General features: G+C 44.4%; 1 protein-coding gene across 6 annotated transcripts; it reads left to right on the top strand.

Annotated features, from left to right (window-relative positions):
• Positions 1-33,013: 33,013 nt before the first annotated feature.
• Positions 33,014-60,638, top strand: LOC121273102 (Fc receptor-like protein 5). 6 transcript variants are annotated; one of them, XM_041180065.1, is made up of 10 exons: positions 33,014-33,289; positions 35,141-35,434; positions 37,285-37,578; positions 39,448-39,741; positions 47,641-47,934; positions 51,612-51,704; positions 54,418-54,445; positions 55,570-55,613; positions 57,311-57,351; positions 60,026-60,638. In XM_041180065.1, the coding sequence occupies exons 1-10, from the start codon at positions 33,139-33,141 to the stop codon at positions 60,089-60,091; spliced, it is 1,599 nt and encodes a 532-aa protein (XP_041035999.1). In that variant the 5' UTR covers positions 33,014-33,138; the 3' UTR covers positions 60,092-60,638. The 6 variants fall into 6 exon arrangements, with proteins under 6 accessions (XP_041035999.1, XP_041036004.1, XP_041036005.1 ...); XM_041180070.1 differs by lacking the exon at positions 35,141-35,434; XM_041180071.1 differs by lacking the exon at positions 37,285-37,578.
• Positions 60,639-64,128: the final 3,490 nt, after the last annotated feature.

Below are 64,128 nucleotides of genomic sequence, written 5' to 3'. Positions count from 1 at the left end.
TTGTTTATGTTCCCAGCATTCACATGTGGGGATGTGGCTCAGTGTTAGGGCACATGCTTCGCATGTATGGTGTCACGGGGACGATCACAGGCATATCTACTTAAACATTTGAATGTAGCGTTGCACAGCCTCACGCCTTTGCACACAGCCATGGTAAACTCGCTTCATATGTGCAAAAAAGCGAACATTCGCCATCAACCTAATTCAATGAATGTTCCACCATCTGGTGGAATGGCTTCCAAGTAGACCTGCTCACATAAGCAGAATAGCACCTGTCATTTTTCATTGAGACAACCGGGAAGACACACAGCCACACGTTTGTGCCTCAGTCTTTTGTCTGTTTGTTGCTTCAAGACACTCAGAATTCAAACACTCGTTCAGCAGAGTCCATGTCCTCTGCTACACAGTGCCTGGGAGTTTGTGAATCGCTCCAAGTTGATAAATAACTCACCCAGAGTATGCTGTCATGTTCTCGGCAGCACTCTTGAGGAAGGATGCGAAGGTTTCAGAATGGGTTGCAACAAGGTTATTACCAGTGTCGCTCCAGAGACAATGGGCTTCAATTCCGAGAAGTTGGTGCCAAGTCTGGGAATTTTCCCCTTCGAGGAGGGGATGTTGAGAGGAGTATTGACAGAGGCGTTCAAAATCACGAGGGACCTGGACAGAGTTGATGGGAAGAAAGAACGCCCAGTGTTTGAGATGTAGGGAGGGTTTGACATCCATGAATGTATTATGGGCGATTGTATCGAGGTTGGGCTGATTGTATCGAGATTGGGGTGATTTACCGAGGTTGGGCTGATTGTATCGATACTGGGGATATTGTATCGAGATTGGGGTGATTTTATCGAATTTGGCGTGATTGTATCGAATTTGGGGTGATTGAATCGAGGCCTTGGTCTTGATGGAAACCTGGACATGGGAGGGGGGCACATTCTCTGGGTAGATGGCACCTTCCCTATGAACGAAGCCTCCACCTTTCCCTTTCCCATCCATACAGCCCAGTCTGTCATGGCGCCCGACTGGCACTTATATCCATATCGCACCTTGGTCTGTCCTTTCACTTCTCTCGCACTTTCTCTTTTTTAGGCAATCTCACTGTGTTCCTCCCTCTCATCCAAATTTCCCCTTTGCCAGCCCTCACCAAATTATCATCAAAGGATTGGCACCTAGATATCTTCACTGCCGCTCTCCCTCAGCCAAGGCAATGTGCGACTTCTCACCTCCCGTGACTGCATTTCCAATTCCGTGTATTTTCTCTCCTCTGTGCTCGCTGCCCTCTTATGCTCTCTGTACACGTGTCTCGATGGAAAGTAACCAAACAGTATCACGGTCAGTCTCTTGGCCTTGTTATCTTCGATGTCTTGCTCTCTATTAAAACCATGACTTTCCTCACGCCGCCCATTCTCCTGGTACAGCTCCTATGTCCGCTTAACTGCAAGGGACACATACCTGAAAGGATATGGTGGGTGTTTGGTTGAGTTGTCCACTGCTGGGTTGTGCCTGGAGCATGTAGAACAATACAAGTGCCATCTCTCATCGAATAAAACCATTCACCCTTCTAGGACCATACTGGGATACACAGATAACGCCGGACTTCCTTTCCCTAATCCGTAACTTATTCTGAAGCACTCTCACCTGCCTCCACACTCATCTCCAAAAACAATTGTGAGGAGCTGATGGAACTCTTCGTCATTAAGTTTGGGACTCTCTAATCATTTGCCTTTTCCCGTGCAAGCATATTCTGCTATTTTGCTCTTAGACAGCGCCCGCTTTTATTCTGACATTATCACCTGCTCCGGGCGATTGCTTTGTTCCTTTAATACAATCATTAGCACTCGCTTTGCCTTGTGTTCAATTATGCCCTTTTCATTCAATCTATCCATCCTTTCACATATCCCTGACCTCCTTGGGCCCAGACGTACCCCCGCCCCCTCATTCAACAACATAGAGATCATCACATCCCTATCCCTCCCTTCTGTTCGGAAGAAGACTCATTTTCGACTCAAAACACTAACTGTTTCTCTCTCCACAGTCGCTGCCAGTCCTGCAGAGTTTTTCCAGCTCTTTTTTTTTATATTTCAGTTTCCAAGGGCAGATTATTTCCTCCCTCTTTCTCCCCAACCACATTTCTAAATGTCTATTAGTTCAAAAGAGGCTCGTTGTTCCCTGTGGTTTAATGGTAGAGCGCGTGCTTTGCAGATGTGATGGCCCCGGTTCAATCCTTAACATACCCATGTTGCTAATTTCAGAGCTACAGTTCGGGGATTATTTTCAACCCTTTATCCAGAATTAATCTCCCATCATCCTCTCCTCATGCCTAGGAGACCCACCTTATCTTCCCTCCACTCTGTCATCAGCAGATGGCTGAAAACTCACTTCTCCTTCCTGGCTCCCATGTTGTGTGACATTCTTCACCGTTTTCTATCCTCAGACATGGTTCTTCTCTCCTGCGAAAGTGCTTCCGGCAACCCACTTGACCATCTCCCCTTCCCCCACCAAATGAATAGATGTGATCTCTGCATTTTTTCAAATCAGTGACCCCACCTCCAATCTCCCCGTCTCCTCCATCGACCATGAAGGTGCAGACCCCCATAACTGACTCCCACGCCCTTAAAGCGGCTTCCAACATTACTGAATCGCGATGTTTCAATCTTTCCAACTGGGACTGTGCCCCTGTCACTGCATGGGAAGGGATCAGATCAGAGTGTAGATGAAATGACGTCTGACTCTGACAAAGATCAAAAATATGTCTACAAAATGGGACAGAGGCGGATAAATCGAGTTAGGTCCCTATAGATATAACTAAAAGTAGAACAGGCATGCAAAGCCGCCAGCATCTGGGAATGGAGCTCAGTGCTGAAGCCTGCGCATCGCGTGTATGCGGCCCGGAGATCCACCCCCGGCATCACCGATTCGCGAATTTTAAAGCAGAAGTGCGGAGATTCTGTTTAGAGCCCTCACTTTTAACAGCAAAGACATAGTCGCTTGTTTCACAGCTCGAGAAAACCCCATGAATTAAGTCCCGTCCACCATTCTCTCGACACTTTTCACCCAGCGCAGTCATCGTAAAAGCACCGTACTGCGGAACCTGGGAATCTAAAACAAAAACGGAAAATGCTGGGAAATCTCAGCAGGTACAACAGCCATCTGTGGAGAGTGAAACAGAGTTAACGTTTGGAATCCCTATGACTCTTCCAACAGAGGACGGCAGTGAGAAGTGACTGAGCAGCTTTCTGGGAGAAGGCGGCGCAATTTTCGCAACTCAGAAGGAGATCGAGGAGGACCCACTGTCAAAGAAAAGCCCCAAACATTACATTGCTGCACTGTTTCCATCCCTCGCTCCCCATTAAACCCAAAAAGTTTATCTTGGTTCTGAGTGAAATTTGTGACTGAATTTCTTTAATAAAACCCCTATAACTCAAGACCTAAACTGCCGGAGATCTGAGCTCTCTGTCAAAGGCTGGCATGGTTATGCAAGGCCCTGGAGGGAGGAACGAGCTGTACAGAAGTTTGGCGACACCTTCATTCAACTGCTCCGGAAAAAAAAAAACATGATCGGTTTACCTCCTGTATGTAACTCAATGCAGTTCACTGTGCGTTCCAGGTCAATATATCGAAATATATCCAAACATAATGTCACTATTAATTGAAACAAGCAGAGGAAGTGCACACTCCATTATGAGTCTGAAAGCAAAACTTTGACAATCTTGGAAACGAGACCTGAGTCAATTGTGATCCTCGAACCTTGAAACGTTCAACTAGTTACTCGCCAACAAACGATTCCCTCACGTTTCACATCTGCAAAACTACCAACAGAGTTCAACGTAAGAACTTTAGAGAGCGAGTTTTCACTTCCCACAAGGTACATGCTGCAGAGTTGTTCAGAATGTGAATGCAAATGCATTCATATTCCGGAAAAATGCAGTAAACTGAGAGGCAGACAGAGAGTAAGAGAGAGAAAGAGCTGGGGTGGGGGAGAGATAGAGAAAAGGACAGAGAGAGAGAGGTGATCCGTTCAATCAGTGTAGGCTGCAATCACCGCTAACTGACTATTTGTTGGTGCTGTGTACGTACAGCCCCTTGTCAATCCTATTACTGTGTCCCCATGAGTTCAAATAAGAGGGCGCTGGATGAAAGAATTGGAAAGGAGGAGGAAATAATTTAAATTGTTAACTGACTCTTTTAAGCTTAATCCGTTTATTTCCGTAAATTTAAGGTCGGAATTCAAAAATCGTTAAGAAGTGAAGAAAGTCCTTTAGGCGGGACGGTTTCAGCTCAATTCTGTCCCACTGAGGAGAGCAGGGAAGCCGCAAATTAACGTTATGAATACTCCCGTCGCCTTCCTTTCTGATGGTGGGTGAGAGAGTGCTGGAGCAAGATGGTGTGTGTGTGTGGGTGGGTAGAGAGGGGTGGGGAGGCGGGGGGACCTCAAAGTAATGGTTACCAGCTGCAATACAGCTCAATCTCTCCGTCACAATACACACCCTCGTGTATATTCGCTGCACAAAACAACAGGGGCTGCTCAATTGATGTTCCTGTTGAGGTTCAGTTTTTGATTGTTTGTTTTATTACATTTGGAAGTTGACACTGGAGTGTTTTAAATCGACACCGGGAGATGGAAATGAGGAACGATCCCTCCCAGATTGAGTGTTCCTGACCATGCTGAATGACTAACTCCCAAAGGCAAACATAATATGTCAGGTCGTTTTTCCTGCTTTATAGTCTTTTTGTAGCCGATTGAGCACGTGGTCATTGTTTTACTTTCGAAGGTTAACATTTTCTACCATGCAGCGATCACGTTCATATTTCACTCTATGCTGTACAAAATTTTGTAAAGTTGCTTTAACTGTCTTGACCAGCTCACTTCCGCCCAGCCTCTATTTCCTCTCTCATTGAAGGCTTCCTGGTTTGAACTTCTGAGCCTTGGAATAAAGCATTCAGCCGCCATTCCTTCCAGTTCTTACGTCTCGAAGCAGCTCGGACTGGAACATGGAGACAGGCGTCTGGTTACTGCTCTTTGGTGAGTCGTGAAGCATTTTTGTATTGGCACTATTGGCTTTCTGGCCTGTGTGGTGTATGATTGAGTGGCTAGCAAAGGTGGAGTGAGAATGAGACCTGAGGTGTCCACTCCCTGGTAGCTGACAGAATTAAAGCGACAACTGGTTTGGTGTGCATCATATCAGGTTGGATTATCAGTGTAGAAACTTGACTGTGTTGAATAATTGGTGAGGAATGGTGTGCGAGTGAATCTGCTTTTACTTTCCCGGAGTTGTGAGCGAGTTAGGTCAGAGAAGAGAATAGAGAGCGTGTCTGCTGCTGACAGTCACCTCCTAGCCCCATTTCAAAACGTGGATAAGTGGGTATCCTCTGAGGATACTGTCATCGCCCTGTTCTACACTTTCTGCAATCAGCCTGTTTCAATGGAAAACAGCGGCCGAGCTCAGACACCACACAGGTCCTTCCCACTGAAGGACAAGGTGGAGAGGCACTTGCTCTAGAACTGTGTTCAAGGGTAAGTCACCCCTTTCAGTTAAGAGAGAGGACGAGGTGGAGAAATCAAACACTAACGCTGCCGTTTGTGTCTGACTGTGTGTGTCACGAGTTCAGCTGGTTAACTTGGAGGATCCCTAGAGGCCTTGAGTTGAATTGAATAATGTCCAGTCCGTTACTGGAGAAACGGTGAATGTTTCGTTTACTGTTTTTCCTTATTTTTTGGACGGAACATGCTAAGGAGAAACATTACACAGATATGTTCAAAATCCTATTGATATTTCAAAGAGAGCACAGGGAGATCCTATTTCGTTTCGCAAATGTGCCCGTAAATATCAATGGAAACATTAAAATATCTGCCGAGTGGAAATTAGCACACACATTCTCACTTTGAGGGTTAGATTGACCTGGAATAGTCTTCCTGTAAGAAAGGTGGAAGCAGATTCGACCAGAACTTTGAGAAAGTATTTGAATGGAACGGATTAGTTACGGATATGAGGTTGGGATATGTGGAGAAAGTTGCAGAGCCAGAATAAGTAGGATGGTTAATGGCCTCCATCTGCCCTGCAATGTGTCAAAATCCTCTTCTGTACATTAAAGTAAGATTCACGGTCCAACATTTAGTTTTCGTTGTGTTTGAGATCTTCATCTAGGGGCATACTGACTCTACCAATGGGCCCGATTCCCCCGAGTCGCTGCCTGGAATCTCGGCTGATATTCACTCCTTTATACTTCCTCTCTGTTATTCTTCATGGACGCGCGCATGCGCAGTTGGAGGGTGAAGATCTGCCTCTGTCATCACTGCTCATCTCAGGTGACGCAACCCTTTCAGAGTCTGCACTCTTACATGAGCACCTAATGCTGTTGGAGGGCGGCCGTGGGGTTCACCTCCTGTCGGGATCGTGCATCTACAGGAGAAATAGTGAGAGAAATTGGAGAAGGCTTGTTGCCAAAAATCATTGAATATTTAATAAATGTCCTTTGGACACTTTGTGAACACAACCCCCTGCTTCCCGCCCCAACCACGCTCCAAACTGAGGTTACGTCCCGATTTCTTTGAACCAGCACTACTCCAAGTTAAAAATATTGACTTGTGCTATTCCGCCTTAGTTGATATTCCTGTTCCTTGAGTGCTGAACATTTTCCATGGTTTTCCATTCCTTTCCAACAGTGAAACTGAATTTGAGGCGCTTTGTGATATTTGTGATTCTGTGTAAAATATCTGGACACCTCAACATTGCTGGAGAGTAGACATCTTAAAATTAAACAGCAAAGGTCAAGTCTTTCAAAGACAGTGAATTAAGTATCTTCCACCCCAGGGCCATTCGCATAACTGTCAAAGGGAATAATCAGAGCCCTGTCACTTGAAAGCATCAAGATGTATCTTTAGAATATTTTCGATGTAGAGTTTTCACTGTCAGGACTACCAGTTCGGAAGGACATGCCTGCTTTTGCTAGTTCTATCTCTATGAATGTTGGTGGAATAGGGATTTTATTCTCTGATGTTAACGTAAGAAAAGCAGAAGCAGAGCAAGATACAGGCTGAGCAGAGTTCCAAGAAATTCTATTCACTCTAGTCCCTCATTCAGCCTTCTGGAGTTGAAGATAATGCTTAGATATAGATCTGCACTGTGAATGGACAGTAATGTTCTACAAACTGTGTTCCAAACGCTTTTGGGGCTCAGAGATTATCTCTGAATCTACCCATGGGCAAACGTCTATTTTTAAAAAGAAACTGAAGGGTGCTCTGTTTATAAACTCCATTCTCTATTCACTTTTCTTCCGAATTGTTCCTCCTTCTGTATAGGTGATGAATCCATGAGGGGAGGAATATTACATACTTCATCTCTTGGAACATGTCTAGAATCCACAATTTTCCTTAGAAAACGTCCATAATCTCTATGGCGTCTGCTATAAATGTTGTGGCTAATAATAATTAACTGTTCTGAGCTTCGATTGGAAGCATAGCAGGAGGATTCTTGAAGTACATTTTAATTCAATCGATTTGTGAACGTCCATGGTTATCATGCACTGTGCTTCATAGTTGCCCGATTTCCATTGGGAGGAGATGCTGGCAGCACCAATCAGCTCAGAGCTCCGAGGCACTGAAGGAAGCCAAATATGGTGATACCCACCTCAATGCCTGCCCACGCCGGGGAGCGAACATGCGGTGTAGGAGGTTAAGTTTCCCGAGCATCGCCACTGACCTCAGGTCAAGCAACCCATACAGTGTCTTCAGACACAATGAACACTTGACTGAAAGCGTAGTTTGAACAGGCGTGCGTTTGCATTGTGAATCAGTATCATTGAAAGATAAGACCAAACTTTAGCGTAGAATATTTTCACACAAATTGGAAATATTCTAATGCATTTATTTTGAGCGATTCATTTGTTCCTGAGTCACCATCCTAAATGGCAGTTGCTCAGTTCCTCTTTCTTTGCACTGAATCTTCTTCAAGTTGAATCCACTGCCTTCCGCTATGGCGCAAGTTCTATTACCTCCTTCATTAACACAGATAGTTTTCAGCATGTTTGCTGATTTTTCTATCTCTTTCCCATTTGTCATCGAATTCCAGGCGCTTTGTGATGTATTGCAGCATTTGTATGTTGTTGGTACATTTAAACGGATAATGCACTCAGCCCCCAGACCTAGGACCTTGCATTAACCCCACTTCCAACATTCACCCAGCAACGTATGAGAACGTAACTGAGGTATGCTTCTGCAGTGTGGGCGGAGACTAATGTCTATCAGTAAAGACAGGGCTTCATCTTTCTACTGTCCTCAGAATCTGTCTCTCAGTCTCCATCTTTAACAACCTAAATTGCCACCATCAACAACTCCTTTTATTGCAGAATGGAACTCCAGCACTTGCAGTGGGCCTTCTGTTTGTTGATCTCTAAAGAAGTTCCATTTTTGAACACAAATTCCACCCAGCTGCTTTCATGGGTCTATCGGTCAAGGATTCACTGAGTCACAAATGGATGGGTTTTTTAAAAAACATTTTTGTTTTAACTGCAGGGCTTGGGTACATAAAATCTAAGAGTGAATAATTGGATCGCTCTTTAAAAGACCCACTCCAGAGCTGGCTTATCTGAAATTAAAAGGAACATAGAAGCAAGCGGCGGCCATTCGGCTCCTGGAGCCTGCTTTGCATTTCAGTTAGGCCGATCCTCTAGCTCACCACCATTTTCCCACACTGTCCCCATAACCCTTGATATCTTCTGAATCAGGAAACTTGTCGATGATTGCCTTGAAGATGCTAAATGAATGAGCGTCCACAGCCCTCTGGGGTACAGAATCCCAAAAAGTTACCATCCTCTGAGTGGAGACTTCCCTGCAAACCTAAGTCCTACATAGCCTCCTGCCCACAACCCTGTAATTATGAGACTCTGTCCCCTTGTTTGTCATCACCCAGCCAGGGATCCTACGTCCCGGCATCTGCCCTGTCGAGCCCCGTAAGAATGTTGTGTGATTGAAAGAGATCACCTCTCAGCCTTCAGAACTTCCGAAAACAACAGCTTAGTCTCCTCAATGTCTCTCAGAGGCAAATCCCACTGTTGCAGGGATCACTCGTGTGAACCGGAGCAGATCTCGCTCTGTGGCGTGCATCATTCCTCAGGTAAGGAGGACAGAACTGTACCTAATCCTCCAGATTCGGCCTTACCATGACTCTGAACAAAAGCCGCATGCATTTTTTAACTCCTGTGCAGTACTTATTTTGCAATGAAGTCCAACATACCATTTGCCTTCCTAACTGATTGCTGAATCTGCATGTTAACTTTCAGTGACATATGGACAAGGACGCCCGATTCCCCAAACTTCTCAATCTCACTATTTATGATACACTCTGCTTTTCTGCTTTCCCTACCAAAGTGGATACCATAACATTTTTCCACTTTAGCTTCCATCCGCCATATTCATGCCCACCCGCTTTGCCTGTCTAGATCCTCTTGAAGCCTCCTTGCACCCTGCTCACAACTCATACTCCCATCTAAATGTGTGTCAACATAAACATTTTAAATGTTACCGTTTTCCCCCACATCCGATTGTTTGATGTAGATTGTGAACAGCTGGGGCCCAGAAACTGAATGTTGTGGCACCTCATTTTAGTCACTGCCTGGGGAAGTGGGAATTGCACTGTTACCCTCAGCCTGACACATTTTAGATTGTTTGCTTTGCTCGGGTATTTTTGTGTATTAAATACATTTATTTCTCCCTTTCCGATTTCTCACCAACATTCCCAAATTTTCCCACCTCTCCCCTTAAAATAATTCTCATTCCTCACTGCCACGTTGGGAAATATGCGCTTAAACTCATCATATATAAGTAGAATCAGCTCAGTTTCCCCAGGTTCTCGACAGAACTGGAGCCTCTCAACCGGGTAATACTCCCCAAACGTCAACTTAAACTTCTGTGCTCCGTGGAGAACACACACAACTACTCCAGTTTCTCCATATAACTGAAACCACGATGATTAATTTCACACGTTGAGCTGCATCTGCTGCATTCCACTATTGCCCTGCTTCCCACTTTTAGCCTCCTTGCGGCTCTCTCCTCTCTGTAACATGATGTTCAGTCTTGGCATTACAACTCCCCTGTCCTCACACCCATGGCCATCGTGGGATTAGTTTTCCAGTGATACACAGCACCTCATTCCTTGCCCTCATTCTCAGTAAACAATTGGCAATCTGTTCTGTCTCTTAGAGGTTGAACGCGCTGAAATCATGACTTACCAGCCTGTTCTGGCATGAATATTCATTTAATGAATTGCTTTGTGCCTGACAGTACAATTCAATTTAACACATTTAACTTGTTTGATGCGCCCAATTACATCCAGTCATTGAGATGTTATAAAAAAAAACTGGTACAATATTAAATATGTTTCTGTAATTAGAAGGCTCGATTCAATTTTGAAGATAAATGATTGCCTGAGAACCAGAAACTGCTGCTGTTGCTCTGACGGTGTTCATCCTCTTAGGACGGCTTAATATTATTTAAGCCTGAAGTCGTATAAAAATGTTGATTGAGATGGTTGTGTTCAGTGTGTTCGAACAAACTGCTCACTCTGATGTACTGTTCATGCTGTGAGGGCTAAATTTCACTTGATCGAAAATGAAGGGTTCCAAGGCTGAACACAGAGATTTCCCGTTGCTGCATTTTCTGTCGCTTTACGTGAAATATCCATTGACATTATTTGCGTTTACAGCAGAGAAAGACACCGTTCGGCACAACAGCTTTATGATGGTATAGATATCCCACACCATCCTCCTCCCACCCTCGTTTGTCCAATGTTACCACCCCTTCCTCATAATGCTTTTCACCCACGTTTCCAAACAATTCCCCCCTGAAATATATCAATTCTGTCACCCTCAACTACTCCACGATGTACTATGTTCCACATTCTGCCTGTTTCCTGGATTAAGAGATATCTCCTGAATTCAGCATTGCATATGGTGAAGTATATTCTGATCTCTCGGTTTTATTGCTAGATGCTGACTCTCTGACATGACTTGGAGAATAATGAAATCACACTTCATGAAATAGGAGCCTGTTGGTCTGCCCACGGCATGCATATGGCCGATAGTCTGGCTGATTTTGGGTGTCCTATGTGACTTCCAGTCAGCTCATTTCTCCAAAGCAACATAAAGGAAGCATCTGTCAAGTGTTGTGACACAGCTGCTGATTATTCTCTGATATTTGTCCTTTGCTTCGAAGTGGGCATGCGCTGCAGGAGGTACCTTTTGGGAGAGAAATCTTCTGTCATTAACTGAATTGGCCTACATGTGAATCCAGGCACACAGCAATGTGGTTGATTCTTAACAATGTGTTCTAAATGAGGGGAATTGTGGATGGGCAATAAATGCTGGCCTAGAGAGCGATACCCACATCTGATGAATGAAAAGGAAAAAAAAGGTTTGAAGCAGCTCGAAAGGCCTGTTGCCCCATCTCACCACTGATGTCCGGAGAGCACGTGATAAAATCAATACCTGATTTCAATCTGGATCAGGTGTTGGGGTGGGCTATCCAGTGTGGATGTGGTTCATTCAACAATGAGCCTCGTTGTGTGATATGAAAAGTTCCGTAGGAGGAAAACACCAGAACACAATTAGAACCATTCTGATAAATTTATTTTGGGCTATTCTGTTAATTGTATTTCAATGTCGTTACTGACAGTGGCTAAGTTCCTGTTTCTTTGAACTGAACGCCCATTAATTTGAAACCGCTCCCTTCCGCTCTAACGCCAACGTGCTATTAATATCATCTTTAATACTGGCCACTTTCAGAATGTTTGCATATTTTTTAGTTACTTTCCCAACTTTCAGCTGCTTTAAATATACCTTTTGTTAGTCGGGAGCTAGTGTTTTTACCAGCTGTACAACTAACAGTTTGTTGTGAATAATTCAGGGAGCGTTTACATTTGAAACTTTAAAGAACTCCACTTCCTCATTCAGCCAGCTGGAGCTGAGCACATCACTGAGATATAGAACTGCAGAGTGGGCGGAGACTAATGACCAACAATGCAGCAGTGCATCTTTGTGTTGAGAATTCACCTCTCAATTAGCAGAATCCATTGTTTCAATTCACTCTCAATGTCTCCGCCTTTCCATGTTGGAACTCTGACACTTGCATTCACATTATGTTCCTTGGTCTGGACACATGTGGGGATATGCAAATATGTTCAGTGTTTGCACACACAATCCACCCAGCTGCTCTTCTTTGAGTTTTACTGAAGCTTTTATTCGGTCAGAAAATGGACCATTTGAGATTTTTTAAAACCCATTTCAGTTGAGTTCTGCCCCTAAGGCAAAGGGGATACATTGACGATTGCGATTAATTGTTAATAGTGTTTACAAATGGATACCCAGTACAACAAATATGACTGGAGGTATTGAAATCTTATACCCGAGGAGGTCATTCGGCCCACCCTTTCTGTGCTGGATTTTTTATGAGCTGCTAAATATTGTACAATGCCCCAATTTTAATTTTGCTAACGTACAAATTACACATGTTGAAAAGCATGTAAAGTGGTGTTTGTAAAGCGTATATGGAATCATTTGCACCATACTTTCAATGTTTCCCTTCCAAACTTAAACATTCCATTCATTTTTAACCCTTTTTGTGAGATCATATGAACATTAGTTCATTAGAAATTGCAGCAGTGGTAAGCCATTCAGACACTCGATCCTGCTCCGCCGTTCAATGAGATCAAGGCTAATCTAATTGCAACCTCCCTTGTCTGGTCCCAGGCACCTTGCGGTCATTGTAGAACACAGCGTTGAATGTATTAAATATACCTGCCTTCACTGCTCCCTGATGAAGATTGATCCCGTGAGAACAAATTCATCTTCGAATCCGTTCAACTCGGTGAATCCTTCTTTATAAACTGTGCCAACTAGTTCTCACTCCCCCCACGGGGTGAACATTCCCCTAGATTCTAGTGTGTAAAACACCTTCAATACCTTGTATGCTTCTATCAGTCCTGCTCCCAGGTTTAAAAGTGCGACTGAGTATTGGTCCTATTTTTTCAGCCTTTCCTTATCTCTTTGGCCAAGCTTTCAGCAAAACTAGTGTGAACTACCCATAATGACTGCATATTATTCCCTTACTTGAGGAGGCCAAAATGGCAGACCGTACTGTTGGTCTCACCAATGCTCTGTTCAAATGCAGTGAGATCCCTAAGTTTAAACTCAATCCCCTTTGCACCAAAATGACAATATTTAATTTTCCTTCATTGTTCCATGTTATATCTTCATTTTATTTCTCTGTAATTCATGAATAAGCGCTCCCAGACCCATCTCTACCAGAGTATTTTGCGGACCCTCTCATTGTAATTAAAATCCAGCTTTTCCATGTTATTCCACCATGTGGAATTAGGACATATTTTCCCAGATTATACTCTACCTGATAAATCTATGGCCAGCTACTCACCTGCTTGTATCTGTTGCAGAATCTCCATATGCTTTGCCAGTCTCCCCTCCGAAAGGACAAATTCTCAATTGACGATTTATCCTTCCTGTTTCATATAATGTTTTAAAACTTTTTGTCCCTGTCTGTTTGTACACTGTTGTATGGTGCGCACATCCTGAATCTGTTGGCATGATACAATGTCCATTTGTGTTATGTGATTTAAAGGTGTTTTATGGAATATTTAGTAACTGCTTCGCATTGGAAGTAGGTTACATTAATTTGCATGAATAAATGAGGGCAGGGAGATTCGGTATGTAAGTCCACGTACATTACTGGTCTCTTATACATGAATTAATTAATGCTGTTTTCATTATATTTAATAAATGTTGCCGCAATATATTGTCATCCAATTTGTTTAGACACGTGTTGTTCCATTGCTTTTCCAGACAAGGTTTAAATTGCTCTTTTTTTTCCTGAGATGATGTGTTTCTGACCTGAAGCAACAGTTTTCCGTTGCAAACACTTGTTGTTACTCTGAAATTCAGCCAGGCACTTTAGCAAATTATTGATCCATTGTTATTTATTTTTTTTCCACTTTGCATTAGGTCCATACGCGAAGTATGAAGTTGGTGTTCGTTCGCCAATCATGGTTGTTACTTTGAATTGAAACACTAATAGGGTTTCATTTTTAGGTTGCACTTTCTCTTTAGGCCTACTTGATTTAGGCACGTTCTTGAAATAGAGATCTGTATAGAGGGCCGAGAATAATATCCTTCAGTTAACACATTGCAGCAGCTGGATATTTTGGCCTACATATATCCTGTTACATGCTTTGGTTCCAATATAAGATTTTGCCATTAGCGCAGCAAACCATTCAATAATGGAGCACAAGGGCACAGACAGAAGGACCATCAGAGACACACCCAGTGACAGACACACAGACAGTGGCAGACACACAGACAGTGACAGACACAAGGAAAGGGATAAGCATAGAAACATATTAAAAAAAAAGAGAGACACAGAGACAGTGCCAGGCACACATACAGGGACAAAAGCACAGATGCTACAGGCGCAAGGATTGAAGAATAAATAAACACACAGGCAGACACAGAAAATGACAGAGACGCTGACAGAGGCAGACACTAGTACAGCAACAGAGGCACAGAGTGTGACAGGCAGGCAGACAGAGACACAGTAAGTAAGGAGACAAGGACAGTGACAGACACACCAAAAAGACAGAGACATGTCTGTCCTTGGCTTGCTGCATTGTTCCAGTGAAGCCCAACGCAAACTGGAGGAACAACACCTCATCTTCCGACTAGGGACTTTACAGCCTTCCGGACAGAATATTGAATTCAACAACTTTAGGTCGTGAGCTCCCTCCCCCATCCCCCATCCCCACCCACTTTCTGTTTCCCCCTTCCTTTGTTTTTTCAATAAATTATAAAGATTTTCTTTTTCCCACCTATTTCCATTATAAAAAAAACCCCACTAGAGCTATACCTTGAGTGCCCTACCATCCATTCTTAATTAGCACATTCATTTAGATAATATCACCAACTTTAACTTTAACACCTATGTGTTCTATTGTACTATTGTCGTTGACATCTTTTGATGATCTGCTTCTATCACTGCTTGTTTGTCCCTACAACCACAACCCCACCCCCCTCCACCTCTCTGTCTCTCTATCTCTCCGCCCCCCACACACACACCTTAAACCAGCTTATATTTCAGCTCTTTCCTGGACTCGAACTCAAGTTCTGTTGAAGGGTCATGAGGACTCGAAACGTCAACTCTTTTCTTCTCCACCGATGCTGCCAGACCTGCTGAATACAACAGTCTACCTTTGTGTTCAGTATTCACCTCTCAATTACCATATCCCATTGTTTCAGTTCCACTGTCAATGCCTCCAGCTGTTCCATATTGGAGGTCTGACACTTTCACATTGTATTTCTTGGTCTGGACACATGGCCGGATCTGCAAAAATGCTCAAAGTTTGCACACACAATACAGCCTGTTGGTCTCATTTGGCTTTCTCTGAAGCTTTCATTCGGTCAGTAAATGGAACTTTGTGAGATTTTAAACTTATTTCAGTTAACTTTTACGCTTAAGTCAAAGGGTAAACATTGGCGACTCCCATTAATTGTTGATAATATTTGTAAATGAAAACCCAGTACAACAAATAAAACTAGAGGTATTGAAATCTTAGACCAGAGGAGGCCATAAGAACCGTCCTTTCTGTGCTGGACTTTGTAATTGCTGCTAATTATGGTGCAATTTAAATTTTGCAAAGATAATTTTTTTCCAGTTGAATTGTATGTCTTTGTAAAATTCATATGGAATCATTTTGCACCACGCTATCAATACCCCTCTGACAAAGTTAAACATTCCATTCATTTTTAAACCCTTATGTGAGATCATATGATCATTAGGTCATTAGAAATGGGAGCAGGTGTAGGCCATTCAAACACTCAATCCTGCTCTGCCATTCAATGAGATCAAGACTGATCAAATTGTAGCCTTACTTGTCTGGCCCGCATGAACCTTGACGTCTTTCTACATCACAACTTTTAATATATTAATTGTCCCAGCCTCCACTGCCCTTTGAAAGAAGATAGCTCCTGTGGAAACAAATTCCTCTCCGACTCCGTTCCACTGGGTGAACCCTGCTTTCTAAACTATTTCTTAGTTCCCCCACGAGGTGAACATTCTCCTTGTATTTAGTCTGTAAAATACATTCAATATCTTACATACTTCTGCAAGTCCAGTTCTCAGGTTTCGAAGTGCAATTGAGGATAGAACCAATCTTCTAAGCCTTTCCTGATCTCTTCGGACAAGCTTTCAGTGAATTTGTGTGAACTGCTCCCAATGATAATATACCACTCCTTACGTAAGGAGGCCAAAGTGGCAGACAGTACTGTTGGTGTGGTCTCACCAATGCTCTGCAAAATTGCAGTGAGGCTCCCTACATTAAAGCTCAATAGCCAATGCCCAAAGTGACAAGATTCCATTTTCCTTCATCGTACTTTGTTGCACGTTATTTTTATCTCTCTGAAATTAATGAGGAAGGGCAGCCAAACCCCGCTACAGTAGAGAATTTTGCAGCCTCTCTAACTGTAATTAATATTCTGATTTCCCATTTCATCCCGCCATTTGGAAAAGTTCATATTTTCCCAGATTTACTCCATCTGACAAACTGATGGCCAGTCAATCACCTGATTGTATCCGATTCAGATGCACGATATGCTTCTCACAACCTTCTTTCCTGCTCATCTTTGTAGCCTTGCCAACTGGGTTACAGCGCACACGCCACATTTTCAGCCAAGCATTCACATGGTTAGTAAATGATTGATGCTCCAGCAAAGATCACTGTAGCACTCCAATCGTTACACCTTGCCAACCTGAACATGCTCAATTTTCCCCTCCTCTCGGTTTCAAGTTAGTTTTCCAGTCCTCTAACCTTGCTCAATATCACTCACAACAGCAAGAGCTCTTATTTTGTGCGCCAGTTTTTTAACGCATGGTGGGTTATCGAACTACGTTTGCAAATCGAAAAACACGACACCTGCTGATTCCCCTTTGCCTAGTCTGCTTGTTGGACCCTCAAACAGCACCGACATTTAACAAACGCCATTTCCCTTAAAGACAATCTTGTTGACACTGCCGGATTGTAGCATGATTTTATTACTGTCCTGCTGCTACACCCTTAATAAGGGAATCTGAATTGCTCATAAGGTTAGACGTTAGGTAATCGGCCTATATTTTCCTGCTGCTTCTTGCCTTAATTCTTTCTAGAATGTAGGTGTTACATTTCCAAATTCCAAGCAGCAGAGAGCTTCCCAGAGTCGAGAGAATTTTAGAGGATTACAAACAATGTATCCATTGTCACTGTTGTCGTCTCCTTTAGGACCCCAGGATGATGGCCATGACTCCAGGAAGCTTGTCAGTCTTTATTTCCATTAGCGCTCCCAGTACTTCATTCTCCAGTGATTGTGTTTGTTTTAGCTTCCTCCCTCTTGATTTTCTTCCATGCCTTGGATGATTCTTGCATCAAGTGCAAAGACTGATTTAAAAATGTTTGTTCAAAGGCTTTGCCATTTCCTTACTTCCCCCTTAGTACTTCGCCAGTCTCCCCGTCAACAGGACTAATTTTCAACTGGCAATTTACTTTTCCTGTTTCATACACTTCTTGAAGCTTTGTTTTCCTGTCTGTTTGTACATTGTTAACAGCACGAATATCTTGAATCAGCTGGCATGATGCAATGTGCATGTCTGTAAAGAGGATCAAAGATGTGTGGAATAATTTGTGACATAATCGCTTTGGAAACAGGTTACATTTATTTGCATGAATAAATGAGCGCAGGGAGGTTCAGAATATAAGTCAACAAACTTTGCTGGCCTTTTATACAAGAATTAGTCAATATTTTCATCCAATCTGTTTGAACACATGCCGATGCATTGCTTTTCCAGATAATGGTTTAAATTGCTCTTTTACTGAGATGATATGTTTCTGACCTGAAACTACACATTTCCGTCGTAAACATTTGCTGTCACTGTGAAGTTCAGCCAGACACTTAGCAAATGTTTTATCCATTGTTATTTAATTTTCTTGCACTCTGCATTTGGTCAATACGCGAATTGTGCCTTCGGTGACAGTGAGTAAAGTAAGTTTGTTACCGTAATTTGAAACACAAATAGTGTCTCCATTTTTAGGTTACTTTCTCGTTTGGCCTGCTTGAGTTGGGTACTTTCTTGAGAGAGAGATCTGTATAGAGCCCGGAGACTAATGTCCTTCAGTTAACACATTGCAGAAGATGCCTTTTATGGTCTACATTTATCTTGTTACCTTCATCGCTTCCAATATAAAAGCTTGCTGTTAGTGCAGCAAACCATTCCATAATGGTACACAAAGAAACAGATAGAAGCACAGACAGAGACAGACCCTCAGACAGTGAAAGACACACAGACAGCGAATGACACACGGAAAGGAACAGGTATAGAGACAGAGACAGATACAAAAGTCACAGAGAGACACTCACACAGTAACATACCCACAGACCTGGGCAGAAATACAGAATGAGACAGGCACACAGAGAGAGGCAGACATGAAGACACAGACAGAGACACAGATAGTAACAGATGCACAGACAGAGGCAGCGAACAAGTGCAGTAACAGAGGCACAGAGTTTGACAGGCAGGTACACAGAGGCATGGAAAGCGGCATGTAGACAATGGCAGTAACAGGCACACGACAGAGACAGAGACAGTAACAGGCTGAGGCAATCACACAGATAGCGACAGAAACATCAGCAGGGACAGACACGCAGACAGGGACTGTTACACAGAGCGTGGTAAGACACACAGATGGTGACAGACAGAAAGGCAGTGAAAGACACACAGACAGTGATGGAGACGCAGACAGTGACAAACACACAGACAGTGGAAGAAACGCAGACAGTGACAGGCACACAGACAGAGACAGAGACATAGATAGAGACAGGCATACAGGCAGTGTCAGGAACAGGCAGAGATGGGCGCACAGAGTGAAGAAGCACATAAAGGGAAAGAGGCAAAGGCAGGTACTGGCACACAAACAAGGACATGCGCACAGGCAGTGACAGGCACACAGACAGCGGCAGAAACAAAGAACCAGACAGGCACACAGATAGAGACTGCCCCACACATTGAGACATTTACACAACTCACTTTTCCACAGAGAAATATGTTTGACTGGAGCCTCCTTCACTGTTTCATTTCTGTTCACCTTTGCCCCTCTTTATACCGTGCGATATCCAGGGGAACGATGAGGCCTGAAGGTAAACGGCCATTCTGGGTCATAGAGTGATAGGGAGAGCTCTCCATGCTAAACATCCGTCACACAGTCCCTGCGGGCGGCCCACCTCCCAAAACCCTGGTTTGGGATTGTAAATCTGAAGGCCCTCTTCGCTGGTACAATTTTGGACAACCTTCTTTCAAACATTTCAAAGGCCTGGAAATTCTTTCTTAAGTGTGTTGCCCAGACATGGTCACATTAACTCAGCTGCGGCCTAACCGGTGATTCAGTTTTGTTTATGAGAAGTATCTCCTCAGTTTGTTCTCTATTATTTTTGTCCAGCATTTAGATAGCAATTTTTAAAAATTAAAATTTCACTTCTCCTGCCTCTTGTAGACTACGGGAATGTGAACTCTCTTCTCAGCGTCAGATGTTTGGTAACTGGTCTACAGTTCCCTTTTTACTATCTTCCTAATTTCTAGACAATAGATGTTAGGTTTTCAATTTTCCAAGACATTGGTAAATTGCATTAAGAATCTAGGGAATTTTCGAAGATTACAAGAGGTGCAAACTTCGCTGTCACTGGAACTGACTTCCTAACAGCAGTGCCGGTGTACCTACAACTCGGGGCCTGCAGCTGTTCAAGAAGCCGGTTCACATCAAGGGGCAATTTGGGAGGATAAACGCTGGAGGAGCCAATTAAGCCCACACTCAGTAAAAGAAGAAAAAATATTTTAAGACCCCAGGATGCAGGCTATCAATCACAGAAGCATTGCCAGCCTTTTGCTCCATTGGTTTTCACAATGTTTTTTGGCCACTTGTTAGTTTTAGTTTTAGCTTCCCCCTTTCTTGATTCTCAGCCATTACTTGAATGTATTTGTTCCATCCAATACCAGGTACTTGATTCCCATTATTAATTCGTCAGCATCCCCCTCCCAGGTAGCAATGCACATTTTGGCTTCTGGCTTCTTTTTCACATATTTGATGAAGCTTTATTTTTTTGTTCTCTCTGTAAATAGATGATGATGTGACGCTCGAATCTTCAACATGTTGGCAAAATGCAACGTGTCTGTTCATTAGTAACTTCTGAGCTGCTTTGTAGAATGTTTAATACCTGATTTGTATTTGAAGCAGCTTGCATTTAATTGTTTGAATAATTGAGTGCAGGATGATTCACTTTGTCTGCACCACTAGCAGACAAAGCAGAATTAATTATTTAAACTATTCAAAGTATTTAATACAACTTCTCACAATGTATTTTCAATCAATGTGTTTCAACACATGCCTGTCTTTGGGCCTTTGTTTCTACTGTCAAGTGTTCACTTTTTTTTTGTGCCAGAGATTATGTGTTTCTGCTGTGAAACCAAAGGTTTCCATTACGAACAATTACTCTCTCGAAGAAAATACAGACAGTTACATTTCCAAATGTTTCACCTATTAATATTTAATTTGCTTTCACTATCCATTTAGTTGATATGCGATGTGTGATGCATATGGTAGTTAATAAACTACTCTTGTTATGGCGAATTGAAACACTGCTCGGTTCTTATTATTGAGACACCACCTTCTCCTTTACTCGGCTGGAGTTGGTCACATCATTGAGATAGAGGACGGTACTGGGGCCAAGAGTAATGTCCTTAAATAAACATATTGCAGCAGCTGCTCTTACTGCTCAAAATTTTTCATTTACCTTCCTGAGGTGATTTTTTTTTCAACTTCAAAGGCTGCTGCTAATGTATGAATTTATTCCATAATGGTGCTGGCCGACAGAGACAGAGACTCAGACGGAGGCAGTAACGCAGACAGAGACAAACACATAGACAGAGTCAGACACATTGACAAAGATAGTAACACAGAGTCATAAACACCGACAGGCACACAGACACTGATACAGGGAAAGAGAAACATGCAGATGCAGACACACAGGTGGAGACTGTCTGAGAGAGAGAGAGAGAGAATGTTATAGAGAGAGAATTTCAAACACACAGGCATACAGGTAGATGCACTCTCAGGAAAAGGCAGACACACAGGCAGAGAGTGACAATGGGAGAGAATCATACGCGCACAAAGAGGCATACACACAGACACAGACAGCGACAGATACACAGACAGAGACAGAAACAGAGCATTTCATAAGCACGCAGAGAGACAGGCTACAGACAGGGGCAGGCACACAGAAAGACTCATACACACAGAGAGATAGAAACATAGACACAGACAGACACAGGGAGAAGGACTCATAAGCTCAGAGACAGACAGGTGCACAGTGAGACTCATACGCACACAGAGAGCGAGACACACTGGCACAGACAGCGATAGATACACAGAAAGAGACATTTATTCAAATAGTCCTTAACCACCGAGAAAATTTTAAGATTCTTCAGATCCTCAGGCACTGTTTCTACTTGAGCTCTGGGGTCTCACATGACGGCTCAATCCAAAGGGTAAATGTCAAATGATGAGAACCGAGTGAAAGAGTCAGGGGTGAGTGTGGTGACATACACCACCCTCATCCTGCTTCTGCCTCCCAAACCAAAATGAGCGGGAATGGAATATCACAGGAGTCTGCAGCTCGAAACACATCCCCTCCAGACTTCAATCCGCTTTACAACTTATCCAGACAGAGTCATGTTTTCACGGCTCCCCCGTGATTGCTTTTTGAATCCCCCAAAATCAGTCATCTGCTTCCCGACCCTTCCTCCAGTGAATGCAATTTCTCCTTATTCATACAAAAAATCCCTTACATGATTTGGGAGCATCCTGTTTGTTTCCTCATAGCCATCTCCCTTCTGTATCAGTCTGTGTGTCTGCCTCAGTCTGTGGGTCTGAGTCTGTGTGAAACATTATTGAATTTCTTGCAATTAGGAGAGCGATCCCAGCATTTCCTATCTCTCTACAGAACTGAAGTCCCCTCATCCCCGGTACCAATGTGCCCAATATCCTATACACCCTTTCCAAGTCTTTGACATCCTCCCTAAAGTTGATGCAAGAATTGAACATAATGTCCCTGTTGAGGTCTTGCTGATGACTTATGTATTTTGAGAACCGATTCCTCTCTTTTGTACTTGTTTGCCTTTATATTTAGCATTACAATTCTTGCAGTTTTGCTTTTCCACAGTTTCTTCAACATTTGCATATGAACATACGAACAAGGAGAAGGAGTAGGACATTCCGCCCCTTCAGCCTGCTCTGCTATTTAATAAAATCATGGCTGATCTGATGGTTAGGTCATCTGAATCCCTACTACCCCGATAACTTATCAAGACCTTGCATATGGATAATCTATCTACTTCTGCTTTCAAAATGTTCAATCACTGACAGTACCCTTCATTTTAACCCATTTAATTTGTGTGATGCGTCCAAATACATGCAAACATTGAGATGCTTGAAGACCCTGGCGCAATTGTAAATATGTTTCTGTAATTAATACTCTTGAATTCAGTTTTGATGATGAATGAATGCCTGAGAACTAGCAGCTGCTGTGTTTACTCTCACAGTTCTGACGCTCTTAGAAAGGCTGCATACTATTTAAGTCTGAAGTTATGTCCAAAATATTGTAACAATATGTTTGTATTCAGTGTGTTCAGACATAACCTTCAGTATGATGTAACTTTCTTGCTGTAAGCGTTAAATTTCAATTGACCAGTAGTGAAGGGCTTCGATGCTGAACACAGTGACCTTCGGTTAGTGCAATGTTTGTCACTTCATGCCTAATATCGATTGAAATTATTTGCATTTAAAGCAGAAAAAGACATTTGTTGGCCCAGCAGCTCTATGCTGTTATTGAAGCTCCACACAATCTTCCTCCCACTCTGGTTTATCCAACGTTATCATCTCTTCCTCACAGTCATTTTCACCCACATGTTTACAAACACGTTTCCCCTGAAGGACATCAATTCTATCATCCTCAACTACTCCACGAGGTGCAATGTGGGATATTCTGCCCACTTCATGGGTGAAGTTATATATCTTGAATTCCGCACTGCATATGACGAAGTACATTCTGATCTCTCGGTTTTATTGCTAGATGCTGACTCTGTGAAATGACGTGGAGGACAATGAATTTCACCTTTGGAAATGGGAATCTGATTGTTTGGCAAATGACCTTGGCAGGGCTGAAGGTCTGTTTAGTCCTGGTTGTCCTATGTGATTACCAATCAGCTCAGTGCTCAAAATCCACAGAAAATAAACATCGGACAACTGTTGTGACACAGCTGCTGGTTATTCTGATATTTGTTCTGTGCTGCGAAGTGAGCATGCAAGGAAAGAGTGTGAATTTTCATTAGGGAACGAAATCAGCTGCCCTCTCCTGGTCTGGCCGACATGTGGCTCCAGACACACAGCAATGTGGTTGACTCTTTAATATCTCCTCGCAATGAGGGGAGTAAGGCATGGGCAATAAATGCCGGCTTAGCCAGCGATGCCCAAATCCCATTAATGAACAAACAAAAAAGTTAGAAACAATTCAAAGGCCTATAGGCCTTTAACACCACAATTGACTGGGGGAGCGCTATTAAATCAAGATCTACTTTCAAACTGGATCAGATAATGTGATGGTGTATTCAGCGTGGGCGGGGTTCATTTACCAGTGAGCGTCATTTGGAAAGTTCAACTGGAGGAAAACACTTGAATACAATTAGGGAACATTCTGGCAAATTTATTTTGGGTTATTCTGTTAATTCTAATTCAATATCATCACTAACAGGAGCTAAGTTCCTGTTTCTTTGAACTGAAGCCCCATCAAGTTGAAACTGTTCCCTTCCGCTCTAACGTCTAAGTGCTATCACGTTCGTTATTAATAATGATAATCTTCAGTATGTTTGTTTATTTTTCAGTCATGTTCCCAGCCTTCAGCTGCTTTCAATATACCTTCTGTTAGCTTTGAGCTGGTGTCCCTACCAACTGTACAACTAAACAGAAACTTGAATATACTCCACTTCCTCTTTCAGTTTCCTAGCCCTGAGCATATCACTGAGATAGAGATCTGCAGTGTGGGCGGAGACTAATGACCAACAGTGCTGCAGTCTATCTTTGTGTTCAGAATTCACGTCTCAATTACCGAATTCCATCGTTTCAATTCCACTGTCAATGCCTCCAACTGTTCCATACTGCAGCTCTGACAAATTCACATTGTGTTTCTTCTTCTGGACATATGTGGGGATCTGCAAAGATTCTCAGTGTTTGCACACACAGTGCACCCAGCAGCTCTCCTTTGACGTTCACTGAAGCTTTCATCCAGTCAGTTCATGGATCTTTAGTGAATTTTTCAACTTATTTCAATTGAGTTCTGTCCTTAAGACAAAGGGAATTTACTGATGACAACCAATAATTGTTGATAATGTTTGCAAATGGAGGCTCAATACAACAAATACAATTAGAATTATAGATACAATTATCTGCGGAGACCATTCGTCCTGTCCTTTCTGTGCTGGATATTTTAAGTGCTATTAGATATGGTACAATGCCCCCAATTTAATTTTCGTAAATATCCAAATTAATCCTATTAAAATTTATATACAGTGCTCGTTGTAATGTTCCTATGGAATCATATTGCACATTTCAATGTCCCTCTTGCAAATTTAACCTTTCCCTGCATTTTAAGCCCTCCCGTAAGATCATAAGATCGTTAGTTCAATCGGAATAGGAGCATGTGTAGGCCATTCAGTCCCTCGAGCCTGCTACGCCGTTCCATGCGATCATTGCTGATTTAATTGTGGCCTTCATTCCACTTCCTTCCTTCGCTCCATGCAACTTTACGTCATTGTGGATCAACTTTGATTATATTAAATGTCCCTGCCTCCATTGCTCTCTGGTGAAGATAACTCCAGGGGAGGCAAATTCCTCTTCCATTCCGTTTTACTGGGCGAATCCTTCTTTGTAAACTGTGGGCCCCACTTCTCACTCAACCCACTGGGAGAGAATTATCTTAGTATCTAGATTGTAATGCACCTCAGTGTCTTGTGTGCTTCTCTAAGCCCAGCTATCAGATTTCTCAGCACCATTGAGCACAGGCTCAATCTGTTCAGCCTTCCCTGAAGATAATCACTTCAAGCCAAGTTTCAGTGAAACTTGTGTGAACTGCCCCTCATACAAGAATACCCTTCCTTTATCTGGACAACAAAATTGTAGACAAAACTCTTGTTTCAATCTCGCCAATGTTCTGTAGAATTGTGGTGACGTTCTCTGCAGTTAAACTGAATCCCTTTTTGCAAAAAAATGTCCATATTTATATCTATTCCATCGTTTTATGTTGTATGTTAATTGTACTTCGCTGTAATCCATATGCAAGACACTCAGGTCCCTCTCTACCAGAACATTTTGTAGTGTATCCCCATTATAATTAACATACTTTTTCTTATTTCCCTTTTTTTCTATCATTTGGAAAAGTTTGTATTTTCCCAGGTTACACTCCCTGTACCCAAATGATTGCCAATCACTCACTTGCTTTCTCCTTTGCAGACTCGTCGTATCCTCCTCATGAATTGCTTTCCTGCCTATTTTTGTATCATTGCAAATGTGTTTACAATTCATCCCAATCCCTTCACCCAAACCTTCATGTTGTTGATAAATGGTTATAGTTCCCTGTGACACATCACTCTTTCCAGTGTGCCAACCTGAATATGCTCCATTTTCCCCACCTCTCCGCTTCCAGTTAGTTTTCCAAATCCCCTATCCCTGCCCTTATATCACCCACAATATAATGGGATATGATTGGTGCTGCATTATGATTTAACGTGGTGGTTTATCAAATCGCATTTGCAAATCCAATTATACTAAACCAACATGTTTCCCATTGTTGAGTATGTTTGTTACATGCTCAAAGAGCACAAACATTTACCAAACAACATTTTATTTACACAAGAACATGTTAACTCTGCCTAATTATAGTTTGATTTTTTATATGCCTTGCTACTACATCCTTAATAATAAATTGTGACATTTCCAGAAAGTCAGGTGCTATCTAACTATCCTGTAGACCCCTATTCTTTGTTCATATGCTCCTTTCTAGAATTTAGGTGCTGCATTAGCATGTTTCCAATCAACTGGAAGCTTTCCAGAATTAGGGAATATTTGATGATTGCAACCAATGTATCTATTAATTCTGCTGCGTCTTACTTTAGGACCCCTGGATGCAGGCCATCGATTCCCGGAGCCATGTCAGTCATGAGTTCCATTAGTCTTCCCAGCACTTTTTTCTCTAATGACCCTGTTTGTATTAATTTCCTCCCTTTCGATTTTCTTCCATGCCTTGGATGATGTGTTTGTGAGTGTTGGTTAGTGTGTGTGTGTACGCGTGATCATGATCTACTGCGAATATGGGTTTTAAAATACTTGTACAAATTCTTGCCATTTCCTTATTCCCCCTTAGTAATTTGTCTGTTTCCCCCTCTAATGGACCAATTCTCCCTTTGTCTTTATATATCATTTACTTTTAAATGTTATTTTTTAGCATTGCATTTTCCTGTATGTTTTTATACTGTCATATACCGAGCAAACCCTCAATTTGTTGGCAAGATGCAATGTGTATTTGTGTTAATAGCTTCAAAGATGTTTTGTGGAATATTTGGTAACTTAATGGTGTAGGAAGTTACTTGAATTTAATTGCATGAGTGAATGAGTTCAGGGAGATTCAGTATTTATGTCAGCGAAAATTGGTGGGCTATTGATTAGTGAGTAATTAATGATTAATTAATACATATTTCAAAGTAATCAATAAAGATTTTCATTTTTTATTCAATCAGAGTGTTTGATCACGTGTCTCTCCCTTTACCATTGCTTTTCCAGTAAAGGGTTAAATTCTATTGGACTGAGATTATGTGCTTCTGATCTGAAACCACAGCTTTCTATTGCGTTCGGAAATATTGTCATTTAAAAAAAAATCTATTGATGTTTAATTGTTCTCTACTCGCCATTAAATTCATACACGAAGTGTGAAGTTGTTGACAGTTTCTAAGCTACACTTGCAAATGTGAATTATAAGATTAATCGTGTCTCCTTTTTTAGGGGCACTTTCTCTTTTGGTCTACTTGAATTGTTCACATCCTTGAGATAGATCTGGAAAGAGGGCGGAGACTAATGTCCTTCAGTTAACACGTTTCTGCAGCTGCACTTTATGTTCTACATTTTTACTGTTATATTCACTTGTTACCTTAACTTGCAGTTAATGCAGCAAAGCATTCCATCATGGTGCACAGAGAAGACAGAAAGACAGACAGACAGACAGACATAGAGCAACAGATACACTGACAATTATAGAAAGAATATCAGTGAAAGGCAGACATTCAATACAGAAACACAAAAAAATTCAAGCACTCGGAGACTGAGAGATAGGCAGTGGCAGGCACACCGGCAGAGACAGACAAACATACATTGACAGAGACAAAGATAGTGGCAGGTAAACATTCAAGATTGAAGCACAGACAGTTTAAGGCACACCGACAGAGACACAGGCAATGACAGACATACAGGCAACCACACAGATACACAGACAGGGACAGACACAAAGACAGACACAGAGTCAGAGTTTGGCACAAACACAGTGGGAAACATATATAGGCAGACACATACACGGAGACAGTCCTACAAAGAGAGATAGACTCACAGGCAGAAACAGCTAAACGACAAGAGATAGGTACACAGACAGAAGCAGATAGACTGTCACACAGACAGAGACAGTCACGCAGAAAGAGAACGACACATAATTTGAGGCAGATACAGAGTAAAATAGGAACGTAAATGGAGAGACGCAGAGTGACAAGAAACAGACAGAGTGATACAGACATTAAGGCAGAGGCAGCCACAAAAACATGAGTCAGAGAACCAGATAGTGGCAGTCACACACACAGACATTTTCACAAGCCCCTTATTCATAGAGAAACATTTTTTGACCAGGCCCTCGCTCACGGTGTCACCTTCCTCTCCTTTGCCGCTCTTTATACCGTGGAGTATCCACAGGAACCAGGAGGCCTGAAGATAAACGGCCATCATGGATCATGGAGGGATAGAGAGAGCTCAACATGTTAAAACATCCGTCGCACACTCCCTGTGGATGGCCCGCCTTCCAAATCCCCGGATTGGGATGGTAAAGCCAAAGACACTCATTCCTGATATAGTTTTGGACAACCACCTTTTAAACATTCCAAAGGCCTGGAAAACCTTTCTGAAGTGTTTTACTCAGACATAGCCACAATAACTTAGCTCTGGCCTAACCGATGATTCAATTATGCATTCATGAATCACCTCATTCGTTTCTTGTCTTTGATTGTTCTTTGAACAACTGGATATCCAATCAGACATTTTTTTCCACCGCTCTCAGAGACGAATTCTCATTTTGGCTGTTATCTTCCCTTTCACATTCTTGCTGAAGCTTTTTTATTCCTGTCTGCAAATAGACGATGATGTGGCGCTCGAATCCTTAACATGTACCCTGTGTGCTTATTAACAATTTCTGAACTGCTTTGCGGAATATTTAATAACTGATTTATATTTGAAGTAATTTGCATTTAATTGTTTGAATAATTAATTGCAGGATGATTCAGCCAGAATATCTGCACCACTGCTGGTGATTTATTGCAGGATGAATTATTTAATCCGATCAAAGTATTTAACACAAATTTTTAAATAGTGTTTTCAATCAATGTGTATCAACACAATTCAGTCTCTGGATCATTGCTTCCAATCCCAAGGATAAATTGCTTTGAGCCTGAGATGATTTGTTTCTGCTGTAAAATCACGGGTTTCTGTTACAAACACTTTGTGTCTTTGTAAAATTCAGGCAGTTACATTTCCAAATATTTCACCAAAAGATATTTAATTTTCATACTCTCTCCATTTAGTTGATATGCGAAGTATCATGCTTGTGACAGTCAGTAAACTACTCTTGTTACTGTGAATAGAAACACTACTCGGTTCTTATTATTTTGACGGCACTTCCTCATTTATGCGGCTGGAGTTAGTCACGTCATTGAGATAGAGATCTCTATAGGGGTGGAGACTAATGTCCTTAAATAAACACATTGCAGCAGCTGCTCTTTCTGCTCAAATTTAATATGTACCCTCCTGAGTATATTTTTCAAATTCAAAGGCAACTGCTAATGCATGGATTCATTCCATAATGGTTCTCGCCGACAGAGACAGAGACTCAGGCGGAAGCAGGCATGCAGACAGCGTCGGACACATACACATAGTCAGGCACATAGACAAGGATAGGCTCACAGAGTCAGATACACCGACAGACAGAGACAAACACACAGAGAGACTCACGCGCAGACAGATATATCGATACACAGACAGTGCTATTTATACCAAGATTCATTAACCATAGAGAAAAGGGAAATATTCTCCAGGTCCTCACTCACTGTCTCTTCTCTCTGAGCTCACCGGTCTCGTGTGACAACTGAAGCCAGGAGGTTAATGATAATTATTAAAATCAAGGCATAGAAAGGGGGCTGAATCTGGGGACATAAATCAACCTCATCCTGCGCCCCTTTCCCAAAACCAAACTGAGTGGGATCGGAATGCCAGGGAAGTTTGGATCTCACAACAGATCCTCTCCAGTCCCCAACCCCGCTTGACAACCTATCCAGACAGTGCCATATTTCTCCTTCTCCCCCCGCCCCCCCCACCCCCCACCCCCGCTTTCTTTTCAAATCGCCCGAAATTTCAGAATCATAAAGTGCAGAAGGCTTTCGAGTTTGCACCGACACGTGAGGAAACACCTGACCTACGAACGCCGTCCCTTTTACCAGCACATGGACGATAGCCTTGAAGGTTATGACGTGCCAAGTGTTGGTGCTTTTTAAAGGATGTGAGGCAACCCGCCTCCACCACTCTCCCAGGCAACGCATTCCAGACCGTCACTACCCTCAGGGTAAAAAAGCATTTCCTCACATCCCCCAAAACCTCCTGCCTCTCATCTTGAACTTATGTCAACAGCTGCTCCCTATACACCCTTTCCATGCCACTCATAATCTGGCACACCTCGATCAGTTCGTCCCTCAGTCTTCTCTGCTCCAGCGAAAACAACACAAAACTATCCAACCTCTCTTCATAAATGTTTCATCCCAGGCAATATCCTGGTGTATCTCCTCTGCACCCTATCAGTGCAATCACATCCTTCCTATAATGTGGCGGCCAGAACTGCTCACAATACTTCAGCTGTGGCCTCACCAAAGCTCTATAGAACTCCAACATGGCCACCCTACTTTTGAAACCTACGCCTCGATTGATAAAGGCAAGTGTCCTATATGCCTTTTTTACTACCTCAATGACATGCCCATCCGCCTTCAGAGATCTATGGACAGACACGCCAAGGTCCCTTTGTTCCTCAGTACTTCCAAGTGTCATGCCGTTCATTGAATACTTCCTTGTCAAATTACTTCTTCCAGTGTGTATCACTTCACACTTTTCAGGGTTAAATTCCATCTGCCACTTATCTGTCCATTACACCATCCCGTGTATATCTTCCTGTAGCCCAAGAAACTGAACTTCACTGTGAACCACTTGGCCAATCATTGTGTCATCAGAAAAATTACTAATCCCACCCCCCATTTAGTCATCTATGTCGTTTATATAAATGGCGAAAAATAGGGGACCTTGCACTGATCCCTGTGGTACGCCACTGGACATGGGCTTCCCCACTAAAACATGTCATCGCACTCTGCCTCCTACAACTTTGCCAGTTTTAATCTTCCTTATCACATTACCCTGTATCCTATGTGCATTTGCCTTTTTGATAACTCTCCAACCTGGAACCTTGTTCTGGCTTTTGTGAAATCCATATAGACTACATAAACTGCACTACCCTCATCTACACACCTGGTCAGCTCCTCAAATAATTCAATCAGATTTGCTAATACCTTTTTCAGGAAAGTCGCATCCCACATGCTGGTGGAATCCCCTCCCTGCCCCATCAGAGCAGTTTTGATCGCACTGCAGCACTAAATATGAGAGTAGAATACGCTCTACTGCACCTCTGTCACTTTCCTCTCTGTCCAACACCGTTAGGAACCGTTAATTCTGTATAATCTGTAGTTGAGCACTTAAAGAGAGTCGCCTCTGACAGTCTCTTAGCGACAACAATTGCATTTATATAGCGGTTTTAATGCTGTAACACGCTGCAAGCTGCTTCACGGGAACTATTATGAAACCAATTTTTACCTTGTGTAATGGACAGAGATTTTAGTGTCAATGGCGAAAATCTATACGGATCAGGCAGGTATGAAGGTGCATTCTGAAGAAAGACAGAGAAAGGTGACAAAATGCAGCGAGGGAATTCCAGAGATTCGGTCTCCCAGGCAGCTGATGACGCCAATTGTGGGTTGGTGGAAAGCTCAGGAAATGCGCAGAGCTGTCGGGGTACAGCAGGGATTGGGGGAGTTAACACAGATAGAGAGGCATCGCAGGACATGGGGAAGAGGTGGGGTGGAGGGGAAGAGGAGGAGGTGTTGTGGTCGGTGGGGGGTTTGTGTGTTGGGTTGACATTAAGAATGAGATGATTGAGAAAGCAAAGTATTTCTTCATGGGGAAAATGTACTACTGTGAGAACAGGAGTCATGGATCAATGGAACTTGATGAGAATGAGGAGAGAGTGGGCAGCAGAGATTTATTTACGGTAAGCAAATAGTACTTTAGGTATGAGGAGTGAGGGGTATAACCAAATGACCTTGGAATTCATTGCGCAACTCCTGCCAGATGCCAGGAAAGACTGAGGACTGAATGTATCAGCCGTGACTGTAGGGGCTGAGGGAACCAGAGGGGTGAGACAGCAGGAGGTGAGTGTACAGGAAGTAGCTGAAACAATCTGTCCCTGGTAAAGTGGACCATTGTTGTTTGACGTCACACTGTATCTAGGGATATGGTTGGACCGTTTATGATGTCAATGTGACCGCCAGTGTTGGCATCCAACAATTGATGACATCACCATTTCTTCCATCCCCCCATGCGATGGGGAGGCTGAATCAGCCAGTCATTGCCTCCATCCACTGCCTCTCATTCTCCACATTGACGTTGTCAGAACTTCCCCTTGTTTTGGACACTCTTTTTACATGGTTTGGTAGCAATCTCACCGGATTCAGCAGGCACTGATTTCAATTTCCAATCCAGCGATTTGAGCTCCATAATCCAGGATGACACTCCCCTAGTGCAGATTTCAGGGAGTGCTGCACTGCCGGAGGTAAATGTATATTCTCTAGGACTTGAGCTCCATTTTGCCAGCCGACACTACTTCTTTGCCAGTGCTGAGGGAGTGTTGTTCTACCGGAGGTACATGCACATGCTCTTAAATTTCGAGGACATGATCTCCATAATCCATCCAATGCATCGGTGCCAGTCCTGAAAGAACAATGCACTATCAGATGGGGGTTTCTATCTGATGAGATGTTATGAACATCACTCATTTCAGGTGCATGCAAGATAAACCATGGGCAGTATTCCGAAGAAGGTCATTGAGCAGTACTGCATAGTGTCCTGAGGTCAATTGTTTGCCTGTATACAATGACGTTCATAAGCTTTCATTATCTCAGTGATGTTTCTGGAATCTTGCTCTGCGAAATGATGCAACATTTCACAAGTCATAATATTTCACTATCAGTTCAGTGTAAGTAAAGCTGTCTGGGGCGTACTGAGTTGCTACGAAGAGCTTTCAAATACATGTTGATGTCTTCGTTCCTTTGTAAGCAAAAACCAAACTCACAGTTTGTGGAATCTGAATCCCGGATATAAACACTTGCCTTCCACACAGATCAATGGACATTGAGTTGGTAACGTTCTACTGTACATGACATTCCTCTGATCCACTTCTCATCGTTCTTTCATTTATTCCGCAACAGCTAAACTATCAAAACCAGTGATAGAGCTTGATCAACCGACTGGGGTTTATGTAGTCGGAGAGACGGTCGCCATTACCTGCTCTGTGACTGGGCGTTATCGTGATAAAACCTTCCACTTTTACAGATGAGACCAGGAAATGCCCCGCTTACACGTCACCACGAAGAACAACATTGGAACGGCTCATGTTACCGTTGGAACAGATGGAGAACAATACAGCTGCGCATATAGCGTCAATGGTCGGCGGATATATTCCCCGGTGAGCGAGCATGTGATGGTGACTATAACAGGTCAGTGACCGGGAACATAAACTGTTACTTGACAATAAAACTTTGTTTGCATTTTTACATAACCATGTTGTAGACATTGCAACAAAATGTAACGTTCAATGTACAGAGGAAGCAGTGGAACCGAATGTCCTTCGATTTCATTTCTCAACACGTGACAGACTTCGTGAATGAATGGAAGCGGAATGAACCCGCTGTGCAATGTCAGTGATGTCAGGGGCTGAGTAGGGTATGGGAGGAAGGCAGGAGCCGGGGGGCGGTGGGTGACGGGGCAGGCAGCAGCTCGAATTTTCAGTTGCTGGGGAGATGTGCAGTCATGCGCTTTGATCTAACATCGCAGTCCAGCTGATGACAGGGTTATATCCATTCTGAGGTCAAAATGTCCAAGAATATTCTCCTCCAAACGTTGATGAAGTCACAGCGAAACCCCCAACCCGCCCCATCCTTTGGGATCCTGAGGTGACTTGACAGGGAGCATGTGGAGAAGATGCTTCCTCTTAGGGAATAACCTAGAACGTATTGTCCAGGTTTAAAAGCAGTGGCTCCGCATTTTAGGCAGAGATGAGCAGAATGGTTTTCTCTCTCAGAGGGTGGTGAGTCTTGGAACTCTATACCTCAAAAGGCGAATATTGAGCACTTGAACATTTTTTGAAGGCAGATCGAAATAGATCCTTTATTAACGAGGGGGTTAAACGTTCTCGGGAATCGGCAGAAAATTGTGTTTAAGGTGACATCAGATCAGCCATGATCTGACTGAATGGCGCAGCAGGCTGGAAGGGCCGAGTGGCCTAATCCTGTCCCTAATTCGTATATTTGTATGTTGATATGTTCGAGTTTCTGCACCCTGAATTGAACAGTTATTGCCGCATTTTCGCTCTCATTCCCCACCCTGAAACTGGGACGAACACCTGTCGTTTTGGATTATCTGTATTCAACAGCCCGTACGGAATTTGATATCACTCCTTCCAGAAAAAGAAAGATCTGGTGTTTGTTCCCACTCCAAATACTTTAGCTTCATTAATCAGGCCGATATTCACCCCGGCGCAAGTAGGGCCTTAGAGCTGCACTGTGGGCGATCCACGCATTTACTTTAGGACTTGATCTGCATCATCCAGAACGCCACCACTCGCCGCCCCCATCCCCACTCCCTCCCACCCCACCCCCCCATAATAATGCTGAGGGTGTGAATCACTGTTGGAGAGACATGTATTCATGTTAGGTCTTGCTCTGCATAAGCCAGGTAGACACTGCCCCGGTGCCACTGCTGAGGGACCGCTGTTCTACCGGAGGTACGTGCATATGCTCTTAACTCTCCAGGACATGATCTCCATAATCCAGCCAACACAGCGGTGTCAGTCCTGAAATAACACTGCACTATCAGAGGGGGTTTCTATCTGATGAGATGTTATGAACATCCCTCATTTCAGGTGAAGGCAAAATACACCATGGGCTGTATTTCAAAGAAGGTCATTGGGCAGTTCTGCATCGTGTGTTGAGATCAATTGTTAGCCCTCATCCAATTACGTCATTAAGCTTTCATTATCTCAATGATGTTTCTGCAATCTTACTCAGCGAAAAGTTGCTCCATTTCACCATTCGGAATATTTCACTATCAGTTCAGTGTTTGTAAAGCTGTCTGGGTCGTGCTGTGTTGCTAAGAAGGGCTTTGAAATACATCTTGATGTCTCCGTTACTTTGTAACCAAAAAGCGAACTCACGGTTTGTGGAATCTGAGTCCCGGATGTAAACACTTCTCTTCCACACGGATCAATGGGCATTGAGTTAGTGACGTTCTACTGTACATGATATTCCTTTGATCCACTTCTCATTGTTCTTTCATTTATTCCACAACAGCTCCACCATCAAAACCAGTGATAAGACTTGATCAATGGACTGGGGTTTATGTTGTCGGAGAGAGGGTCACCATTACCTGCTCTGTGACTGCAGATGATCGAGATAAAAACTTCCACTTTTATCGAGGTGGCCAGAATCTGTCCCTCTCACAGTTTACCACAAAGTACGACATTGGAACAGCTCGTGTTACCGCTGGAACAGATGGAGAACAATACAGCTGCGCATATAGCGCTTCTGTCAATGGTCGGTGGATAGATTCCCCGCTGAGCGAGCATGTGATGGTGACTATAACAGGTCAGTGACCGGGAATATAAACTGTTACATGAGAATAAGACACTGTTTGTATTTTTTACATAACCATGTTGTAGACATTGCAACAAAATGTAACGTTCAATGTACAGAGGAAGCAGTGGAACCGAATGACCTTCGATTTCATTTTTCAACCCGTGACAGACTTCGTGAATGAATGGAAGCGGAATGAACCCGCTGTGCAATGTCAGTGATGTCAGGGGCTGAGTAGGGTATGGGAGGAAGGCAGGAGCCGGGGGGCGGTGGGTGACGGGGCAGGCAGCAGCTCGAATTTTCAGTTGCTGGGGAGATGTGCAGTCATGCGCTTTGATCTAACATCGCAGTCCAGCTGATGACAGGGTTATGTCCATTCTGAGGTCAAAATGTCCAAGAATATTCTCCTCCAAACGTTGATGAAGTCACAGCGAAACCCCCAACCCGCCCCATCCTTTGGGATCCTGAGGTGACTTGACAGGGAGCATGTGGAGAAGATGCTTCCTCTTAGGGAATAACCTAGAACGTATTGTCCAGGTTTAAAAGCAGTGGCTCCGCATTTTAGGCAGAGATGAGCAGAATGGTTTTCTCTCTCAGAGGGTGGTGAGTCTTGGAACTCTATACCTCAAAAGGCGAATATTGAGCACTTGAACATTTTTTGAAGGCAGATCGAAATAGATCCTTTATTAACGAGGGGGTTAAACGTTCTCGGGAATCGGCAGAAAATTGTGTTTAAGGTGACATCAGATCAGCCATGATCTGACTGAATGGCGCAGCAGGCTGGAAGGGCCGAGTGGCCTAATCCTGTCCCTAATTCGTATATTTGTATGTTGATATGTTCGAGTTTCTGCACCCTGAATTGAACAGTTATTGCCGCATTTTCGCTCTCATTCCCCACCCTGAAACTGGGACGAACACCTGTCGTTTTGGATTATCTGTATTCAACAGCCCGTACGGAATTTGATATCACTCCTTCCAGAAAAAGAAAGATCTGGTGTTTGTTCCCACTCCAAATACTTTAGCTTCATTAATCAGGCCGATATTCACCCCGGCGCAAGTAGGGCCTTAGAGCTGCACTGTGGGCGATCCACGCATTTACTTTAGGACTTGATCTGCATCATCCAGAACGCCACCACTCGCCACCCCATCCCCACTCCCTCCCACCCCACCCCCCATAATAATGCTGAGGGTGTGAATCACTGTTGGAGAGACATGTATTCATGTTAGGTCTTGCTCTGCATAAGCCAGGTAGACACTGCCCCGGTGCCACTGCTGAGGGACCGCTGTTCTACCGGAGGTACGTGCACATGCTCTTAACTCTCCAGGACATGATCTCCATAATCCAGCCAACACAGCGGTGTCAGTCCTGAAATAACACTGCACTATCAGAGGGGGTTTCTATCTGATGAGATGTTATGAACATCCCTCATTTCAGGTGAAGGCAAAATACACCATGGGCTGTATTTCAAAGAAGGTCATTGGGCAGTTCTGCATCGTGTGTTGAGATCAATTGTTAGCCCTCATCCAATTACGTCATTAAGCTTTCATTATCTCAATGATGTTTCTGCAATCTTACTCAGCGAAAAGTTGCTCCATTTCACCATTCGGAATATTTCACTATCAGTTCAGTGTTTGTAAAGCTGCCTGGGTCGTGCTGTTTTGCTAAGAAGGGCTTTGAACTACATTTTGATGTCTCCGTTACATTGTAACCAAAAACCGAACTCACGGTTTGTGGAGTCTGTGTCCGGGATGTAAACACTTCCCTTCAACACAGATCAATGGGCATTGAGTTAGTGACGTTCTACTGTACAGGACATTCCCTTGATCCACTTCTCATCGTTCTTTCATTTATTACACAACAGCTAAACTATCAAAACCAGTGATAAGTCTTGACCAATGGACTAAGGTTTACGTTTTCGGGGAGAGGGTCACCATTACCTGCACTGCGATGGCAGATGATCGAGATAAAATGTTCTACTTTTACAGAGGGAACCAGGATCTGTCCCTCTCACAGTTCGCCACAAAGTACGACATTGGAACAGCTCGTGTTACCGCTGGAACAGATGGAGAACAATACAGCTGCGCATATAGCGCTTCTGTCAATGGTCGGTGGATAGATTCCCCGCTGAGCGAGCATGTGATGGTGACTATAACAGGTCAGTGACCGGGAATATAAACTGTTACATGAGAATAAGACACTGTTTGTATTTTTTACATAACCATGTTGTAGACATTGCAACAAAATGTAACGTTCAATGTACAGAGGAAGCAGTGGAACCGAATGACCTTCGATTTCATTTCTCAACCCGTGATAGACATCGTGAATGAATGGGTGGGGAATGAATCCGCTGTGCATTGTCTGTGATGTCAGGGGATGAGTAGGATATGAGAGAAGGCAGGAGTCGTGGCGGTGGGGGGGGGGGGGGCGGTGGGTGACGGGGCAGGCAGCAGGTCAAATTTTCAATTGCTGGGGAGAGCTGCAGTTATGCGCTTTGATGTAACGTCGCAGTCCAGCTGATGACAGGGTTATTCTGATGTTGAAATGTCCAAGAATATCCTACTCCAAACGTTCATGAAGTCACAGCGAAACCCCCAACCCGCCCCATCCTTTGGGATCCTGAGGTGACTTGACAGGGAGCATGTGGAGAAGATGCTTCCTCTTAGGGAATAACCTAGAACGTTTTGTCCAGGCTTAGAAGCAGTGGCCGCGTATTTTAGGCAGAGATGAGCAGAATGGTTTTCTCTCTCAGAGGTTGGTGAGTCTCGGAACTCTATACCTCAAAATGCGAATATTGAGCATTTGAATATTTTTTGAAGGCAGCTCGATATATATCCTTTATTAACGAGGGGATGGGGTGGTTGAAAGGTTCTCTGGAATCGGCAGGAAATTGTGTTTAAGGTGACATCAGGTCAGCCATGATCTGACTGAATGGCGCAGCAGGCTGGAAGGGCCGAGTTGCCTAATCCTGTGCCTAATTCGTATATTTTTATGTTGATATGTTCGAGTTTCTTCACCCTGAATTGAACAGTAATTGCCACATTTTGGCTTTCATTCCCCACCCTGAAACTGGGACGAACACCTGTCTTTTTGGATTATCTTTATTCGACAGCCCGTACGGAATTTGGTATCACTCACTCCTGAAAAAGAAAGCTCTGGTGTTTCTTCCCACTCCAAATAATTTAGCTTCATTAACTAGGCCGATATTCACTCCGGCGCCAGTAAGGAGTTAGTGCTGCAATGTGGGAGATACACGCATTTACTTTAGGACTTGATCTGCATCATGCAGAACGCCACCACTCGCCGCCCCCATCCCCACTGCCCCCCACCCCACCCCCCATAATAATGCTGAGGGTGTGAATCACTGTTGGAGAGACATGTATTCATGTTAGGTCTTGCTCTGCATAAGCCAGGTAGACACTGCCCCGGTGCCGCTGCTGAGGGACCGCTGTTCTACCGGAGGTACGTGCACATGCTCTTAACTCTCCAGGACATGATCTCCATAATCCAGCCAACACAGCGGTGTCAGTCCTGAAATAACACTGCACTATCAGAGGGGGTTTCTATCTGATGAGATGTTATGAACATCCCTCATTTCAGGTGAAGGCAAAATACACCATGGGCTGTATTTCAAAGAAGGTCATTGGGCAGTTCTGCATCGTGTGTTGAGATCAATTGTTAGCCCTCATCCAATTACGTCATTAAGCTTTCATTATCTCAATGATGTTTCTGCAATCTTACTCAGCGAAAAGTTGCTCCATTTCACCATTCGGAATATTTCACTATCAGTTCAGTGTTTGTAAAGCTGTCTGGGTCGTGCTGTGTTGCTAAGAAGGGCTTTGAAATACATCTTGATGTCTCCGTTACTTTGTAACCAAAAAGCGAACTCACGGTTTGTGGAATCTGAGTCCCGGATGTAAACACTTCTCTTCCACACGGATCAATGGGCATTGAGTTAGTGACGTTCTACTGTACATGATATTCCTTTGATCCACTTCTCATTGTTCTTTCATTTATTCCACAACAGCTCCACCATCAAAACCAGTGATAAGACTTGATCAATGGACTGGGGTTTATGTTGTCGGAGAGAGGGTCACCATTACCTGCTCTGTGACTGCAGATGATCGAGATAAAAACTTCCACTTTTATCGAGGGGGCCAGAATCTGTCCCTCTCACAGTTTACCACAAAGTACGACATTGGAACAGCTCGTGTTACCGCTGGAACAGATGGAGAACAATACAGCTGCGCATATAGCGTTTCTGGCAATGGTCGGTGGATAGATTCCCCGCTGAGCGAGCATGTGGTGGTGACGATAACAGGTCAGTGACCGGGAACATAAACTGTTACGTGACAATAAGACACTGTTTGTATTTTTTACATAACCATGTTTTAGACATTGCAACAAAATGTAAGTGCAATGTACAGAGGAAGCAGTGGAACCGAATGACCTTCGAGTTACAGACTTCGTGAATGAATGGGTGCGGAATGCACCCGCTGTGCATTGTCTGTGATGGCAGGGGCTGGGTAGGGTATGGGAGGAAGGCAGGAGTCGGGGGGCGGTAGGTGACGGGGCAGGCAGCAGCTCAACTTTTCAGTTGCTGGGGAGAGCTGCAGTCATACGCTTTGATCTAACATCGCAGTCCAGCTGATGACAGGGTTATTCTGATGTCAAAATGTCCAAGAATATCCTACTCCAAACGTTGGTGAAGTCACAGTGAAACCCCCAACCTGCCCCATCCTTTGGGATGCTGAGGTGACTTGACAGGGATCATGTGGAGAAGCTGCTTCCTCGTAGGGAATAAACTAGAAAGTATTGTCCAGGTTCAAAAGTAGTGGCCGCGCATTTTAGGCAGAGATGAGCAGAATGGTTTTCTCTCTCAGAGGGTGGTGAGTGTTGGAACTCTGTACCCCAAAAGGCGAATATCGAGCATTTGAATATTTTGTGAAATGCAGATCGATATAGATCACTGCATCAAAATCAAGTGGCCAGTGTTTGGGGAGAGGAGTTTATGGGAAACCGCTAACTCCATTGCAAAATTTCTGACTTGCTCCCTGAGAGAAAGGACCCTGAATTCACCCTCTGGTCGTCAACTACTACTATAAGTGCTGAGATGGGAAGGGGAGGAAAACAGGAGGAGGTTGTGAAGGGACAGTCAGCAACTGAAGGATGTCATTGGGGGAGGAGGGGTTGTCCATTGCTGGGTGACGTCACGGTGTAACTCGGGATTGGGTGATGCCTTTTCTGACATCATACTGGGTCCGAGTGCCCAACGCCGACCATTGAAGCATTCACACAAGAGAGAAAAAGCATCACAGAATCCAATTGCGGTGGGGCAAGATGTACCTTCCAATCCTTTCACCGTTTGGTTTTCATACTCCACACTGATGCTATTATTTGGCGCCTTTGTCGTGGACTATATTCGCTGATGTCCTTACCTAGACCAGCACGCTACCCTAAATAAGATGGTTGAATAATCAACTCCCTTTCCCGATTGAGCTCAATAATCCAGGATGACACATTCACACACAGCGCCAGTGCTGAAGGAGTGCTGCATTGCCTGAGGTAGATGTAGGCACCCTGGGAATTGAGCACTATATTGCAGGCCTTCACTTCCCTGCTGCAATCACTGAGGCAGCGCTGCTTTGTCGGAGGTGGATGTAAATAGTCCAGGATTTGATCACCATAATCCAGGCCAACACTAACCACCCGCAATCTCTGCCCTTCCGGTGCCAGTACCGAGGGTGTGCTGCACTGTCGGAGGTAGATGAGTGCACGAATGGCCCTTAGCTTCAGCACCGGAGTCCCCTGACACAGTGAAAGTAAAGTGGGAGATTTGTAATGTCAGAGGTGCTATGTTTCAAATGAGAAAATGAAAACAAAGTCTGGAGCACCGCCTCTCAGGTACCTGCATGTGACCTCACTTGCCTTCACTTCACAGAGCATCAATCAGTAATTCTGCCCACCTCATGTCACCAAATATCAATGCAACAGAACACCTCACTCACAAGGTGCACATTATCCCGTCATTATCTTTGCGCATTAATAGTAATGAGACAATCAACCTCATACCACATCGTCACAAAGGACAACATTGGAACATTCACTGTGCGCGATATAATTGAAAGGTTGGGGGGGTGGGTGGCAGGGGGCATTGTAAATAAAGTGCCTCCGTGAAGGGGAGTTACCATCCCAGTAAATTTTCGAATGTCATTGTAGCAGGTGTGTGATTTCGAACGCGAGCGTTAACATGTCTATTCAATCACTCCTGGGAATTAAAGAATAAACCCTGGATTAACATTCTCTAGCCCTCAGGGGGACATTGTGTTCATCTCTTGTCTACTCCTGATCCAAAACACTGACCCATTATTGCCAGTGTCACCATTAATCACAATCAGAAAATGCAGCAGCACGGACGGAGGCTATTCGGCCCATCTTGCCTGTGCAAGCTCTTTGAAAAAGCTGTCAATTTTTCATTTTTTACGAGATGTGGCAATAAATGGCAAGTTTAGAATTAAATTGCCTCTTACTCGTTACCATTTAGAAGGCAATGTATATTCACTCAAGCGTTTATCCAAAATTTCAGCTAAATTATCCATTAACAATATTTTTCCAGTTCCACCGAACGGTCCTGTTGAATCTGCTTTCACCTTTGTCTGGTTACAATGACAAATGAACCACAGGATGATCTGGTACTGGTTACGATCGTTCTTTCGAACATTTGCAAGGAGAGAACCACCTCAAAGCAGTTTGAGGTAGCACTCTGCAAAATTACAATTATGCAGCTTATTTATACATCGCTGATCACGTACAAGAACATTGTTCAGATTCTAATCTCGTCAGCATATGGGATTACCTTAAACAGGTATCTCTGGATCCAGGCACACACACCCCCCTTCAACCAGGCAGAACGTTCACCCTTATCTAGGCTAGGACCATCTGTCCTTCCCTTATCCATTTAAGAAGAGCACCTCTTCTTGTTTGCATCCTCCATCTCCAGTCTGACTCCCAAGACCTTTCTGGTGATTGCAGGCCCTAAGGGTGTGCGAGGTTCATCTGGGAACCTCTGAATTTTAATGTGCTTGATGCGACTGTCTGCCTGGAAATTTGAGGTAATTGCCTTCCAATAAATTCTTCCTGCTTTCCTCCCAACACATCAAGTAATTCCAATCCATAATTGCCCTTTGGAAGGTCGTGATGAGCCGCATTTTTTGACAATCTGCAGTTCACCTGTTACATGGAGGCACAAGCGCACACTCAACCATACCCACGTGCCCATGTGCTCACAAACATACACGCGCACACGCATGCACACAAAGAAAGCACAAAGACAGACAAACACCGAATTAACTCTCACAAAACCGCCCGATACACCGTTGCAATTCTGAAAATGAATGAGTTTTTGAAAAGCATTATTTATTTATTTTTTAAGTTCAATCAACACGCCGACTGCCCCTTTATCGAATCTCATTAACCGAAGTGAAGAGACTCCTTCGGTACGGCTCACTTGTCTTGTGATACCAATAATTATAGAACATTAATTATAAATGAATCGCCCGAATGTAGTGTCCATTTTTTGAAATCACAGAGCCGTTAAGAAAACCAGTGATAACACTTGATCAATCGACAGGGGTGTATGTAACAGGAGAGACGGTCACCATGACCTGCACTATGACTGGAGATGTTCGGGAGAAAAACTTCTCTTTTTACAAAGATGACGAACGACAGTATTCTTGGCTAATTGACACAAATGACAATACTGGAACATTCCCGGTTACTGGTAGAAGTAGCGAATGGAGATTCCAATATCAATCCTGAATTTCCAGCAGAGGTCGGCATCTAAAATCCCCAAAGAGCAAGGCTGTGGCCGTGACTATCACTAGTGAGTGACAGGGAACAGAGATTGTTCATATCTCTATTCAGCAGAAATAGTATATTCACAAATTCAGACCCCTGCATCAATATAAAATGTTCAGGGTTCGGGGAGAGGACCCCATGCGAAAACCATTGACTTCATTGCTTAAGTCCTCACTCGTTCCCTGAAAGAACTGGTCCTGAAGTCACCCGCTGGGCATCAACTACCACTGCAAGTGTTGAGATGGGAAGGGGAAGAAAGCAGGAGGAGGGTGCAAGGTGGCGGTCAGCAGCTGAAGAATTCTGTCACTGGGGGAGACGGTATCTATTCTTGGGTGACTTCGCGGTCGACCTCTGAATTGGTTGATGCACTTCCTGACATCATACTGGGCTCAATTGCCCAACTCTGGCTATTGAGGCTGTCAAACAATAGAGAAACAACATCCCAAAACCACATGCGATGTGGCATGATGTACCTTACAATCCTTTCACCGTTTGCCTTTAATTCTCCACATTGATCCAGGCACTATTGGTTTTGTCATGGATAATCGTCATTCCTGTCCTGATCAAGAATATAGCACGCTATCCTAAGTCAGAAGGTTGTGTGGTCAAACTCCGCTTCAGACTGGCTAACAATCACCCAGCCCAACACTCCCCCTGGTGCCAGTACTGAGGAAGTGCAGCATTATCGGAGGTAGGCGCGTATTATCTTGGACTTGAGCTCCATAATATAGACCGACACAGCCACCTTGTGCCAGTACTGGGGGAGTGCTGCACTGTCGGAAATGAATGTTATATTCCTGGACTTGAACTCCATAATCCAGCACTCCCCCTGTGCAAACAGTGAAAGCCTGCTCCGCTGTCATATGTAGATGTATAAACTCTTGCTCTTGTGCTCCCATAATCCAGGCTGACCATGCTGCGGTGCTGGTGCAGAGGGAGCGCTGCACAGTCGGTGGTAACTCTTTTAGAGACTTAAACTCCATAATCCAGGCCCACTACTGAGTGAGTGCTGAGCATTAGGAGGTAGATGAATGCCATTAGGACGTTAGCACCAGTGTCCAAGTTTCCTGACAGAGTGAGTAGAGTGGGAGTGTGTAATATTTGATGTAAAGTGTTTCAGATGAGCCAATGATAAAAGTCTGTAGTCCCGCCTCTCTGGTGTCCTTAAATGGTCCTACTTGCCTTTACTTCACAGAAAATCAATCGGAACTCTTGCTCCTTCTCATGTCTCCCAGTATGAATTCATCAGGACACATCACGAAAAATTTGCACATTATTCGGGAATTGGCTCGTTCCAGTTAACGTGCAAAGATAATCAACTTCTCTCCTCTTATCAAATCGTCACATAGGACAAAATTGAAAATTTCACTGTTCCCGATACAAACGAAGGAGGGAGGTAATTAAATAAAGAGCCTTCGTAAAGGGAATGGAAATAGGGTCCCAGCTCAGAGAATCTGTGATTCTCACTATAGCAACTGAGTGTTGGCGATATGTCTGTTCAATCACTCCTGGCATTTAAAAAATGAACCTTAGTTTCACGTTTTCTAACATTCAGGGTGACATTGTGATCACCTCTTGTTTAATCTGATCCAAACCATTGACCCATTACTGCCAGTGTCCCCATTAATCACAGAATCAGAAAATGCGACAGCACAGACTGAGGCATTTCGGCCCATCCTGCCTGTGGAAACTCTGAACGTGCTTTCAACTTTTACTTTATTTGTTGATGAGATGAGGCAATAACTGGCAAGGGCAGAGTTTAATTGCCGCTTCCTAGTTGCCCTTTCAAAGGTCAGGTATATCCACTCCAAAGCATTTATCCATAATTTCTGCAAAATTATGCATTAGCAATATTTATCCATTTCCGTTCGAAAGTTGCTGTTGAATCTGCTGTCGCCTGAAGTAATTGCCATCATAATTGCCCTTTTGAAGGTGCTGATGAGCCACGTCCTTGACCATTTGAATCCTATCTGGTGCATAGAGGCACACATGCGCACGAACACACGCACACGCGCCCGCACACATACACAGTCGCACACAGACACAAACATGCGCACACACGCACACATTTTCTCAATCTATCTCAAACCCACGCACACACAGACACGCACGCATACATCAACACAGTCAGAGTTAGATATATCACAAAGCGCTTGAAATTCTGTTGCAATATTGAAAATGAACGAATTTCAAATAATGCGCTTTGAAATGCATTAGTTATTTGTTAATTTTAATCAACTTTCTCGAACCTCATTCGTGAGGTAAACAGACTCCTTCGGTACGGCTCAATTGTCTTGTGGTACCAACAATTATAGAACATTACATTGAGGCTATTCATTTATAATTATCGTGTCCATTTTAAAAAAAAAAATCACAGAGCCACTAAGAAAACCAAAGGTAACACTTGATCAATGGACAGGGGTGTATATTGTAGGAGAGACTGTCACCATGACCTGCATTGTGACGGGGGGTTTTCGGGAGAAAATCCTCTATTTTTACAGAGTTGATGGACAGCTGTACTCACGGAAAATTGACACACATGACAATACTGGAACATTCCGGGTTACTGGTAGAAGTAACGGTGGGCGACACCAATGTCTATTCGAAATGTCCATCAGAGGTCGGCAACTAACATCCCCGAGGAGCGAGGCTGTGACAGTGACTACCACAGGGGAGTAACAGGGAACAGCGATTGTTAATATGTCTATTCACGGGGATTGGCATATTCACAAATTCAGATCCCTGCATCAAAATTAAACAGTCAGTGTTCGGGGAGAGGAATGTATGCGAAAACTATTGACTTCATTGCTCATGTCCTGACAATTCCCAGTAAGAATGGGCCCTGAATTCACCAGCTGGACATCAACTAGCACTGCAAGTGTTGAGATGGGAAGGGGAGGATAGCAGGAGTATGGTGTGGGGGGCGGGGCGAACAGTGAGCAGCTGAAGGATCCTGCCACAGGGGAGTGGGTGTCCATTGTTGAGTGACGTTACCGTCCACCTCGGGATTGGGTTGTGCTCTTTCTGACATCATAATGGGCCCGAGTGTCCAAGCCCGACCATTGAGCCGGTCAAACAATAGGGAAACCACATCACAAATCTCACATTTCCCGGGACGGGATGGACCGTTCAATCCTTTCACTGTTAGGGTTTCATTTTCGTTTAAATTCATTCATGGGATGTGGTCTTCGCTGGCTGTGGCAACAATTATTGCCCATCCCTCGTTGACCTTGAGAAGGTGGTGGTGAAATGCTTTCTTGAACCGCTGCAGTCCGTGTGGTGTGGGTATACCCACAGTGCTGCTAGGAAGGGAGTTCTAAGATTTGGCCCCAGTGACAGTCAAGGAACGGCGATATATTCCCAAGTCCGTGTGGTGAGTGAGTTGGAGGGGAAATTCGAGGTGGTGGTTTTCCTAACTATTCGCGGCTGAAATTACCTGAGATTGTGTTGTACTATCTTCAATCACCACCTCAGCAAGTCTGTAGCACGCTACCTAAAGTTAGAAGGTTGCGTGATCAATCCTAACTCCATGTTGAGCTCCATATCCAGGAAGTCTGATCCAGACTGTGCCAGGACTGAGGGAATGCAGCTCTGCCGGCGATATATCTATATACTATAGGGCTTGAGCTCCATAATCCAGACCGATAAAACCCCGGTTGCAGTGCTGAGTGGAAGTTGCCCTGTTATAGGTGGATGTATATAATCTAGCACTTGAGCTCTATAATCCAGTCCGACACTCGCCCGGTGTCTGTCCTGCGAGAGTGCTCCACTGTCGGGGGGAGATTTACATACCCAATGATTTGACCTCCATAGTGAAGGCTGAAACTCACCCGGTGCCAATCCTGAGGAACTCACTGACTTCACCTAATTCTAATGGGGCATTCAAATGAGGGCTCAGTCAGCAATTTCGTGTTGGGTTAAAACAAGCAGCTGCATTTTCGTGAGTCACATCAGTGGGAACTTCGCTTCGGTATCCATTGGCCAAAAATACATCGTTAAAACAACATCACCGAGGGAGAAATCACATTGATTGTACCGCCATTAATTAATGCCCGTCCATGGCATCTTGCTGTGCCCAAATCAGCTGGTGCGATTCCTCAATTACCATAATGAATACACTTCAGCCGCACTTTGTCAGCTGCGGAGCTATTAGCGAAGGCCCTATTTCCTGATTGGCGTTTGGAAATGCGTTTACTTATCCTCCTTCCTGAGTCGTCAAATCCTGCTCTCCACATTTGTAAAGTCTCAAACACTTGTAAACACGGTGCTTCGACACAGGTCAATTATTGTCCTTATAACCTACTGCTGTACTGGAAAGGCTCTGATCCAGTTCTCATTGATCCTTCAATTCATTTTACCACAGATCCGCTAAAAACCCCAGTGATATATCTTGATCAAGCCACAGGGGTGTATGCAGTAGGGCAGACGATCACCATGACCTGCACCGTGACTGGAGATAATCGCGAGAAAATGTTTTATTTTTATAAAGGACATCAACAGCTGCCCTTTAATACAAGCAGCAGAAATACCGAAACGTTCACATTCCCGAATAGTGGTCTAAGCCACAGCGGACAATACCGATGTCAATACAGAGTTACCGTCCGGAGCAGGCAGTTCGATTCTAAACAGAGCCAGGCTATAACGGTGGCCATAGAAGGTGAGTGACAGAATGCAGATATTTAAACATTCATATTTATGGTGCTGGTTTTCTAAAATAAACAACGTTTCATTCACAGTAATAATATGAATCCTTTCAACTAAGCAGAGATGGAGTCCAAAGGATCGGTGATCTCATCCACAATTTTTACCGTTGGGACTGAACTCACAGATTGCAGGGGCTACTGTGGGTATGAGGGGAAGGCAGGAGTGTGATGTGAGGAGACAGTCAGCAGCTGAAGTGTTCTGTCACTGGGGGACGCTAGTCTCTAGTGGATAGCTCCAGTGCCTTGTGTAACTCTTTCGAGTACAAACCTGTTTCCATCTGTTTCAGATGAAGTTACATTGTTTCATAGTTTGCCATTGTGAGATTTGAACTCTTGATCTGGGGGTTACAAACCCAGTACCATAACCACTTGGCTATTTAGGCCAAGCAAGATGGTGTAACTCTTTCGAGTACAAATCCGTTTCCATCTGTTTCAGATGAAGTTACATTGTTTCATAGTTTGCCATTGTGAGATTTGAACTCTTGTTCTTGGGGTTACAAACCCAGTACCATAACCACTTGGCTACTTAGGCCAAGCCTAGTCTCTAGTGGATGGAGATGTCACCGTCTTAATTGGCATTGAATTAGGCCCAGTGGGAAAACGTGTTTTCTGTTAAAATAAAGATTGGCGTTTGAGAGTTATATCAGTGGGAAATTCGTTTTGGTGTTCAAGGCCACAGCACCAAAGCAGAGTAACATTCCACACGTCGGTGCTGGTTCATTCCCATGAATTGGCTTTATTTCCATACATTGTAATTTTAGATGTGTTGGACTGTCTCAACATTTTAAACAAACTATTTTTGCAGCACTCTCGCCTGAATTATAAAGCAATGGAGTCAAATTTCACTTCAGTTCATGAGTTCCTCAAATGCAGCCCGACACTCCACCTGCTGCCTTTACTGTGGAAGTACTGCACTGTCGGGGGTAGATGCTTCTCGTCTCGAACTTGAGCTCCATAATCCAGAAGCGTTTAGTAACTTTGCAAAGCTCGATGAAAATCGCACTTAATCGCTGAATTGCGAGAAATTTCCCAGCTTCTCCAGTCTCTCTCCATGCCAAACTCCCTCCTCTCTCAAAGCTTTGCAGTCAATTGTCCCTGCCTGCTTGACAGGGCTTCGTTATCCTGCCCATAGTGTGACGCCCCTAATTGGGCACGGCATTCGAAGTGAGGGCTATCCAGTAAAAATAATAGCAAAATACAGCGGATATTGAAAATCTGAAATAAAAACAAAATGCTGGAGGGCTCAGCAGATCTGGCAGCGTCTGCTGAGGTAGAAACAGTGTGAATGCTTCGATTTTCTATGACTCTTCAGAGTTGGGTCGGGGTGTGGAGAAGCGGGAGTGGAACAGAAGGACAGGGATAAGTGGACGCTCAGGGGAGATTGACAAAGATGTCATGGAGAAAAGACAAATAGAGTGTTAATGGTAGCGTTGAAGGTTAAAGAAGATGGTAATAGCCGCTGAAAGTTAAGATCACAGAATGTGTTAATGTCAGTACTAAGGTTATCACTGACAGCAAAACAGGTTACAGATGGGCCTGGCAGGGAGAGGGTGAGGGAAATATGTGGAAATGCAGGAGAAGGTTCATGGACTGAGGTTGTTGACATCAACTTTAAGTTCAAAAGGCTTAAAAGTACTCAATTAACACATTCTTACCATATCTTTATGCAATAATTAGCATCTTCTTTAGTCTTTAACACTCAGTACCATTCCATCTGTCTTGTGTCCATGACATCTTTCTCAAATTTCATTTGAACTCCCAACTCCACATGACCATCTATTTTGCTCCACCTGCTCCACCCTCTTTCACTATTTAATCCATCACATTTCTAATTACCTTTAGGTCTGAAGAAGAGTCCTCTGGACTGGAAACGTGAGGCCTGTTTCTCGGGCCACACATGCTGCCTGAACTCTTGAGTCTTTGCTCAATGTTCTGTTTTGATATGAGGACTAAGCAACGTTGCATGAAATTTTAGCATTAGTTATTTTTTGTATTATTCATTTTTGACAAAAGTCAGAATTGAATTTTGAATCAATCGTTCCTACCTCTTCGCTTCTAATTCCAGATCTTCCCGAAACATAGATATCCGTGGCTCTAGTGCAGTTGTTCAGGGCAGGGATGTCACATTTAACTATACAAATCACGGGGCAATCCTACCATCACGTTTTACCTACGCAGACAAGGTGATGCGAATCACGATGGGTTCAAGTCTGCTGCTTCAGGGATCAATTCTGTCACCTTCAGGAATATCGATCACTCTGAGATTGGTATTTATACCTGTCGGTATGATGCACTGATTAACGGAGGAAATCTATCCTCGGCTCTGAGTGACCCTATGCACATCACTAATACTGTGTGCTGTTTACTTAAAGAATAACCTCCCCTCTGGTAATCTTGCCAATTATTTTTAACCTGTGATGCCTGGCTTGAATCTGTCCAGCCCGTGTATGGAGCTTCGGCCTTTTTAGCTAATCAAGTTACATCAGTATTTCGAAATGTTCAATTAAACTACCAATTAACATTCTTACCAGGTCAGAATATGCAGCACTTTCCACGCTTCTGATCCATTTTGCGAAGTGATTTTCTTTAGGCAGATTCGTAGTTCATATAACCAACCGACGGTAATAAATTGTGTTACTGTTTTAATTTCAATCTGTGCCCTTTCCCTGACTACACTAAGGAGCGCACTTAACAGTTCAAACTGGCTTGAAAATGAGAGCAGCCTGTTCTCTTCTCCCGTGTACAGTATTGACCCAGTGAAATCATATTTCTTCCCATTAGCCTGGATTAATACAATAATTGCCTGGCAGTCGGTAAGCGGTTAATAACCAATGAAACACTTAAGGTCACAATGGCTCAAGTAATAAGCCGACCAATTGCATTTGAGCATTCTATTGGGTTATTCCAGCAGGGGTATTGACACGCCACCCGCGTGCCAGAGCCTTGCCAATTCCATTGCTGGTTGGCTTTTTTTAAAGCAGTGTTTTCATGTGCGCTATCGATACATGGGATTGGAGACAGGCTGTGAAAAACAAAAGCTGCGGCAGTTATCCAAGTAATGTAAAACCTAAGGAAAAAAACTTCACAAAATGGATCGGAAGTGAGGAAGTTGCTGCATCTTCTGACCCGGAAAAAATGTTAACTGGTGATTTAATAGAACGGTTCGAAATGCTGATGTAATTTGTTTAACTAAACAGGCCGAATCTCCGTGCACTGCCGGTGAGTGATTCAAACCAGGGAATTCAGATTGAAGCTAATTAGCAAAACAACCAGAGGGGAGATTATACTTTAAGTAAAGTTGTTTTTTGTGATCTGAAACACGACGGAGTGCGATTCAACAGTTTTAAACCTGAAGTGAAAATACATCTTAAAATAAAATTTGCAGTGCTAGGAGGAAAGAACGAGTGGGGTAGGAACGTGGATTAATTGACCATGTCCATTAAGGGTTCGGCACATGCGCGATGGGCCGAAAGGCCTTCTCTACTGAATAATTTTATAACTGTGTCTCTGTGGCTCTGTTTTCTACGGCACTCGTGCCCCAACTGTTGTGCAGATTAAGTTGCAGATTATTCGTTTGGTTTTAGAAGATGTTAATTAACACTGTCCTGCTCGCCCCCTTTCCCGCATTCAGAAAAGAATCCTGTTGCTCTGGCTGCTGTTGTTGGTTCTGCTTTGGGACTGATTCTCCTCCTTGCCCTATTGGGTGTCTGCGTCTGGAGAAAAGGTAGGTCAGACCACGTGTAACAACCGGTCATTACAAATGAACAGATGAAGTTAACTGTAGACAATTTGTGGTCAGTATGAACTAAATCCCTAAAACACCAACGGCCTCAACTTCAACATTAAGTGCAGGGTGATCCCGGTATGAAGGGTGAAATAGTCAATCGCAAAGTCATGGGTGGAAATTACCCTTGTTTGGAATGGCAAGACCGGGAACATCACGTCGACCACCTGTCAGATGCTCTATCCAATATCCCGCGGCATTGATTTCACAAGGGCTGAACAGATGGCTGGTTCATGATGCAGACCTCAGCCATACCGCTGCGTTTGGGCAGCTGTCCAGTACATGTCACCGGGTTATAATTGTTCCTTGGCTGGGGGTAGAATGAGCGGTATCGCATTCGAAAATCCAACAAATTCAAATATCTACAGCAAAACTCTCAGGTTGAGAAGAATGGAGGGAGAGCTCAGAGTGGTGATTTTATGCAAGTTGTTCAGAGAAACGATTGCATGGAATCTGGAACATAGCAGAAAAATAGGTTTAGACAAATGGATGTTGTGTCCAGCTGCTCTAATGTAAGCTGGGTTAGGTATAAGGAAGTTCCTCAATCACTAATGAGGCAAAGGAATAACATCAGCTACTGTCCTGGAGACGAACATATTGGAATTATTGACAAAACATACGGAATTTGCAATGGGATTGGGGCACAATACAGACCTTGGAGGGGATGAGTGAGGCTGTGTTCAGCTGCCTTCCTTATCTGGAAGATTCTGACTTTGAATGGCGGCAAAAATCCATTTCTCCATTCTCCACTGTACTTCCTAGCCTACTGCCATTCCACCCTTGGGTAACCCTCTCCAAATGAATTGTACATTTTCTTTGATACCGTGCCCCAGTCGCTTGCCCCTCCCCCCTCCCGCATCATCGTTAAACTGATCCCTCCTATGTGACACACAAATTGCTCAATGGGCATTTTCCCTTAAGAAATGCTCCCTGACCTTCATGTTCAAAGACTCGCAAACAACCTTCCGTTCAACCAATATACCAGACTATCATGGTCTGAACGTTAGAGTGGCTTGTTAGCATTCCTTATCTGCCTGGACCTCTCCACCCAATAACGCATATGCCATTGTTCAGAATGCTGTACAAATACAGGTCCCCGTGGACCTGCTCTCTCCCATTGACACCCCCACGCTGGTCATATCATTCACTCTAATTACTTCCTCTCCCTTGGGTGCACGGCCAGCTTTGCCACAATATGAATTTTCTTTATTCAGTTAGGCAAAGTCCATGAAGGTTTCTAGACCAATAATTATTCCCCATCCCTAAACTGTCCGGTGAGAAGGTGGTAGAGAGCAGCCTTCTTGCATCACTACAGTCCCTGTGGCTCAGGTGCGCCTAAATTGCTGTTAGGGAGGAAGTTCCTGGATTCTGAGCCAGCGACAGTGAAGGAACAGTGAAATATTTTTAAGTCTTTATGGTGAGCGTCTTGGAGGGGAAAATCCAGGTGGTGGTGCTCCCATTTGTCTGCTGCCCTTTTCCTTATAGGTGGATCCGAAGGCACTGTCTAAGGAGCCTTGATGAGTTTCTACAGTCCATCATGTAGATAGCACACACTGTTGCCAGTGGGCGTCAGTAGTGAAGGAAGCAACTCATTGTGGAAGGGGTGCCAATTTAATGGGCTGCTTTGCCCTGAATGGCGTCAGGTTTCTTGAGTGTTCCTGGAGCTGTACTCATCCAGCAAGTTTGGCATTTTCCATCGCACTCCTAACTTGGCGTGCTGTAGATGTTGGATAGGCTTTGGGGAGTCTGGATTGAGGTATTCGCCGCAGGATTCCCAGCCTCTGACCGGCTCTTGTAGCCATAGTATTTATGTGGCTGGTCCAGTTCACTTTCTGATCAATGGTAGCCCCAAGAATGTTAAGTGTGGAAGGGGGTTTGAGCGAAAGGAATGCCATTCTGTCCTTTTACATGTCGTAATCATTAACTGATGAGATATATGGCGTAAACATTTCTCTCTATAATGACCACACGCTGCCCGATCCATGGGTACGTCCACTGGAACCACACGCTCGTCGGCATTAACAGACATTGAAATAATTTGAGTTAATGTTTGATCATGATTAATAATCACTGACTACGGTTATTCAACGCCTCAACGGTTCGAAAAGTTGGAATTACGATCAAAATATGCGTTTTTCACACCTGACAATTATCAATTTTTTCATAGAATCATTTTGTTTTTGTTATTTGTTCATGGGGTTTGTGCATCACTAGCAAAGCCAACATTTATTCACCACCCCTCGTTGTCCATGCTGACTCTCAGGCGGTATTTAACTATCGAGAGCATCACTGTGAGCTCTGCAGTCACCTGTCGGCTACATAGGGCAACAGGCCGAATTCTCGTAAGAGAATTCTTGAACGAAATGGTTCGTTGATGGTAGGTTCACGGTCACCATTAGGGAATCAAGTTTTACTTGTTCCCAATTTTATTTCATTACCTCTATTGAAAGTGCCCAGCTCCCGAGATGGTTATTAACCCATGATTCCGGACCTTAGTCCAGGATTCATAATTAGGAGCCCAGTCAACCAACCAATACTTCACCATTCACATTTAAATGGGCAATTTGAGACTCAAAGACATTCGCTGCTCTGTGATTTGTTTCTCAAATTCCTATTCTGTTCCCGACTTATAATCCTTATGTTTCCTTCTCAGGGAAGAAGGAAAACATGCGGGAAACCAGGTGAGACCATTAAGTGTTGCATTTCAATGACATGTCACGAACATAATGATCAGAAGCCATTGTTCAGGCAATTTCTATTCTAGGAAAGCATTATGTATTTTTCATTTAAACACGAGGTCTCCACTTCACACCCGCACTCGCATCTTCCTTCCGGTGGCTTTCTCGGCGTGCTCTGCGCGTTTAATTTATACATAACATCCTTTTTAAAACCTGCAGCATTGAGATGCTGGACATCGAGACCGGGGCCCCCTAGACGCGAAGTGTGCGCTCGACCACCAAGCTACAGCCCTACCTGCGCCTGCTTTCTCCACTGGATTGTTGAAGTTAATGCAGAAGCGGGGGAATATAATTAAACCTTTCAAATATTTCTGCCATTGAATCACTGTTTGTGAATCAACTCCAGTTTTTTCTCTCGGAGGGTGTTTTTTTACCGTGGAACCCTCTCGCCCAGAGAGCAGTGGATGCTGAATATGCTCAAAGCTGACAAAGGGAGTTTGTCTTGTTCATAGGCAATGATGTCGAGGGGCATGTGGGCAGACAGGAAAGTGGAGTTGAAACCCCCTTCAGGTCAGCCATGTTCTTATGGAATGGCGGAGCAGGCTCGAGGGCCGAATGGCCTTCCCTTGCCCTTAAGCACCCCCAGGGTAATTAGGGATCCAAATTAAGGACAGGAGTAGGCCACGCTGCCCCTCGAAACGGCTCCCCCATTCAGTATGGTAATGGATGATCCGATTGCAAACTCAAACCCACATTTGCGTCCACGGCGAACAACCTTTCAACCCCTTGCTATTCAGGTATCTCTCTTTTCCTACCTTAAGATCATTCAAAGATTCTGCCTCTACCGCCATTTGAGGCCGATTCGTGCGCGTGCTCTTTCACTCTTTGCGCGCGGCCTTACTTTCAAACATGTGCGCGTTTCATTCCCTTCATAAATTCTGCCATTATTATCTGTAATAAATCTGGGTTTGAAACAGTTTAAACATGCGGCTGGTCATGCAAACAGGAAAGCTTTTACACTATACTCGGTAATCCGGCCTCCTGTCCATTTAATGCCTGCCTCATGTGTTTAATGACACGGGTCATTTCAGATCAAATGATTAACTGATCTTTTCTGTTGTTTGAAGGAACGCGGTGCCCTCTAGAGAGCAAAACAACGAACACCTGACATGTGAGTTCAGATTGAAATTCCCACAATCAGAATTGTCCTTTGTGTTCAAAAATTTGTCGACACTTCATGAATAATAACCGGCAGAAAATCATCAGCAGTTTGCAGAAAACATTGAAAATGAAAGCTTAAAAGTTGCAGAGTAGGAAATGGATCAGGAATTGCAGTTATACAAATCGCTAAATGAAGCGACAAAAGTTAACTCTCCTTTCACGCTCCAAGCAGCTGATTTCGGAAGGGATAGAATTGAAAAGTCAAACGGATAAGAAGAATGTGCGTCAAACCTTGATTCCACCAATTAGTACCGAAAACAATGCTGGTCGGCGTAGGATAAAAACACATGTACAGAGACACTTGAGTGAGTCTAAAATATTTACTAGGATGATCGAAGAAGGTCTAACATTCGGCAGGGGTTTAGCATCGCTGGGCCTCATTGCTTATGAAAATAGGAGGCTGAGGGATTAGCTAATCGAGTTCTTTGAAACAGAATAATATTTATAGTTTTGGGAGATAGAAAAATCAGAGGCGATGAACACGGTAGCTCCCTCGTGAACCAATAGTGCGATACGAATGTTATAATTTGAAAGAAAAAGACGAAAGACTTGCTTTTATAAAAGAATTTACACAACCAATGGACGCCTCCAAAGCGCCTTACAAGTGTTATGGATTTGATTTTCCAGAGAAGTTTCTCATTAGAAGCACCAAACTTAATTTACTGACTATAGTAGCAGTCATATGCTTCCAACAATCTCCACAACTTGGAGAACTCCCATTCTCAGGTTCCCCGAGATCATTTTCATCATCCAAGCCAGCAGATGGAGCCTTTCTTTGGAGATCGACCCAGCAGTGCAGCGCCCCCTCAGTGCTGCACTCTAATGCCAGCTTTGTTTTTCGTCCTGGATCCCGGGAGTAAGACTTCAACTAGGAATGTTTACCCAGAAATGCTGGGATTATGGAACACGCCCTGCGAGTGGTCGGGCCGAAAAATTTAAAAGTTTTTAAGAAGTGGTTGGGTAAAATATGAGGCATAAGTGAGGTTTGAACTGACTGACTAGCTTGAAGCATAGAAACTTAAATAGGAGCAGACGTAGATCATTCGGCTCTTTAAAACCTACTCCGCCATTCAATCTGATCAAGGCTGATTATTTATCTCAACCCTATACTCTTTCTGTCGCTCCATAACCCTTGATGCTTTTAGACCCTATAATTCTATTTCCTTCTTAAATATATTTAGTGATTTGTCCTCCACAGCCATCTGTGGTAGAGAATTCCATAGCTTCACCTCACTGAGTGAAGAATTTCTCCTTTGCTCAGTCCGAAGTGGTCTCCCCTGTGCGTTGATCCTGTAACACCTTGCCACAACATGTTGCATTTGTGATGCTGGTAACCATAGAGACCCACACAGTCAATCTGCTCCTCATTCCCGGGGAAAACCCTGCACGATCCATTTCCTGGATTGAGAAGAACATGGGGCTGTAAGACCAATTTTGGAAGTGCTTTCGTTCCATCACGAGCTATCTAAGGCCTCTTTGTGCTGATTGAAGATTAGTTGCCCCCATCTCTTTGCAGTGAGGGTTAACTGATGAAGCATCCTCGAGAAAACAGACCTACCATAGACATCAAACTCTTCACTGTAAAGGACGAATGTTGTCAGCACTTACTCATCAATGTTATTTTTAACATGCTGTGGTTTTGTTTAGACGCTGATCTTATCCTACAAACAAATCCGAAGGGAGAAGATGTAAGTTGCAATTGGTGCAGTGGGCGGTAGAGAGGGGGGGGGGGCGGTGCAGTGGGCGGTAGAGGGGGGGGGCGGTGCAGTGGGCGGTAGAGGGGGGGGGCGGTGCAGTGGGCGGTAGGGGGGGGGGGCGGTGCAGTGGGCGGTAGAGGGGGGGGGCGGTGCAGTGGGCGGTAGAGGGGGGGGGGGCGGTGCAGTGGGCGGTAGAGGGGGGGGGCGGTGCAGTGGGCGGTAGAGGGGGGGGGCGGTGCAGTGGGCGGTAGAGGGGGGGGGGCGGTGCAGTGGGCGGTTGAGGGGGGGGCGGTGCAGTGGGCGGTTGAGGGGGGGGCGGTGCAGTGGGCGGTTGAGGGGGGGGCGGTGCAGTGGGCGGTTGAGGGGTCTGTGGGCGGTTGAGGGGGGTGCTGGGGGCGATTGGGGGGGTGCTGTGGGCAGCTGCCTGGACTGTGGGCAGTTGAGGGGGGGGCTGCTGTGGGGGGTTGGGGGGGGCGGGGGTGTTGTGGGTGGTTGAGGGTGGTGTGCTGTGGGCTGTCGAAGGGGGGTGCTGTGGGCAGATGAGTGGTCTGTGGGCGTTTGGGGGGGGGCTGCTGTGGGCGTTTGAGAGGGGGGGTGCTGTTGGCAGTTGAGGGGGGGTGCTTGGGGTGATTGAGGGGGGCTGCTGTGGGCGGTTGAGAGGGGGGCTGCTGTGGGCAGTTGAGGGGGGGTGCTTGGGGTGATTGAGGGGGGGCTGCTGTGGGAAGCTGTGTGGTCTGTGGGCGGTTGAGGGGGGGGGGTTCTGTGGGCGGTTGAGGGGGGGGGGTTCTGTGGGCGGTTGAGGGGAGGGCTGCTGTGGGCGGTTGAAGGTGGTGGGCGGTGTGGGGGGGGGTGCTGTGGGCGGTTGAGGGGGGGGTGCTGTGGGCGGTTGAGGGGGAGCTGCTGTGGGCATTTGGGGTGGGTGCTGTGGGCGGTTGAGGGGTCTGTGTGTGTGTGAGCGGGCTCTGCGGGGTGAGTCATGTGTCCCTCAGTATCTGTGCGGATGTGGGGGCATACGGGTGGGCGGAAGCTTGAGGGAGTGGGGTGTGCGCGGGCCAGGGGGCAATTTTGTCTATCCTCTGATGATCTTTTGTTTATTTTGCTCCTTCAGACACCTGGAAGGATGTGAGCAATGTTTTGCTTCATTCACCCACTGAGTCCTTGTTTTGTTTTTGTAATGTCATAATCGACTTGTTCGTTGGTAAATGTTTAATCAAACAATATTTATTTTCGATCACATTTTTAATGCGTTTAAAATTGCCACTGAAATGCTTGCGGGGGAGAGAATCCAACGGAACAATATTTGTCTCAGTGGACTGAACAGCTGGACCTCATTTGTACACGAATCTTTGAAACTGAAGTGAAGAGTTGCTCCTTGTGCAGGACATGAAGTAAATTGAAAGTTTAGATGACGTTTTTGCAGTTGTCCATCTTAAATATAGCCCCATAGAACTGGGTACAGGCACTGATCAAATGTTACTGTTATTGCTCCTTTCTGGATTGTGTGTGGGATACAAGAAACATTATTATCGAAGCAAGTCATATTTCTATTTCCCAGACTGAACAAGTGTGAATTTCCAATGTCCAGCACCAGGCATTATTGTATCCTAACCTGAAAGTTGAGTTGCCCTCGATTTTTTGATACTGCGTGATAAAAGTTGAAACATTTACCGTGAGATAAAATGGTAGCTGATAGGGCACTGGTGAGACTACGTGTGTGCAGTCCTGATCTTAATATTTATGGAGCGGACGTATTTGCCTTGGAAGCAGTTCAAAAAAATTTCACTAGGCTGATCACTGGTTAGAGAGGTTAAACTTATGAGGAAAGGTGGATCAGGTTGGACCTCTACACACTTTGGTTCAGGCGCAAGTGTGATCATTATATTGGAACCAAAATGATTCTAGTGGGGGGAGGGAGCTTGACACGATACTGTATCAGAGGATACTGCCCCAACAAGGAGAAACTAGACCTGGAGGAGGGAGTTAAAAATAAGGTGTCTCACATGCAAAACCGAGGAGGAATCGTTTTTCTCAGTGAATCGGTAGGCTGTGGAATTATCTCCCTCACTGACGCAGCCTCCGCTGCTCTCTGGATGTACTAATGGCTGAGTTAGACAGAATTTTCACTGACAAGGGAGTGAAGAGTGATGGGGAGGGGTAGGACTGTGGAGTCAAGGACGCAATCAGATTATCTATGACCTTTTCGAAGGGTTGAACATTATCGAGGGACCGAATAGCCTACTCCTAATCTAATTCCTTGTGCTTTTATATTCTTCTGGTGATCCGGGATTCGGCCTAACAATGAAGTGAAAAAAGCTTGTGCGGGGAGTGGTGGGGGGGGCGGGGTGGGGAGTAGTGGTGTTTGGTAAGGGTGGGGTACTTATCGCTCAGGTCGTAAACACCTCAATTTTTCGGAATCCCCTGTTTCCCTTCCTTTGCTGGTGAGTCCCTACTTGTTAGTACAAGAAACAGCTTCCCTCTGTGCTAATAGCTTCACTGGGAAAAGGAACAAGAAGCAGACAGTCAATGCCCTGTGACATTGAGGTCTGCTCTATATTAACATCTGATCACAAGACCAAGCCCGCTGCCGAGTTTTTGCCTCTTTCTGCTCACATTTTAAGACGATTGCTGAATTTCTGACCAATTGCACGATTGCTTTCATCATCAGTGTCAGCGAGATAACAGCCATGCCCAGAGTGAGGAGTACACCCTCTACGCAGCAGTGAAGCTGTAGAGCAATCCCAGAGCTCCCGGGCCCTCAGTGAGAAGCCCAGCGTCGCTCTGCTTAATGACCATGAACGAGCCACCCTGTTCCACGATTATGCAAGGAAATTCTTGATCTACAGATAGTTTTAACGACAACTCCAAGCTCAGGTGATGTTCTAGCCCACTCACTGAATAGCTGTCCCTGGGCGCCGGTCCCGTCTGAGACGAGTGCCAGAATGAAGATGCGGAGAGATGGATCAGGCGATGGAATGGAACTGATTTCAACCACTGGTACCGATGATGACCTGCCCTTTACCAACTGCCTGATTACTCCCTTCCTCCGCCAGATTATGTTCTCTGTGCTAAGATTAGGCAATTCTCCACGCCCAGAAACGGAAGGCCAAAATCCATTGCCATTTCAGAGCGGGGTTTTACCCATGTTGGTTGCTGGAGAAGCGATTTTTGTTATTGCTATAGTTAATAAAGATAGTTTGGAAGCTATTTTAATTTTATCCCAGTCTGGTTATAATGAAATCCCGCGCTTTCATTTTCGCAATAAATACATTACAATCTGACGACTGGCCTTATCCTGATTTTACTCCAATCACTGGAAGAGAGAAAGGCGGTTCCATCCGGATCAGCTCTCAGACCAGCATTTATATTAATGATTTAGACCTTGTTGTTATTAACGCTTTTTCTTGACTGCACGACATGAATTAGGGAGGCAGGGCCAGCACTGATTTGCACAGCAACACATTCCACAGCAGATCAATGAACTGGCAGAGTGGGGCCTGGGGTTCATCTCCAGCCCAGGACTGAGGCCTCAGGCTGCGATACCACCCCCACCCCCACCACACCCTTCCCCCCACCCTCACCGAGGCCTGGTGGACCTACACTTCTCACCCTTTGCGGAGAGTGGGGCTTATCCAACCCATAGACCCCACAACAGCTTCCCCGCCCCCCCCCCCACGTGAGTCCCTGTGTCTAATACCCCACCACTATAGAGTCTGACTGTGACAAGATTATACTTTCTAAAACAAAATACGAATGTCATTTTTAAGGAATACCACTGGATTTCAGGGTGATCCTGGATCTGTGAGCAACCCAGGACAGGACCAGATGGTGTGATCAAGGGGTCCAGCCAGTACTGATCAAGCCCTTTTGCGCCAGATCCTTTCAGCTCTGTCTCCTGAGGAATTGAGGAAGCGGAGAAGAGGGAAGGGCCAGGCTGAGAGAGAGAGAGAGAGGAAAGAGAGAGTATGTTTATTGGGTTCGAGAGCATCAAAGATCAAATGATGGAAGCATTTTGGAGAATGCGTTTGGAAGAAATGTGTCCAAGTGAAAAGATGCAGATGAACCTGGACTATTGAATCATTTAACCCGCCGAAGCGGGTTGTCCGGTGTTGTCTTTAATTTACATCTAATGCACGTTTAAATTTTGACAGCTGGTAACATAGAGATGCCGAGGATCGAAGCATGCAAAGCATTCGCTTTACCATAGACCTGCAATCCCACATCTCCGTGCTTACTTCACTCTAATTTCGAAGTCTACACAGAGGCGGAGAATGTTATTGACCCTTGGAGATGCTTCAGCCATTGAGTCACTCTTTGTGAATCGACTCCATTTTTTTGTCTCTGAGAGGCCGCTAATCTGTGGAATCCTCTTCCCCAGAAAGCAGTGGACGTTAAATATGTTCAAAGCTGATTAAGAGAGTCTGCGTTGTTTATAGTCAATGGATTCGAGGGGCATGTGTGCGGTTGGGCAAGGGTGGAGTGGGGTGGAGTGGGTTCGAGTGGGTGGGGTGGGGCTCAGACAGGGAAGTGGATTTGAGACCCAAATCAGGTCAGCCATGTTCTTATGGAATGGTGGAGCAGGTTCGAGTACAGAACGTCCTACTCTTGCTCTTAATCGCCCCGGGGTAATTAGGGAACCCAAGTAGGAGCCGGAGTAAACCACTCGTTATGTCGAGCCAGTTCTGCAATTCAATCAGATCGCGGATGATCTGATTGATAACCTAAACCCCAGATTCCCGCGAACGCCCAATAAAACCTTTCACTCCCTTGTTAATCAAGAAACTAACCACGTCTGCCTTAAAAATATTCATAGTCTCTGCCTCCACTGCCTTTTGAGGAAGAAAGTTCCAAAGTCTCACGACCCCCCGGTAGAAATAAAAACATTCTCCCCACCTTGGTCTTAAATGGGCGACCCCTTATTTTCAAAGGGCGACCGCTAGTTCGAGATTCTCCCTCAAGTGGAAACACCCTCTCCACATCCGCCCTGTCTACACGCCTCAGGACCTCATATGTTTCAATCAAGTCCCCTCTTACTCTTCTAAACTCCAGTGGATGCATGCCTGTCCAGCCTTTCCTCAAAGGACAACCTGCTCATTCCTGGTATTAGTCTTGTAAACCTCCTCTGAACTTCTTCCAACATATTTACACACTTCCATAAATAAGGAGACCAGTACTGCACACAATACTTCACACATAGTCTCACCAATGCCCTGTTCAACTGAAGTATGACCTCCCTATGTTTGTACTCAAATCCCATCACAATAAATTCTAACATTTTTTTCATTTTCCTAAACACTTGCTGTACCGGCATAAATATTTTTTTGTGTGACTCATGCACTAGAACACCGGGATCTCTCTGCATCTCTCATCATTTCCTAGATCTTTGCCCACTCACCTGTCCTATCCATAACCCTTTGTTGCCTCCTTATGCCCTTATCATCACTAACTTTCCCACCTACTTTTGTGCCAACAGCAAGTTTAGCAACCATCCCTTCGGTCCTTTAATCCCAGCTGCTCCTTTTTTCTCTCTTTTGAGAAATCAAATGAGAGTCATAACAGATATGATGCGGCGAATGGCCCCTTCCTGTCCTGTAACCACTGTTTCTTTCCTATATTTCGGGTATTCCTGCATTTTAAGGTTAATGGAATGAAACACATCCTGTGTTCTATCAACAATTTGGATGGCATTTGGAAAGCCCTCGGCCGAAACATCTTCCGCTGCTTCATAAATGACTTTCCTACCATCATGAGGTCAGGATTGGGGATGTTCGCTGACGATTGCACAATGTACAGCACCATTCATGACTCCTCAGGCACTGAAGTCCATGTACAAATGCAGCAAGACCCGGACAATATCAAGTCTTGAGTTGAAAAGTAGCAAGTAAGATTCAACCCACAGAAGTGCCAAGCAGTGACCATCTGCAAGAAGAGGGAATATAACCATCGTCCCTTGACGTGTAATAGCATTATCATCAATGAATCCCCCATTATCAACACCCTGCAGGTTACAATTGACCAGAAACTGAGCTGAAGTAGCAATAAAAGCTCAGGTCAGATCTTGAGAATCCAGCGGCAAGTAACTCACCTCCTGACACTACAAAGCCTGTCCACTATCTGTAAGGCACAAGCGAAGAGTTTTGGAGTACTTCCCAATTGCCTGGGTGAGTGTGCTCCAAAAACACTGAAGCAGCTTAACAACATCCACGTCAAAGCAGCCCGCTAGTTTGGCACCACATCCAGAATCATTCACTCGCTCCAACTCCAACCAACACTGGCAACAATGTGTAGCACCTACGAAATGATCCGTAAAAACTCACCAAGGCTCCATAGACAGCACCTTCCAAATCGACGGCCTCCACGATCTAGAAGGACAAGGGCAGCAGACACATGGGAACACCACAACCTGGAAGTTCCCCTCCAAGCCATTCACATTTCTGACTTGGAAATAGATTGGCTGTTTCTTCCCTGTCGCTGTGTCAAAATCCAGGAACTCCCACCCGAACAGCACTGTGGGTGCCCCGACACCGCATGGACTGCAGCGGTCCAAGGAGGCAGCTCATCACCAGCTTCTCAAGGGAAATAAGATTGGGCAATAAATGCTGGGCAGAGTCGGCCATGCCCACATGAGTGACACAAGCATGGAGATGGCGGGCCTCCTACATGTTAAGGATGTGCTCTACCACTGAGTTCAATCCGCACTTACCAACTATACGTTAAAACAACGAATGTAGATAGGGAGAGAGGGCCCCTTTAGAGCTCCAGTCTTGTTTC

Source organism: Carcharodon carcharias, chromosome 39, assembly GCF_017639515.1.
Source record: "Carcharodon carcharias isolate sCarCar2 chromosome 39, sCarCar2.pri, whole genome shotgun sequence".
Lineage (NCBI taxonomy): Eukaryota > Metazoa > Chordata > Chondrichthyes > Lamniformes > Lamnidae > Carcharodon > Carcharodon carcharias.
The sequence above is the reverse complement of the archived record's forward strand: the minus strand, read 5'-3'. Positions and strand labels throughout refer to the sequence as shown.

What these genes read in the sequence shown, in the direction of transcription:
- LOC121273102 (XM_041180065.1), top strand. Translation starts at nt 33,139, where the DNA reads ATGCCCCGCTTACACGTCACCACGAAGAACAACATTGGAACGGCTCAT. An exon ending in TGTGATGGTGACTATAACAG is followed by an intron (nt 37,579 to 39,447) that starts GTCAGTGACCGG and finishes ATTCCACAACAG; the next exon opens with CTCCACCATCAAAACCAGTG. An exon ending in GAAAACATGCGGGAAACCAG is followed by an intron (nt 54,446 to 55,569) that starts GTGAGACCATTA and finishes TGTTGTTTGAAG; the next exon opens with GAACGCGGTGCCCTCTAGAG.